This window comes from Hypanus sabinus, assembly GCF_030144855.1.
Source record: "Hypanus sabinus isolate sHypSab1 chromosome X1 unlocalized genomic scaffold, sHypSab1.hap1 SUPER_X1_unloc_5, whole genome shotgun sequence".
Taxonomy (NCBI): Eukaryota; Metazoa; Chordata; class Chondrichthyes; order Myliobatiformes; family Dasyatidae; genus Hypanus; species Hypanus sabinus.
This window is the reverse complement of record NW_026778974.1, coordinates 85,271-157,359: the sequence shown is the minus strand read 5'-3', so window position 1 is coordinate 157,359 and position 72,089 is coordinate 85,271.

The following is a 72,089-nucleotide window of genomic DNA, read 5'->3' as shown; positions in this document are numbered from 1 at the left end:
ACAATGGCGTCAGCGAGGCAAGTCTGGGGTAAAGGAGACAACACAGGGGTAAAGGAAACTACACCGGCGTAAGTGCGACAACTCTGGGGTAACGGAGACAACATAGGGGTAAAGGAAACTACACAGGCGTATTGAAGACGACTCTGGGCTAAGGGAGACAACACGGGGGTAAAGGAAACTGCACCGGTGTAAGTGCGACAACTCTGGGGTAAGGGAGAAAACACAGGGGTAAAGGAAACTACACAGGCGTATGGAAGACGACTCTGGGCTAAGGGAGACAACACAGGGGTAAAGGAAACTACACCGGTGTAAGGGAGATGACTCTGGGTTAAGGGAGACAACACGGGAGGAAAGGAAACTACACCAGCGTAAGGGAGACGACTCTGGGGTAAGGGAGACAACACGGGGGTCAAGGAAACTACACCTGCTTAAGGGAGATGACTCTGGGGTAAGGGAGACAACACGGGGGTATAGGAAAATACACCGGCGTAAGGCAGACTTCTCAGGGGTAAGGGAGACAACACGGGGGTAAAGGAAACTACACCGGCTTAAGGGAGACAACTGTGGGGTAATGGAGACAACACAGGGGTAAAAGAAACTACACCGACATAAAGGAGAAGACTCAGAGGTAAGGGAGACAACACGGGGTTAAAGGAAACTACACCGGTGTAAAGGCGACGACTCCGGGGTAATGGAGACAACACAGGGGTAAAGGAAACTACACCGGGGTAACGGAGATGACTCTGGGGTAAGCGAGACAACACAGGGGTAAAGGAAACTACACCAGCGTAAGGGAGACGACTCTGGGGTAAGGGAGACAACATGGGGGTAAAGGAAACTACACAGGGGTAACGGAGATGACTCTGGGGTAAGTGAGACAACACGGGGGTAAAGGAAACTACACCAGCGTAAGTGAGTTGACTCTGGGTTAAGGGAGACAACACGGGGGTAAAGGAAACTACACCGGCGTAAGGGAGTTCTCTCTGGGGTAAGGCAGACAATACGGGGGTAAAGGAAACTACACCAGCGTAAGGGAGACGACTCCGGGGTAAGGGAGACAACACGGGGTTAAAGGAAACTACACCGGCGTAAGGGAGATCTCTCTGGGGTAAGGCAGACAACACGGGGGTGAAGGAAACTACACCAGCATAAGGGAGACGACTCTGGGTTAAGTGAGATAACACTTGGGTAAAAGAAACTACACCAGCATAAGGGAGACAACTCTGGGGTAAGGGGGACAACATGGGGGTAAGGGGGACAACACGGGGGAAAGGGAGACAACACGGGGGTAAAGGAAACTACACTGGCATAAGGGCGACGACTCCGGGGTAAAGGAGACAACACGGGGTTAAAGGAAACTACACCGGTGTAAGGGAGACGACTCCAGGGTAAGAGAGACAACACGGGGTTAAATAAACTACACCGGCGTAAGGGCGACGACTCCGGGGTAAAGGAGACAACACAGGGTTAAAGGAAACTACACCGGTGTAAGGGAGACGACTCTGGGCTAAGGGAGACAACACGGGGGTAAAGGAAACTACACCGGTGTAAGGGAGACGATTCCAGGGTAAGGGAGACAACACAGGGGTAAAGGAAACTACACCGGCTTAAGGGAGACGACTCCAGGGTAAGGGAGACAATACAGGGGTAAAGGAAACTACACGGGAGTAAAGGAGACGACTCAGGGGTAAGGGAGACAACACAGGGGTAAAGGAAACTACACCGGCGTAAGGGAGACGACTCCAGGGTAAGGGATACAACACAGGGGTAAAGGAAACTACACCGGCTTAAGGGAGACGACTCCGGGGTAAGGGAGACAACACGGGGGTAAAAGAAACTACACCGGTGTAAGAGACACGACTCCAGGGTAAGGGAGACAACACGGGGGTAAAGGAAACTACACCGGCATAAGGGAGACGACTCCAGGGTAAGGGAGACAACACGGGGTTAAAGGAAACTATACCGGCGTAAGTGAGACGAATCTGGGGTAAGGGAGACAACACGGGGGTAAGGGAGACAACACGGGTGTAAAGGAAACTACACCGGACTAAGGGCGATGACTCCGGGGTAAGGGAGACAACACAGGGGTAAAGGAGACAACACAGGGGTAAAGGAAACTACAACAGCATAATGGAGACGACTCTGGGGTAAGGGGGACAACACGGGGGTAAAGTAAACTACACCGGTGTAAGGGAGATGACTCTGGGTTAAAGGAGACAACACGGGAGGAAAGGAAACTACACCAGCGTAAGGGAGACGACTCTGGGGTAAGGGAGACAACACGGGGGTCAAGGAAACTACACCTGCTTAAGGGAGATGACTCTGGGGTAAGGGAGACAACACGGGGGTATAGGAAAATACACCGGCGTAAGGCAGACTTCTCAGGGGTAAGGGAGACAACACGGGGGTAAAGGAAACTACACCGGCTTAAGGGAGACAACTGTGGGGTAATGGAGACAACACAGGGGTAAAAGAAACTACACCGACATAAAGGAGAAGACTCAGGGGTAAGGGAGACAACACGGGGTTAAAGGAAACTACACCGGTGTAAAGGCGACGACTCCAGGGTAATGGAGACAACACAGGGGTAAAGGAAACTACACCGGGGTAACGGAGATGACTCTGGGGTAAGCGAGACAACACGGGAGTAAAGGAAACTACACCAGCGTAAGGGAGACGACTCTGGGGTAAGGGAGACAACATGGGGGTAAAGGAAACTACACAGGGGTAACGGAGATGACTCTGGGGTAAGTGAGACAACACGGGGGTAAAGGAAACTACACCAGCGTAAGTGAGTTGACTCTGGGTTAAGGGAGACAACACGGGGGTAAAGGAAACTACACAGGCTTAAGGGAGACATCTCTGGGGTAAGGGAGACAACACAGGTGTAAAAGAAACTACACTGGCGTAAGTGAGAAGACTCTGGGGTAAGGGAGACAACACGGGGTTAAAGGAAACTACACCGGCGTAAGGGAGACGACTCCGGGGTAAGGGAGACAACACAGGGGTAAAGGAAACTACACCGGCGTAAGTGAGAAGACTCTGGGGTAAGGGAGACAACACGGGGTTAAAGGAAACTACACCGGCGTAAGGGAGACGACTCCGGGGTAAGGGGGACAACACGGGGGTAAAGGAAACTACACCGGCGTAAGGGAGATCTCTCTGGGGTAAGGCAGACAACACGGGGGTAAAGGAAACTACACCGGCGTAAGGGAGTTCTCTCTGGGGTAAGGGAGACAATACGGGGGTAAAGGAAACTACACCAGCGTAAGGGAGACGACTCTGGGTTAAGTGAGATAACACTTGGGTAAAAGAAACTACACCAGCATAAGGGAGACAACTCTGGGGTAAGGGGGACAACATGGGGGTAAGGGGGACAACACGGGGGAAAGGGAGACAACACGGGGGTAAAGGAAACTACACCGGTGTAAGGGAGACGACTCCAGGGTAAGAGAGACAACACGGGGTTAAATAAACTACACCGGCGTAAGGGCGACGACTCCGGGGTAAGAGAGACAACACGGGGTTAAATAAACTACACCGGCGTAAGGGCGACGACTCCGGGGTAAGGGAGACGACTCTGGGGTAAGGGAGACAACACGGGGTTAAAGGAAACTACAATGGCGTAAGGGAGGCAAGTCTGGGGTAAGGGAGACAACACGGGGGTAAAGGAAACTACACCGGTGTAAGGGAGACGATTCCAGGGTAAGGGAGACAACACAGGGGTAAAGGAAACTACACGGGAGTAAAGGAGACGACTCAGGGGTAAGGGAGACAACACAGGGGTAAAGGAAACTACACCGGCGTAAAGGAGACGACTCAGGGGTAAGGGAGACAACACAGGGGTAAAGGAAACTACACCGGTGTAAGGGAGACGACTCCAGAGTAAGGGAGACAACACGGGGGTAAAGGAAACTACACCGGTGTATGGGATACTACTCCAGGGTAAGGGAGACAACACGGGGGTAAAGGAAACTACACCGGCATAAGGGAGACGACTCCAGGGTAAGGGAGACAACACGGGGTTAAAGGAAACTACACCGGTGTAAAGGCGACGACTCCGGGGTAAGGGAGACAACACGGGGGTAAAGGAAACTACACCGGGGTAACGGAGATGACTCTGGGGTATGGGAGACAACACAGGGGTAAAGGAAACTACACCGGGGTAACGGAGATGACTCTGGGGTAAGCGAGACAACACGGGAGTAAAGGAAACTACACCAGCGTAAGGGAGACGACTCTGGGGTAAGGGAGACAAAACGGGGGTAAAGGAAACTACACCTGCGTAAGGGAGATGACTCTGGGGTAAGGGAGACAACACGGGGGTAAAGGAAACTAGACCGGCGTAAGGCAGACTTCTCAGGGGTAAGGGAGACAACACGGGGGTAAAGGAAACTACACCGGCGTAATTGCGATGACTCTGGGGTAAGGGAGACAACACAGGGGTAAAGGAAACTACACCGGCGTAAGGGAGACGACACTGGGGTAAGGGGGACAACACGGGGGTAAAGTAAACTACACCGGTGTGAGGGAGACGACTCTGGGGTAAGGGAGACAACACGGGGGTAAAGGAAACTACACAGGGGTAACGGAGATGACTCTGGGGTAAGTGAGACAACACGGGGGTAAAGGAAACTACACCAGCGTAAGTGAGTTGACTCTGGGTTAAGGGAGACAACACGGGGGTAAAGGAAACTACACCAGCGTAAGTGAGTTGACTCTGGGTTAAGGGAGACAACACGGGGGTAAAGGAAACTACACCAGTGTAAGTGAGTTGACTCTGGGTTAAGGGAGACAACACGGGGGTAAAGGAAACTACACAGGCTTAAGGGAGACATCTCTGGGGTAAGGGAGACAACACGGGTGTAAAAGAAACTACACTGGCGTAAGTGAGAAGACTCTGGGGTAAGGGAGACAACACAGGGGTAAAGGAAACTACACCGGCGTAAGGGAGACGACTCTGGGGTAAGGGAGACAACACAGGGGTAAAGGAAACTACACCGGCATAAGGGAGACGACTCTGGGGTAAGGGAGACAACACGGGGGTAAAGGAAACTACACTGGCATAATGGCGACGACTCCGGGGTAAGGGAGACAACACGGGGGTAAAGGAAACTACACTGGCGTAAGTGAGAAGACTCTGGGGTAAGTGAGACAACACAGGGGTAAAAGAAACTACACCGGCGTGAGGGAGACGACTCCAGGTTAAGGGATACAACACAGGGGTAAAGGAAACTACACCGGCTTAAGGGAGACAACTCTGGGGAAAGGGAGACAACACAGGGGTAAAAGAAACTACACTGGCGTAAGGGAGTTCTCTCTGGGGTAAGGCAGACAATACGGGGGTAAAGGAAACTACACCAGCGTAAGGGAGACGACTCTGGGTTAAGTGAGATAACACTTGGGTAAAAGAAACTACACCAGCATAAGGGAGAAAACTCTGGGGTAAGGGAGACAACTCTGGGGTAAGGGGGACAACACGGGGGTAAGGGAGACAACACAGGGGTAAAGGAAACTACACCGGTGTAAAGGAGACGAATCTGGGGTAAGGGAGACAACACGGGGGTAAAGGAAACTACACCGGGGTAACGGAGATGACTCTGGGGTAAGAGAGACAACACAGGGGTAAAGGAAACTACACCGGTGTAAAGGAGACGAATCTGGGGTAAGGGAGACAACACGGGGGTAAAGGAAACTACACCGGGGTAACGGAGATGACTCTGGGGTAAGAGAGACAACACGGAGTTAAAGGAAACTACAATGGCGTAAGGGAGGCAAGTCTGGGGTAAAGGAGACAACACAGGTGTAAAGGAAACTACACCGGCGTATAGGAGACGACTCTGGGCTAAGGGAGACAACACGGGGGTAAAGGAAACTACACCGGCGTAAGGCAGACTTCTCAGGGGTAAGGGAGACAACACGGGGGTAAAGGAAACTACACCGGTGTAAAGGAGACGAATCTGGGGTAAGGGAGACAACACGGGGGTAAGGGAGACAACACGGGTGCAAAGGAAACTACACCAGCATAAGGGAGATGACTCTGGGGTAAGGGAGACAACACGGGTGTAAAGGAAACTACACTGGCGTAAGGGTGACGACTCCGGGGTAAGGGAGACAAAACGGGGGTCAAAGAAACTACACCGGCGTAAGGGCGACGACTCTGGGGTAAGGGAGACAACACGGGGGTAAAGCAAACTACACCGGGGTAAGGCAGACTTCTCAGGGGTAAGGGAGACAACACGGTTGTAATGGAAACTACACCGGCGTAAGGGAGACGACTCCAGGGTAAGGGAGACAACAGAGGGGTAAAGGAAACTACACCGGCATAAGTGCGACTACTCTGGGGTAAGGGGGACAACACGGGGGTCAAGGAAACTGCACCTGCTTAAGGGAGACGACTCTGGGGTAAGGGAGACAACACGGGGGTCAAGGAAACTGCACCTGCTTAAGGGAGACGACTCTGGGGTAAGGAAGAGAACACGGGGGTAAAGGAAACTACAGCGGCGTAAGGGAGATCTCTCTGGGGTAAGGCAGACAACACGGGGGTAAAGGAAACTACAACAGCATAATGGAGACGACTCAGGGGAAAGGGAGACAACACGGGGGTAAAGGAAACTACACTGGTGTAAGGGAGACAACCCAGGGTAAGAGAGACAACACGGGGGTAAAGGAAACTACAATGGCGTAAGGGAGGCAAGTCTGGGGTAAATGAGACAACACGGGGGTAAAGGAAACTACACCGGCGTAAGTGCGACAACTCTGGGTTAAGGGAGATAACACTGGGGTAAAGGAAACTACACCGGCATAAAGGAGAAGACTCAGGGGTAAGGGAGACAACACGGGCGTAAAGGAAACTACACCGGCGTAAGGGAGACAACACGGGGTTAAAGGAAAATACACCGGTGTAAGGGAGACGACTCCAGGGTAAGGGAGACAACACGGGGGTAAAGGAAACTACACCGGCGTAAGGGCGACGACTGCGGGGTAAGAGAGACAAAACGGAGTTAAAGGAAACTACACCGGCGTATAGGAGACGACTCTGGGCTAAGGGAGACAACACGGGGGTAAAGGAAACTGCACCGGTGTAAGGGAGACGATTCCAGGGTAAGGGAGACAACACAGGGGTAAAGGAAACTACACGGGATTAAGGGAGATGTCTCTGGGGTAACGGAGACAACACAGGGGTAAAGGAAACTACACCGGCGTAAAGGAGACGAATCTGGGGTAAGGGAGACAACACGGGGGCAAGGGAGACAACACGGGTGCAAAGGAAACTACACCAGCATAAGGGAGATGACTCTGGGGTAAGGGAGACAACACAGGGGTAAAGGAAACTACACCGGGGTAAGGCAGACTTCTCAGGGGTAAGGGAGACAACACGGTTGTAAAGGAAACTACACCGGCGTAAGGGAGACGACTCCAGGGTAAGGGAGACAACAGAGGGGTAAAGGAAACTACACCGGGGTAAGGCAGACTTCTCAGGGGTAAGGGAGACAACACGGTTGTAAAGGAAACTACACCGGCGTAAGGGAGACGACTCCAGGGTAAGGGAGACAACAGAGGGGTAAAGGAAACTACACCAGCATAAGTGCGACTACTCTGGGGTAAGGGGGACAACACGGGGGTAAAGGAAACTACACCGGCTTAAGGGAGATGTCTGGGGTTAAGGGAGACAACACGGGGGTCAAGGAAACTGCACCTGCTTAAGGGAGACGACTCTGGGGTAAGGGAGACAACACGGAGGTATAGGAAAATACACCGGCGTAAGGCAGATTTCTCAGGGGTAAGGGAGACAACACGGGGGTAAAGGAAACTACACCGGCGTAAGGCAGACTTCTCAGGGGTAAGGGAGACAACACGGGCGTAAAGGAAACTACACTGGCATAAGGGCGACTACTCCAGGGTAAGGGAGACAACACGGGGGTAAAGGAAACTACACCGGTGTAAAGGAGACGACTCCAGGGTAAGGGAGACAACACGGGGGTAAAGGAAACTACACTGGCATAAGGGCGAAGACTCCAGGGTAAAGGAGACAACACGGTGGTAAAGGAAACTACACCGGCGTAAAGGAGACGACTCAGGGGTAAGGGAGACAACACGTGGTTAAAGGAAACTACACCGGTGTTAAGGCGACGACTCCGGGGTAAGGGAGACAACACAGGGGTAAAGGAAACTACACTGGCATAAGGGCGACGACTCCGGGGTAAAGGAGACAACACGGGGGTAAAGGAAACTACACTGGTGTAAGGGAGACAACCCAGGGTAAGAGAGACAACATGGGGGTAAAGGAAACTACAATGGCGTAAGGGAGGCAAGTCTGGGGTAAAGGAGACAACACGGGGGTAAAGGAAACTACACCGGCGTAAGTGCGACAACTCTGGGTTAAGGGAGATAACACTGGGGTAAAGGAAACTACACTGGAGTAAGGGAGACGTCTCTGGGGTAAGGGAGAGAACACAGGGGTAAAGGAAACTACACCGGCATAAAGGAGAAGACTCAGGGGTAAGGGAGACAACACGGGGTTAAAGGAAACTACACCGGTGTAAAGGCGACGTCTCCGAGGTAAGGGAGACAACACAGGGGTAAAGGAAACTACACCGGGGTAACGGAGATTACTCTGGGGTAAGAGAGACAACACGGGGTTAAAGGAAACTACACCAGCGTAAGGGAGATGACTCTGGGTTAAGGGAGACAACACGGGGGTAAAGGAAACTACACCGGCTTAAGGGAGACAACTCTGGGGTAAGGGAGACCACACAGGGGTAAAAGAAACTACACTGGCGTAAGAGAGAAGACTCTGGGGTAAGCGAGACAACACGGGGTTAAAGGAAACTACACAGGCGTAAGGGAGACGACTCCGGGGTAAGGGAGACAACACGGGGGTAAAGGAAACTACACTGGACTAAGGGCGATGACTCCGTGGTAAGGGAGACAACACAGGGGTAAAGGAGACAACACAGGGGTAAAGGAAACTACACCGACATAAAGGAGAAGACTCAGGGGTAAGGGAGACAACACGGGGTTAAAGGAAACTACACCGGTGTAAGGGAGACGACTCCAGGGTAAGGGAGACAACAGAGGGATAAAGGAAACTACACCAGAGTAAGGGAGACGACTCAGGGGTAAGGGGGACAACACGGGGAGTAAAGGAAACTACACCGGCGTAAGGGAGACGACTCTGGGGCAAGGGAGACAACATGGGGGTCAAGGAAACTACACCTGCTTAAGGGAGATGACCCTGGGGTAAGGGAGACAACACGGGGGTATAGGAAAATACACCGGCGTAAGACAGACTTCTCAGGGGTAAGGGAGACAACGCGGGCATAAAGGAAACTACACTGGCATAAGGGCGACGACTCCGGGGTAAGGGAGACAACACGGGGTTAAAGGAAACTACACCGGTGTAAGGGAGACGACTCCAGGGTAAGGGAGACAACACAGGGGTAAAGGAAACTACACCAGCATAAGGGAGACGACTCTGGGGTAAGGGAGACAACACGGGGTTAAAGGAAACTACACCGGGGTAAGGGAGACGACTCCAGGGTAAGGGAGACAACACAGGGGTAATGGAAACTACACCGGCGTAAGGGAGACGACTCTGGGGTAAGGGGGACAACACGGGGGTAAAGTAAACTACACCGGTGTGAGGGAGACGACTCTGGGGTAAGGGAGACAACACGGGGGTAAAGGAAACTACACAGGGGTAACCGAGATGACTCTGGGGTAAGTGAGACAACACGGGGGTAAGGGAAACTACACCGGCGTAAGGGAGATCTCTCTGGTGTAAGGCAGACAACACGGGGGTAAAGGAAACTACACCGGCGTAAGGGAGTTCTCTCTGGGGTAAGGCAGACAATACGGGGGTAAAGGAAACTACACCAGCGTAAGGGAGACGACACTGGGTTAAGTGAGATAACACTTGGGTAAAAGAAACTACACCAGCATAAGGGAGACAACTCTGGGGTAAGGGGGACAACACGGGGGTAAAGGAAACTACACAAGTGTAACGGAGACTACTCCAGGGTAAGGGAGTCAATACAAGGGTAAAGGAAAATACACCGGCGTAAGGGAGACGACTCTGGGGTAAGGGAGACAACACGGGGTTAAAGGAAACTACACCAGCATAAGGGAGACGACGCTGGGGTAAGGGAGACAACACGGGGTTAAAGGAAACTTCACCGGGGTAAGGGAGACGACTCCAGGGTAAGGGAGAGAACACTGGGGTAAAGGAAACTACACCGGCGTAATTGCGATGACTCTGGGGTAAGGGAGACAACACAGGGGTAAAGGAAACTACACCGGCGTAAGGGAGACGACTCTGGGGTAAGGGGGACAACACGGGGGTAAAGTAAACTACACCGGTGTGAGGGAGACGACTCTGGGCTAAGGGAGACAACACGGGGGTAAAGGAAACTACACAGGGGTAACGGAGATGACTCTGGGGTAAGTGAGACAACACGGGGGTAAAGGAAACTACACCAGCGTAAGGGAGGTGACTCTGGGTTAAGGGAGACAACACGGGGGTAAAGCAAACTACACCGGGGTAAGGGAGACGACTCCAGGGTAAGGGAGAGAACACTGGGGTAAAAGAAACTACACTGGCGTAAGTGAGAAGACTCTGGGGTAAGGGAGACAACACGGGGGTAAAGGAAACTACACCGGCGTAAGGGAGACGACTCCAGGGTAAGGGAGACAACACAGGGGTAAAGGAAACTACACCGGGGTAAGTGCGACATCTCTGGGGTAAGGGAGACAACACGGGGTAAAGGAAACTACACCGGTGTAAGGGAGACGACTCCAGGGTAAGGGAGACAACACGGGGGTAAAGGAAACTACACCGGCATAAGGGCGACGACTCTGGGGTAAGGGAGACAACACAGGGGTAAAGGAAACTACACCGGTGTAAGGGAGACGACTCTGGGGTAAGGGAGACAACACGGGGGTAAAGGAAACTACACCGGTGTAAGGGAGACGACTCCAGGGTAAGGGAGACAACACAGGGGTAAAGGAAACTACACCAGCATAAGGGAGACGACTCTGGGGTAAGGGAGACAACACGGGGTTAAAGGAAACTACACCGGGGTAAGGGAGACGACTCCAGGGTAAGGGAGACAACACAGGGGTAAAGGAAACTACACCGGCGTAAGGGAGATCTCTCTGGGGTAAGGCAGACAACACGGGGGTAAAGGAAACTACACCGGCGTAAGGGAGATCTCTCTGGGGTAAGGCAGACAATACGGGGGTAAAGGAAACTACACCGGTGTAAGGGAGACGACTCCAGGGTAAGGGAGACAACACAGGGGTAAAGGAAACTACACCAGCATAAGGGAGACGACTCTGGGGTAAGGGAGACAACACGGGGTTAAAGAAAACTACACCGGGGTAAGGGAGACGACTCCAGGGTAAGGGAGACAACACAGGGTTAAAGGAAACTACACCGGCGTAAGGGAGATCTCTCTGGGGTAAGGCAGACAACACGGGGGTAAAGGAAACTACACCGGCGTAAGGGAGATCTCTCTGGGGTAAGGCAGACAATACGGGGGTAAAGGAAACTACACCAGCGTAAGGGAGATGACTCTGGGTTAAGTGAGATAACACTTGGGTAAAAGAAACTACACCAGCATAAGGGAGACAACTCTGGGGTAAGGGGGACAACACGGGGGTAAAGGAAACTACACCAGTGTAAGGGAGACGACTCCAGGGTAAGGGAGTCAATACAGGGGTAAAGGAAACTACACCAGCGTAAGTGCAACGAATCTGGGGTAAGGGAGACAAAACGGGGGTCAGGGAGACAACACGGGGGTAAAGGAAACTACACCGGCTTAAGGGAGACGACTCCGGGGTAAGGGAGACAACACGGGGGTAAAGGAAACTACACCTGTGTAAGGGAGACGACTCCAGGGTAAGGGAGACAACACGGGGGTAAAGGAAACTACACTGGCATAAGGGAGACGACTCCGGGGTAAGGGAGACAACACGGGGGTAAAGGAAACTACACCGGTGTAAGGGAGACGACTCCAGGGTAAGGCAGACAACACAGGGGTAAAGGAAACTACACCGGAGTAAGGGAGACGTCTCTGGGGTAAGGGAGACAACACAGGGGTAAAGGAAACTACACCGGCATAAAGGAGAAGACTCAGGGGTAAGGGAGACAACACGGGGGTAAAGGAAACTACACCGGCGTAAGGGAGATGACTCTGGGGTAAGCGAGATATAACGGGAGTAAAGGAAACTACACCAGCGTAAGGGAGATGACTCTGGGTTAAGGGAGACAACACGGGGGTAAAGGAAACTACACTGGCGTAAGTGAGACGACTCTGGGGTAAGGGAGACAACACGGGGGTAAAAGAAACTACACTGGCGTAAGTGAGACGACTCTGGGGTAAGGGAGACAACACGGGGTTAAAGGAAACTACACCGGCGTAAGGGAGACGACTCCAGGGTAAGGGAGACAACACGGGGGTAAAGGAAACTACACTGGCGTAAGTGAGACGACTCTGGGGTAAGGGAGACAACACGGGGGTAAAAGAAACTACACTGGCGTAAGTGAGACGACTCTGGGGTAAGGGAGACAACACGGGGTTAAAGGAAACTACACCGGCGTAAGGGAGACGACTCCAGGGTAAGGGGGACAACACGGGGGGTAAAGGAAACTACACCGGTGTATGGGAGACGACTCTGGGGTAAGGGGGACAACACGGGGGGTAAAGGAAACTACACCGGCGTAAGGGAGACGTCTCTGGGGTAAGGGATACAACACAGGGGTAAAGGAAACTACACCGGCATAAAGGAGAAGACTCAGGGGTAAGGGAGACAACACGGGGTTAAAGGAAACTACACCGGGGTAAAGGCGACGACTCCGGGGTAATGGAGACAACACAGGGGTAAAGGAAACTACACCGGCATAAAGGAGAAGACTCAGGGGTAAGGGAGACAACACAGGGGTAAAGGAAACTACACCAGGGTAAGGGAGATGACGCTGGGGTAAGGGGGACAACACGGGGGTAAAGGAAACTACACAGGCGTAAGGGAGATGACTCTTGGGTAAGGGGGACAACACGGGGGTAAAGGAAACTACACCGGTGTAAGGGAGATGAATCTGGGGTAAGGGAGCCAACACGGGTGTAAAGGAAACTACACCGGTGTAAGGGAGATGAATCTGGGGTAAGGGAGCCAACACGGGGGTAAAGGAAACTACACCAGGGTAAGGGAGATGACGCTGGGGTAAGGGGGACAACACGGGGGTAAAGGAAACTACACAGGCGTAAGGGAGATGACTCTGGGGTAAGGGGGACAACACGGGGGTAAAGGAAACTACACCGGCGTAATGGAGATGACTCTGGGGTAAGCTAGTCAACACGGGGGTAAAGGAAACTACACCAGCGTAAGGGAGATGACTCTGGGTTAAGGGAGACAACACGGGGGTAAAGGAAACTACACCGGCATTAGTGAGATGACTCTGGGTTAAGGGAGACAACACGGGGGTAAAGGAGACAACACAGGGGTAAAGGAAACTACACTGGCATAAGGGCGACGACTCCGGGGTAAGGGAGACAACACGGGGTTAAAGGAATCTACACCGGTGTTAAGGCAACGACTCCGGGGTAAGGGAGACAACACAGGGGTAAAGGAAACTACACCGGCGCAATGGAGACGACTCTGGTGTAAGGGAGACAACACGGGGGTATGGGAAAATACACCGGCGTAAGGCAGACTTCTCAGGGGTAAGGGAGACAACACGGGGGTAAAGGAAACTACACCGGCGTAAGGCAGACTTCTCAGGGGTAAGGGAGACAACACGGGGGTAAAGGAAACTACACCGGCGTAAGGCAGACTTCTCAGGGGTAAGGGAGACAACACGGGGGTAAAGGAAACTACACCGGTGTAAGGGATACGACTCCAGGGTAAGGGAGACAACACGGGGGTAAATGAAACTACACCGGACTAAGGGCGATGACTCCGGGGTAAGGGAGACAACACAGGGGTAAAGGAGACAACACAGGGGTAAAGGAAACTACACCGGCATAAAGGCGACGACTCCGGGGTAATGGTGACAACACAGGGGTAAAGGAAACTACACCGGGGTAACGGAGATGACTCTGGGGTAAGCGAGATAAAACGGGAGTAAAGGAAACTACACCAGCGTAAGGGAGATGACTCTGGGTTAAGGGAGACAACACGGGGGTAAAGGAAACTACACCGGCTTAAGGGAGACAACTCTGGGGTAAGGGAGACAACACGGGGGGTAAAGGAAACTACACCGGCGTAAGGGAGACGACTCTGGGGTAAGGGAGACAACACGGGGGTAAAGGAAACTACACCGGTGTAAGGCAGACTTCTCAGGGGTAAGGGAGACAACACTGGGGTAAAGGAAACTAGACCGGCGTAAGGCAGACTTCTCAGGGGTAAGGGAGACAACGCGGGCATAAAGGAAACTACACCGGCGTAAGGGAGACGACTCTGGGGTAAGGGAGACAACACGGGGGTAAAGGAAACTACACTGGCATAAGTGCGACGAATCTGGGGTAAGGGGGACAACACGGGGGGTAAAGGAAACTACACCGGCGTAAGGGAGACGACTCTGGGGTAAGGGAGACAACACGGGGGTAAAGGAAACTACACCGGTGTAAGGCAGACTTCTCAGGGGTAAGGGAGACAACACTGGGGTAAAGGAAACTAGACCGGCGTAAGGCAGACTTCTCAGGGGTAAGGCAGACAACACGGGGGTAAAGGAAACTACACCGGCGTAAGGGAGTTCTCTCTGGGGTAAGGCAGACAATACGGGGGTAAAGGAAACTACACCAGCGTAAGGGAGACGACTCTGGGTTAAGTGAGATAACACTTGGGTAAAAGAAACTACACCAGCATAAGGGAGACAACTCTGGGGTAATGGGGACAACACGGGGGTAAAGGAAACTACACCAGTGTAAGGGAGACGACTCCAGGGTAAGGGAGTCAATACAGGGGTAAAGGAAACTATACCAGCGTAAGTGCAACGAATCTGGGGTAAGGGAGACAAAACGGGGGTCAGGGAGACAACACGGGTGTAAAGGAAACTACAACGGTGTAAGGGATACGACTCCAGGGTAAGGGAGACAACACGGGGGTAAAGGAAACTACACTGGCATAAGGGCGACGACTCCGGGGTAAGGGAGGCAACACGGGGGTAAAGGAAACTACACCGGAGTAAGGGTGACAAGTCCGGGGTAAGGGACACAACACAGGGGTAAGGGAGACAGCACAGGGGTAAAGGAAACTACACCAGTGTAAGGGCGACGACTCCGGGGTAAGGGAGACAACACAGGGGTAAAGGAAACTGCACCGGAGTAAGGGAGACGTCTCTGGGGTAAGGGAGACAACACAGGGGTAAAGGAAACTACACCGGCATAAAGGAGAAGACTCCGAGGTAAGGGAGACAACACAGGGGTAAAGGAAACTACACAGGGGTAACGGAGATGGCTCTGGGGTAAGCGAGACAACACGGGGTTAAAGGAAACTACACCAACGTAAGGGAGATGACTCTGGGTTAAGGGAGACAACACGGGGGTAAAGGAAACTACACAGGCTTAAGGGAGACGACTCCAGGGTAAGGGAGACAACACAGGGGTAAAGGAAACTACACCGGCATAAAGGAGAAGACTCCGAGGTAAGGGAGACAACACAGGGGTAAAGGAAACTACACAGGGGTAACGGAGATGGCTCTGGGGTAAGCGAGACAACACGGGGTTAAAGGAAACTACACCAACGTAAGGGAGATGACTCTGGGTTAAGGGAGACAACACGGGGGTAAAGGAAACTACACAGGCTTAAGGGAGACGACTCTGGGGTAAGGGGGACAACACAGGGGTAAAGTAAACTACACCGGCGTAAGGGAGATCTCTCTGGGGTAAGGCAGACAATACGGGGGTAAAGGAAACTACACCGGCGTAAGGGAGACGACTCTGGGTTATGTGAGATAACACTTGGGTAAAAGAAACTACACCAGCATAAGGGAGACGACTCTGGGGTAAGGGAGACAACACGGGGGTAAAGGAAACTACACCAGTGTAAGGGATACGACTCCAGGGTAAGGGAGACAACACAGGGGTAAAGGAAAATACACCGGCGTAAGGCAGACTTCTCAGGGTTAAGGGGGACAACACGGGGGTAAAGGAAACTACACCAGTGTAAGGGATACGACTCCAGGGTAAGGGAGACAACACAGGGGTAAAGGAAAATACACCGGCGTAAGGCAGACTTCTCAGGGTTAAGGGAGACAACACAGGGGTAAAGGAAACTACACGAGCGTAAGGCAGACTTCTCAGGGTTAAGGGAGACAACACAGGGGTAAAGGAAACTACACCGGCGTAAGGCAGACTTCTCAGGGGTAAGGGAGACAACACAGGGGTAAAGGAAACTACACTGGCGTAAGGGAGACGACTCAGGGGTAAGGGAGACAGCACAGGGGTAAAGGAAACTACACTGGCATAAGGGCGACGACTCCGGGGTAAAGGAGACAACACGGGAGTAAAGGAAACTACACCGGCGTAAGGGAGACGACTCAGGGGTAAGGGAGACAACACGGGGGTAAAGGAAACTACACAGGCGTAAGGGAGACGACTCAGGGGTAAGGGAGACAACACGGGGGTAAAGGAAACTACACCGGCGTTAGGCAGACTTCTCAGGGGTAAGGGAGACAACACGGGGGTAAAGGAAACTACACTGGCATAAGGGTGACGACTCCGGGGTAAAGGAGACAACACGGGCGTAAGGGAGACAACACAGGGGTAAAGGAAACTACACTGGCATAAGGGCGTCGACTCCGGGGTAAAGGAGACAACACGGGGGTAAAGGAAACTACACCGGCGTAAAGGAGACGACTCAGGGGTAAGGCAGACAACACGGGGGTAAAGGAAACTACAACAGCATAATGGAGACGACTCAGTGGTAAGGGAGACAACACGGGGGTAAAGGAAACTGCAGCGGCGTGAGGGAGATCTCTCTGGGGTAAGGCAGACAACACGGGGGTAAAGGAAACTACAACAGCATAATGGAGACGACTCTGGGGTAAGGGGGACAACACGGGGTAAAGTAAACTACACCAGTGTAAGGGTGACGACTCCAGGGTAAGGGAGACAACACGGGGGTAAAGGAAACTACACCGGCGGAAAGGAGACGACTCTGGGGTAAGGGAGTCAATACAGGGGTAAACGAAACTATACCGGCATAAGTGAGATGAATCTGGGGTAAGGGAGACAACACGGGGGTAAGGGAGACAACACGGGGGTAAAGGAAACTACTCAGGCGTAAGGGAGACGACTCCAGGGTAAGGGAGACAACACGGGGGTAAAGGAAACTATACCGGCATAAGTGCGACGAATCTGGGGTAAGGGAGACAACTCTGGGGTAAGGGAGACAACACGGGGGTAAAGGAAACTACACCGGTGTAAGGGAGACAACTCTGGGGTAAGGGAGACAACACGGGGGTAAAGGAAACTACACCGGTGTAAGGGATACGACTCCAGGGTGAGGGAGACAACACGGGGGTAAATGAAACTACACCAGCTTAAGGGAGACGACTCTGGGGTAAGGGAGACAACACGGGGGTAAAGGAAACTGCACCGGTGTAAGGGAGACAATTCCCGGGTAAGGGAGACAACACAGGGGTAAAGGAAACTACACAGGAGTAAGGGAGACGACTCTGGGGTAAGGGAGACAACACGGGGGTAAAGGAAACTGCACCGGTGTATGTAAGACGACTCTGGGCAAAGGGAGACAACACGGGGGTAAAGGAAACTGCACCGGTGTAAGGGAGACAATTCCCGGGTAAGGGAGACAACACAGGGGTAAAGGAAACTACACCGGCGTATGGGAGACGACTCTGGGTTAAGTGAGATAACACTTGGGTAAAAGAAACTACACCAACATAAGGGAGACAACTCTGGGGTAAGGGGGACAACACGGTGGTAAGGGAAACTACACCGGCGTAAGTGCGACGAATCTGGGGTAAGGGAGACAACACGGGGGTAAGGGAGACAACACGGGGGTAAAGGAAACTATACCGGCGTAAGTGAGATGCATCTGGGGTAAGGGAGACAACACGGGGGTAAGGCAGTCAACACGGGTGTAAAGGAAACTACACAGGCGTAAGGGAGACGACTCAGGGGTAAGGGAGAAAACACGGGGGTAAAGGAAACTACACCGGTGTAAGGGTACGACTCCAGGGTAAGGGAGACAACACGGGGGTAAAGGAAACTACACCGGTGTAAGGAGACGTCTCAGGGGCAAGGCAGACAATACGGGGGTAAAGGAAACTACACCAGCATAAGGGAGACGACTCTGGGTTAAGTGAGATAACACTTGGGTAAAAGAAACTACACCAACATAAGGGAGACAACTCTGGGGTAAGGGGGACAACACGGGGGTAAAGGAAACTATACCGGCGTAAGGGAGACAACTCCAGGGTAAGGGAGTCAATACAGGGGTAAAGGAAACTATACCAGCGTAAGTGAGACGAATCTGGGGTAAGGGAGACAACACGGCTGTAAAGGAAACTACACCGGCGTAAGGGAGACGACTCCCGGGTAAGGGAGACAAAACGGGGATAAATAAAACTACACCGGTGTAAGGGAGACGACTCAGGGGTAAGGGAGACAACACAGGGATAAAGGAAACTACACCGGTGTAAGGGAAACGACTCAGGGGTAAGGGAGACAAAACGGGGGTAAAGGAAACTACACCGGCGTAAGGGAGACGACTCCGGGGTAAGGGAGACAACACGGGGGTAAAGGAAACTACACCGGTGTAAGGGAAACGACTCAGGGGTAAGGGAGACAACACAGGGATAAAGGAAACTACACCGGCGTAAGGGAGACGACTCCAGGGTAAGGGAGACAGCACAGGGGTAATGGAAACTACACTGGCATAAGGGAGACAACTCCGGGGTAAGGGAGACAACACGGGGGTAAAGGAAACTACACTGGCATAAGGGAGACAACTCCGGGGTAAGGGAGACAACACGGGGGTAAAGGAAACTACACTGGCATAAGGGCGACGACTCCGGGGTAAGGGAGACAATACGGGGGTAAAGGAAACTACACCGGTGTAAGTGCGACATCTCTGGGGTAAGGGAGACAACACAGGGGTAAAGGAAACTGCACCGGTGTAAGGGAGACAATTCCCGGGTAAGGGAGACAACACAGGGGTAAAGGAAACTACACCAGTGTAAGGGAGATGACTCCAGAGTAAGGGAGTCAATACAGGGGTAAACGAAACTATACCGGCATAAGTGAGATGAATCTGCGGTAAGGGAGACAACACGGGGGTAAGGGAGACAACACGGGGGTAAAGGAAACTACACCAGCGTAAGGGAGACGACTCCAGGGTAAGGGAGACAACACGGGTGTAAAGGAAACTACTCAGGCATAAGGGAGACGACTCCGGGGTAAGGGAGACAACACGGGGGTAAAGGAAACTACACCGGTGTAAGGGAGACGACTCCAGGGTAAGCGAGACAACACGGGGGTAAAGGAAACTACAGCGGTGTAAGGGAGACAGCACAGGGGTAAAGGAAACTACACCGGGGTAAGTGCGACATCTCTGGGGTAAGGGAGACAACACGGGGGTAAAGGAAACTACACTGGCATAAGGGCGACGACTCCGGGGTAAGGGAGACAACACGGGGGTAAAGAAAACTACACCGGTGTATGGGATACTACTCCAGGGTAAGGGAGACAACACGGGGGTAAAGGAAACTACACCGGTGTAAGGGAGACGTCTAAGGGGTAAGGGAGACAATACGGGGGTAAAGGAAACTACACTGGCATAAGGGAGACGACTCCCGGGTAAGAGAGACAACACGGGGGTAATGGAGACAACACGGGTGTAAAGGAAACTACACAGGCGTAAGGGAGACGACTCCAGGGTAAGGGAGACAACACGGGGGTTAAAGGAAACTACACCGGTGTATGGGAGACGACTCCAGGGTAAGGGAGACAGCACAGGGGTAATGGAAACTACACCGGGGTAAGTGCGACATCTCTGGGGTAATGGAGACAACACGGGGTAAAGGAAACTACACAGGCATAAGGGCGACGACTCTGGGGTAAGGGAGACAACACGGGGGTAAAGGAAACTACACCGGTGTAAGGGAGACAACTCTGGGGTAAGGTGGACAACACGGGGGTAAAGGAAACTACACCGGAGTAAGTGAGATGAATCTGGGGTAAGGGAGACAACACGGGGGTAAGGGAGTCAACACGGGTGTAAAGGAAACTACACAGGGGTAAGGGAGACAACACGGGGGTAAAGGAAACTACACCGGTGTATGGGATACTACTCCAGGGTAAGGGAGACAACACGGGGGTAAAGGAAACTACACCAGAGTAAGGGAGACGACTCAGGGGTAAGGGACACAACACAGGGTTAAAGGAAACTACACCGGTGTAAGGGAGACGACTCAGAGGTAAGGGAGAGAACACAGGGTTAAAGGAAACTACACAGGTGTATGGGAGACGACTCCAGGGTAAGGGAGACAGCACAGGGGTAAAGGAAACTACACCGGGGTAAGTGCGACATCTCTGGGGTAAGGGAGACAACACGGGGGTAAAGGAAACTACACCGGTGTAAGGGATACGACTCCAGGGTAAGGGAGTCAACACGGGTGTAAAGGAAACTACACAGGCGTAAGGGAGACGACTCAGGGGTAAGGGAGACAACACGGGGGTAAAGGAAACTACACCGGTGTATGGGAGACGTTTCAGGGGTAAGGGAGACAATACGGGGGTAAAGGAAACTACACCGGCATATGGGAGACGACTCTGGGTTAAGTGAGATAACACTTGGGTAAAAGAAACTACACCAACATAAGGGAGACAACTCTGGGGTAAGGGAGACAACACGGGGGTAAGGGAGACAACACGTTGTAAAGGAAACTACTCAGGCGTAAGGGAGACGACTCCGGGGTAAGGGAGACAACACGGGGGTAAAGGAAACTATACCAGTGTAAGGGAGACAACACGTTGTAAAGGAAACTACACAGGCATAAGAGAGACGACTCCCGGGTAAGGGAGACAACACGGGGGTAAGGGAGTCAACACGGGTGTAAAGGAAACTACACAGGCGTAAGGGAGACGACTCAGGGGTAAGGGAGACAACACGGGGGTAAAGGAAACTACACCGGTGTAAAGGAGACGACTCAGGGGTAAGGGAGACAACAGAGGTGTAAAGGAAACTACACTGGTGTAAGGGAGACTAATCCGGGGTAAGTGAGACAAAACAGGGTTAAAGGAAAGTACACTGGTGTAAGGGAGACGTCTCAGGGGTAAGGGAGACAATACAGGGGTAAAGGAAACTACACCGGTGTAAGGGAGACGTCTCAGGGGTAAGGGAGACAATACGGGGGTAAAGGAAAGTACACCGGCGTAAGGGAGACGACTCTGGGTTAAGTGAGATAACACTTGGGTAAAAGAAACTACACCAACATAAGGGAGACAACTCCAGGGTAAGGGAGTCAATACAGGGGTAAAGGAAACTATACCAGCGTAAGTGAGACGAATCTGGGGTAAGGGAGACAACACGGCTGTAAAGGAAACTACACCGGCGTAAGGGAGACGACTCCCGGGTAAGGGAGACAAAACGGGGGTAAAGGAAACTACACCGGGGTAAGTGCGACATCTCTGGGGTAAGGGAGACAACACGGGGGTAAAGGAAACTACACTGGCATAAGGGAGACGACTCCCGGGTAAGGGAGACAGCACAGGGGTAATGGAAACTACACCGGGGTAAGTGCGTCATCTCTGGGGTAAGGGAGACAACACAGGGGTAAAGGAAACTACACTGGCATAAGGGAGACAACTCCCGGGTAAGGGAGACAACACAGGGGTAAAGGAAACTACACGGGCGTAAGGGCGACGACTCCGGGGTAAGGGAGACAACACGGGGGTAAAGAAAACTACACCGGTGTAAGGGAGACGACTCCGGGGTAAAGGAAACTATACCGGCGTAAGTGCGACAACTCTGGGGTAAGGGAAACAACACGGGGGTAAAGAAAACTATACCGGCGTAAGTGCGACAACTCTGGGGTAAGGGAGACAACACGGGGGTAAAGAAAACTACACCGGTGTATGGGATACTACTCCAGGGTAAGGGAGACAACACGGGGGTAAAGGAAACTACACCGGTGTAAGGGAGACGTCTAAGGGGTAAGGGAGACAATACGGGGGTAAAGGAAACTACACAGGCGTAAGGGAGACGACTCCCGGGTAAGGGAGACAACACGGGGGTAAAGGAAACTACACCGGTGAAAGGGAGACGTCTAAGGGGTAAGGGAGACAATACGGGGGTAAAGGAAACTACACAGGCGTAAGGGAGACGACTCCCGGGTAAGAGAGACAACACGGGGGTAATGGAGACAACACGGGTGTAAAGGAAACTACACAGGCGTAAGGGAGACGACTCCAGGGTAAGGGAGACAACACGGGGGTAAAGGAAACTACACCAGAGTAAGGGAGACGACTCAAGGGTAAGGGAGACAACACAGAGTTAAAGGAAACTACACCGGTGTAAGGGAGACGACTCAGAGGTAAGGGAGAGAACACAGGGTTAAAGGAAACTACACCGGTGTATGGGAGACGACTCCAGGGTAAGGGAGACAGCACAGGGGTAATGGAAACTACACCGGGGTAAGTGCGACATCTCTGGGGTAATGGAGACAACACGGGGTAAAGGAAACTACACCGGCATAAGGGCGACGACTCTGGGGTAAGGGAGACAACACGGGGGTAAAGGAAACTACACCGGCGTAAGTGAGATGAATCTGGGGTAAGGGAGACAACACGGGGGTAAGGGAGTCAACACGGGTGTAAAGGAAACTACACAGGCGTAAAGGAGACGACTCAGGGGTAAGGGAGACAACACGGGGGTAAAGGAAACTACACCGGTGTAAGGGAGACTACTCCAGGGTAAGGGAGACAACACGGGGGTAAAGGAAACTACACCGGTGTAAGGGAGACGTCTCAGGGGTAAGGTAGACAATACGGGGGTAAAGGAAACTACACCGGCATAAGGGAGACGACTCCCGGGTAAGGGAGACAACACGGGGGTAAGGGAGACAACACGGGTGTAAAGGAAGCTACACAGGCGTAAGGGAGACGACTCCAGGGTAAGGGAGACAACACGGGGGTAAAGGAAACTACACCAGAGTAAGGGAGACGACTCAGGGGTAAGGGAGACAACACAGGGTTAAAGGAAACTACACCGGTGTATGGGAGACGACTCCAGGGTAAGGGAGACAGCACAGGGGTAAAGGAAACTACACCGGGATAAGTGCGACATCTCTGGGGTAATGGAGACAACACGGGGGTAAAGGAAACTACACCGGTGTAAGGGAGACGTCTAAGGGGTAAGGGAGACAATACGGGGGTAAAGGAAACTACACAGGCGTAAGGGAGACGACTCCCGGGTAAGGGAGACAACACGGGGGTAAAGGAAACTACACCGACATAAGGGAGACGACTCCCGGGTAAGGGAGACAACACGGGGGTAATGGAGACAACACGGGTGTAAAGGAAACTACACAGGCGTAAGGGAGACGACTCCAGGGTAAGGGAGACAACACGGGGGTAAAGGAAACTACACCGGTGTAAGGGAGACAACTCTGGGGTAAGGTGGACAACACGGGGGTAAAGGAAACTACACCGGCGTAAGTGAGATGAATCTGGGGTAAGGGAGACAACACGGGGGTAAAGGAAACTACACCAGAGTAAGGGAGACGACTCCAGGGTAAGGGAGACGACTCCAGGGTAAGGGAGACAACACAGGGGTAAAGGAAACTACACCGGCGTAAGGGAGATCTCTCTGGGGTAAGGCAGACAACACGGGGGTAAAGGAAACTATACCAGTGTAAGGGAGACGACTCCAGGGTATGGGAGTCAATACAGGGGTAAAGGAAACTACACCGGCGTAAGTGAGATGAATCTGGGGTAAGGGAGACAACACGGGGGTAAGGGAGTCAACACGGGTGTAAAGGAAACTACACAGGCGTAAGGGAGACGACTCAGGGGTAAGGGAGACAACACGGGGGTAAAGGAAACTACACCGGTGTAAGGGAGACAACTCAGGGGTAAGGGAGACAGCACAGGGGTAAAGGAAACTACACCGGGGTAAGTGCGACATCTCTGGGGTAATGGAGACAACACGGGGTAAAGGAAACTACACTGGCATAAGGGCGACGACTCCGGGGTAAGGGAGACAACACGGGGGTAAAGGAAACTACACCGGTGTAAGGGAGACGACTCCAGAGTAAGGGAGACAACACGGGGGTAAAGGAAACTACACCGGTGTAAGGGAGACGACTCCAGAGTAAGGGAGACAACACGGGGGTAAAGGAAACTACACCGGTGTATGGGATACTACTCCAGGGTAAGGTAGACAATACGGGGGTAAAGGAAACTACACCGGCATAAGGGAGACGACTCTGTGGTAAGGGAGACAACACGGGTGTAAAGGAAACTACACAGGCGTAAGGGAGACGACTCCAGGGTAAGGGAGACAACACGGGGGTAAAGGAAACTACACCAGAGTAAGGGAGACGACTCAGGGGTAAGGGAGACAACACAGGGTTAAAGGAAATTACACCGGTGTATGGGAGACGACTCCAGGGTAAGGGAGACAGCACAGGGGTAAAGGAAACTACACCGGGGTAAGTGCGACATCTCTGGGGTAATGGAGACAACACGGGGTAAAGGAAACTACACAGGCATAAGGGCGACGACTCTGGGGTAAGGGAGAGAACACGGGGGTAAAGGAAACTACACCGGCGTAAGGGAGACTAATCCGGGGTAAGGGAGACAACACGGGGGTAAAGGAAACTACACCTGTGTAAGGGAGACGTCTCTGGGGTAAGGGAGACAACACAGGGGTAAAGGAAACTACACCGGCGTAAAAGAGACGACTCAGGGGTAAGGGAGACAACACAGGGGTAAAGGAAACTACACCGGTGTAAGGGAGACGATTCCAGGGTAAGTGAGACAACACAGGGGTAAAGGAAACTACACCGGCGTAACGGAGATGACTCTGGGGTAAGCGAGACAACACGGGGGTAAAGGAAACTACGCCAGCATAAGGGAGATGACTCTGGGTTAAGGGAGACAACACAGGGGTAAAGGAAACTACACCAGCATAAGGGAGATGACTCTGGGGTAAGCGAGACAACACGGGGGTAAAGGAAACTACGCCAGCATAAGGGAGATGACTCTGGGTTAAGGGAGACAACACAGGGGTAAAGGAAACTACACCAGCATAAGGGAGATGACTCTGGGGTAAGCGAGACAACACGGGGGGAAAGGAAACTACGCCAGCATAAGGGAGATGACTCTGGGTTAAGGGAGACAACACGGGGGTAAAGGAAACAATACCGGCGTAAGTGAGACGAATCTGGGGTAAGGGAGACAACACGGGTGTAAAGGAAACTACACCGGAGTAAGGGCGACGACTCCAGGGTAAGGGAGACAACACGGGGTTAAAGGAAACTGCACCGGTGTAAGGGAGACAACTCCAGGGTAAGGAAGACAACACAGGGGTAAAAGAAACTACACCGGCGTATGGGAGACGACTCTGGGCTAAGGCAGACAACACGGGGGTAAAGGAAACTACACTGGCATAAGGGTGATGACTCCGGGGTAAAGGAGACAACATGGGGGTAAAGGAAAATACACCGGCGTATGGGAGACCACTCTGGGCTAAGGGAGACAACACGGGGGTCAAAGAAACTACACCGGCTTAAGGGAGACGACTCTGGGGTAAGGGAGACAACACGGGGGTCAAAGAAACTACACCGGCGTAAGGGAGACGACACCAGGGTAAGGGAGACAACACGGAAGTAAGGGAGACAACACGGGCGTAAAGGAAACTACACTGGCATAAGGGTGATGACTCCGGGGTAAAGGAGACAACATGGGGGTAAAGGAAAATACACCGGCGTATGGGAGACGACTCTGGGCTAAGGGAGACAACACGGGGGTCAAAGAAACTACACCGGCTTAAGGGAGACGACTCTGGGGTAAGGGAGACAACACGGGGGTAAAGGAAACTACACCGGCTTAAGTGAGACGACTCTGGGGTAAGGGAGACAACACGGGGTTAAAGGAAACTATACCGGCGTAAGGGAGACGACTCCAGGGTAAGGGAGACAACACAGGGGTAAAGGAAACTACACCGGTGTAAGGGAGATGATTCCAGGGTAAGGGAGACAGCACAGGTTTAAAGGAAACTACACCGGCATAAAGGAGACGACTCAGGGGCAAGAGAGACAATACGGGGTTAAAGGAAACTACACCGGCGTAAGTGAGGCGACTCCAGGGTAACGGAGATAACACGGGGGTAAAGGAAACTACATCGGCGTATGGGAGATGACTCTGGGCTAAGGGAGACAACACGGGGGTAAAGGAAACTACACCGGCGTAAGGCAGACTTCTCAGGGGTAAGGGAGACAACACGGTTGTAAAGGAAACTACACCGGTGTAAGGGAGACAACACCAGGGTAAGGGAGACAACACGGAAGTAAGGGAGACAACACGGGCGTAAAGGAAACTACACTGGCATAAGGGCGACGACTCCTGGGTAAGAGAGACAACACGGGGGTAAAGGAAACTACACCGGAGTAAGGGAGTCAACACCAGGGTAAGGGAGACAACACGGAAGTAAGGGAGACAACACGGGCGTAAAGGAAACTACACTGGCATAAGGGTGATGACTCCGGGGTAAAGGAGACAACATGGGGGTCAAGGAAACTACACCGATGTAAGGGAGACGACTCCAGGGTAAGGGAGACAACACAGGGGTAAAGGAAACTACACCGGCGTAAAGGAGACGACTCAGGGGTAAGGGAGACAATACGGGGTTAAAGGAAACTACACCGGCGTATGGGAGATGACTCTGGGCTAAGGGAGACAACACGGGGGTAAAGGAAACTACACCGGCGTAAGGCAGACTTCTCAGGGGTAAGGGAGACAACACGGTTGTAAAGGAAACTACACCGGTGTAAGGGAGACAACACCAGGGTAAGGGAGACAACACGGGCGTAAAGGAAACTACACTGGCATAAGGGTGATGACTCCGGGGTAAAGGAAACTACACCGGTGTAAGGGAGACAACACCAGGGTAAGGGAGACAACACGGAAGTAAGGGAGACAACACGGGCGTAAAGGAAACTACACTGGCATAAGGGTGATGACTCCGGGGTAAGGGAGACAACACAGGGGTAAAGGAAATTACACCAGCTTAAGGGAGACGACTCAGGGGTAAGGGAGAGAACACGGTGGTAAAGGAAACTACACCGGTGTAAGGGCGACGACTCTGCGGTAAGGGAGACAACACAGGGGTAAAGGAAACTACAATGGTGTAAGGGAGGCGACTCTGGGATAAGGGGGACAACACGAGGGTAAAGGAAACTACACCGGTGTAAGAGAGACAACTCCAGGGTAAGGGAGACAACACGGAGGTAAGGGAGACAACACAGGGGTAAAGGAAACTACACCGGCGTAAAGGAGACGACTCAGGGGTAAGGGAGACAACACGGGGTTAAAGGAAACTACACCGGCGTAGGGGAGACGACTCAGGGGTAAGGGAGACAACACGGGGTAAAGGAAACTACACCGGCGTAGGGGAGACGACTCCGGGGTAAGGGAGACAACACGGGAGTTAAAGAAACTACACTGGCGTAACGGCAACGAGTCTGGGGTAAGGGAGACATCACAGGGGTAAAGGAAACTACACCGGCGTAACGGAGATGACTCTGAGGTAAGCGAGACAACACGGGGGTAAAGGAAACTACACCGGCGTAAGGGAGATGTCTCTGGGTTAAGGGAGACAACACGGGGGTAAAGGAAACTACACCGGCGTAAGGGAGATGTCTCTGGGTTAAGGGAGACAACACGGGGGTAAAGGAAACTACACAGGCGTAAGGGAGATGTCTCTGGGTTAAGGGAGACAACACGGGGGTAAAGGAAACTACACAGGCGTAAGGGAGACGACTCCGGGGTAAGGGAGACAACACGGGGGTAAAGGAAACTACACCAGCTTAAGGGAGACGACTCAGGGGTAAGGGAGAGAACACGGGGGTAAAGGAAACTACACCGGTGTAAGGGAGACTACTCCTGGGTAAGGGAGACAACACGGGGGTAAAGGAAACTACACTGGCATAAGAGCGACGACTCCGGGGTAAAGGAGACAACACGGGGATAATGGAAACTACACCGGCGTAAACGAGACGACTCAGGCGTAAGGGAGACAACACTAGCGTAAAGGAAACTGCACCGGTGTAAGGGAGACTTCTCAGGGGTAAGGGAGACAACACGGGGTAAAGGAAACTACACCGGCGTAAGGGAGACGACTCTGGGGTAAGGGAGACAACATGGGGGTAAAGGAAACTACACCGGCATAAGGGCGACGACTCCGGGGTAAGGCAGACAACACGGGGGTAAAGGAAACTACACCGGTGTAAGGGAGACAACACCAGGGTAAGGGAGACAACACGGAAGTAAGGGAGACAACACGGGCGTAAAGGAAACTACACTGGCATAAGGGAGACGACTCTGGGGTAAGGGAGACAACACGGGGGTAAAGGAAACTACACCAGCCTAAGGGAGGATGACTCTGGGTTAAGGGAGACAACACGGGGTAAAGGAAACTACACCGGCTTAAGGGAGACAACTCTGGGGTAAGGGAGACAACACGGGGGTAAAACAAACTACACTGGCGTAAGTGAGACGACTCTGGGGTAAGGGAGACAACACGGGGTTAAAGGAAACTATACCGGCGTAAGGGAGACGACTCCAGGGTAAGGGAGACGACTCCAGGGTAAGGGAGACAACACAGGGGTAAAGGAAACTACACCGGCGTATGGAAGACGACTCAGGGGTAAGGGAGACAACACGGGGTTAAAGGAAACTATACCGGCGTAAGGGAGACGACTCCAGGGTAAGGGAGACAACACAGCTGTAAAGTAAACTACACCGGCGTAAAGGAGACGACTCAGGGGTAAGGGAGACAATACGGGGTTAAAGGAAACTACACCGGCGTAAGTGAGGCGACTCCAGGGTAAGGGAGATAACACGGGGGTAAAGGAAACTACATCGGCGTATGGGAGATGACTCTGGGCTAAGGGAGACAACACGGGGGTAAAGGAAACTACACCGGCGTAAGGCAGACTTCTCAGGGGTAAGGGAGACAACACGGTTGTAAAGGAAACTACACTGGCATAAGGGCGACGACTCCGGGGTAAGGCAGACAACACGGGGGTAAAGGAAACTACACCGGTGTAAGGGAGACAACACCAGGGTAAGGGAGACAACACGGAAGTAAGGGAGACAACACGGGCGTAAAGGAAACTACACTGGCATAAGGGTGATGACACCGGGGTAAAGGAGACAACATGGGGGTAAAGGAAACTACACCGGCGTATGGGAGACGACTCTGGGCTAAGGGAGACAACACGGGGGTCAAAGAAACTACACCGTCTTAAGGGAGACGACTCTGGGGTAAGGGAGACAACACGGGGGTAAAGGAAACTACACCAGCCTAAGGGAGGATGACTCTGGGTTAAGGGAGACAACACGGGGGTAAAGGAAACTACTCCCGCTTAAGGGAGACAAATCTGGGGTAAGGGAGACAACACGGGGGTAAAACAAACTACACCGGCGTATGGAAGACGACTCTGGGGTAAGGGAGACAACACGGGGTTAAAGGAAACTATACCGGCGTAAGGGAGACGACTCCAGGGTAAGGGAGACAACACAGGGGTAAAGGAAACTACACCAGCGTAAAGGAGACGACTCAGGGGTAAGGGAGACAACAAGGGGGTAAAGGAAACTACACCAGTGTAAAGGAGACGACTCAGGGGTAAGGGAGACAACATGGGGGTAAAGGAAACTACACCAGCGTAAAGGAGACGACTCAGGGGTAAGGGAGACAACAAGGGGGTAAAGGAAACTACACCGGCGTAAGGGAGACGACTCTGCGGTAAGGGAGTCAACACAGGGGTAAAGGAAATTACAATGGTGTAAGGGAGGCGACTCCGGGGTAAGGGGGACAACACGAGGGTAAAGGAAACTACACCGGCGTAAGGGAGACGACTCTGGGGTAAGGGAGACAACACGGGGGTCAAAGAAACTACACCGGCTTAAGGGAGACGACTCTGGGGTAAGGGAGACAACACGGGGGTAAAGGAAACTACACCGGCGTAAGGCAGACTTCTCAGGGGTAAGGGAGACAACACGGGGGTAAAGGAAACTACACCGGCGTAAGTGAGACGACTCCAAGGTAAGGGAGAGAACACGGGGGTAAAGGAAACTACACCGGTGTAAGGGCGACGACTGTGCGGTAAGGGAGACAACGCAGGGGTAAAGTAAACTACAATGGTGTAAGGGAGGCGACTCCGGGGTAAGGGAGACAACACGGAGGTAAGGGAGACAACACAGGGGTAAAGGAAACTACAATGGTGTAAGGGAGGCGACTCTGGGGTAAGGGGGACAACACGAGGGTAAAGGAAACTACACCGGTGTAAGAGAGACAACTCCAGGGTAGGGGAGACAACACAAAGGTAAGGGAGACAACACAGGGGTAAAGGAAACTACACCGGCGTAAAGGAGACGACTCAGGGGTAAGGGAGACAACACAGGGGTAAAGGAAACTACACCGGCGTAAGGGAGACGACTCCAGGGTAAGGGAGACAACACAGGGGTAAAGGAAACTACACCGGTGTAAGAGAGACAACTCCAGGGTAAGGGAGACAACACGGAGGTAAGGGAGACAACACAGGGGTAAAGGAAACTACACCGGCGTAAAGGAGACGACTCAGGGGTAAGGGAGACAACACGGGTGTAAAGGAAACTACACAGGCGTAAGGGAGACGACTCCGGGGTAAGGGAGACAACACGGGGGTAAAGGAAACTACACCAGCTTAAGGGAGACGACTCCAGGGTAAGGGAGGCAGCACAGGGGTACAGGAAACTACACTGGCGTAAGTGAGACGACTCTGGGGTAAGGGAAACAACACGGGGGTAAAGGAAACTACACCGGTGTAAGGGAGACTACTCCAGGGTAAGGGAGACAACACGGGGGTAAAGGAAACTACACCGGCGTAAGTGAGACGACTCCAAGGTAAGGGAGAGAACACGGGGGTAAAGGAAACTACACCGGTGTAAGGGCGACGACTGTGCGGTAAGGGAGACAACGCAGGGGTAAAGTAAACTACAATGGTGTAAGGGAGGCGACTCCGGGGTAAGGGAGACAACACGGAGGTAAGGGAGACAACACAGGGGTAAAGGAAACTACAATGGTGTAAGGGAGGCGACTCTGGGGTAAGGGGGACAACACGAGGGTAAAGGAAACTACACCGGTGTAAGAGAGACAACTCCAGGGTAGGGGAGACAACACAAAGGTAAGGGAGACAACACAGGGGTAAAGGAAACTACACCGGCGTAAAGGAGACGACTCAGGGGTAAGGGAGACAACACAGGGGTAAAGGAAACTACACCGGCGTAAGGGAGACGACTCCAGGGTAAGGGAGACAACACAGGGGTAAAGGAAACTACACCGGTGTAAGAGAGACAACTCCAGGGTAAGGGAGACAACACGGAGGTAAGGGAGACAACACAGGGGTAAAGGAAACTACACCGGCGTAAAGGAGACGACTCAGGGGTAAGGGAGACAACACGGGTGTAAAGGAAACTACACAGGCGTAAGGGAGACGACTCCGGGGTAAGGGAGACAACACGGGGGTAAAGGAAACTACACCAGCTTAAGGGAGACGACTCCAGGGTAAGGGAGGCAGCACAGGGGTACAGGAAACTACACTGGCGTAAGTGAGACGACTCTGGGGTAAGGGAAACAACACGGGGGTAAAGGAAACTACACCGGTGTAAGGGAGACTACTCCAGGGTAAGGGAGACAACACGGGGGTAAAGGAAACTACACTGGCATAAGGGCGACGACTCCGGGGTAAGGGAAACAACACGGGGGTAAAGGAAACTACACCGGTGTAAGGGAGACGACTCCAGGGTAAGGGAGACAACACGAGGGTAAAGGAAACTACAATGGTGTAAGGGATGCGATTCCGGGGTAAGGGGGACAACACGAGGGTAAAGGAAACTACACCGGCGTATGGGAGATGACTCTGGGCTAAGGGAGACAACACGGGGGACAAGGAAACTACACCGGCTTAATGGAGACGACTCTGGGTTAAGGGAGACAACACAGGGGTAAAGGAAACTACACCAGCTTAAGTGAGACAACTCTGGGGTAAGGGAGACAACACGGGGGTAATAGAAACTGCACTGGCATAAGTGAGACGACTCCGGGGTAAGGGAGACAACACGGGGTTAAAGGAAACTCCACCGGCGTAAGGGAGACGACTCCAGGGTAAAGGAGACAACACAGGGGTAACGGAAACTACACCGGCGTAAGGGAGACGACTCCAGGGTAAAGGAGACAACACAGGGGTAACGGAAACTACACAGGCATCAGTGCGACGACTCTGGGGTAAGGGAGACAACACGGGGGTAAAGGAAACTACACCGGTGTAAGGGAGATGTCTCTGGGTTAAAGGAGACAACACGGGGGTAAAGGAAACTACACCAGCTTAAGGGAGACGACTCAGGGGTAAGGGAGAGAACACGGGGGTAAAGGAAACTACACCGGTGTAAGGGAGACGACTCCAGGGTTAGGGAGGCAGCACAGGGGTAAAGGAAACTACCGGGGTAAGTGCGACATCTTTGGGGTAAGGGAGACAACACAGGGGTAAAGGAAACTACACTGGCATAAGTGAGACGACTCTGGGGTAAGGGAAACAACACGGGGGTAAAGGAAACTACACCGCTGTAAGGGAGACTACTCCAGGGTAAGGGAGACAACACGGGGGTAAAGGAAACTACACTGGCATAAGGGCGACGACTCCGGGGTAAAGGAGACAACACGGGGGTAAAGGAAACTACACCGGCGTAAACGAGACGACTCAGGCGTAAGGGAGACAACACTGGGGTAAAGGAAACTACAATGGTGTAAGGGAGGCGATTCCGGGGCAAGGGGGACAACACAAGGGTAAAGGAAACTACACCGGCGTATGGGAGACGACTCTGGGCTAAGGGAGACAACACGGGGGACAAGGAAACTACACCGGCTTAATGGAGACGACTCTGGGTTAAGGGAGACAACACAGGGGTAAAGGAAACTACACCAGCTTAAGAGAGACAACTCTGGGGTAAGGGAGACAACACGGGGGTAATAGAAACTGCACTGGCATAAGTGAGACGACTCTGGGGTAAGGGGGACAACACGGGTTAAACAAAACTACACCAGCGTAAGGGAGATCTCTCTGGGGTAAGGGAGACAACACAGGGGTAAAGGAAACTACACCAGCATAACGGAGACAACTCTGGGGTAAGGGGGACAACACGGGGGTAAGGGAGACAACACGGGGTTAAAGGAAACTACACCGGCGTGAGGGCGACGACTCTGCGGTAAGGGAGTCAACACAGGGGTAAAGGAAACTACAATGGTGTAAGAGAGGCGACTGGGGGTAAGGGGGACAACACGAGGGTAAAGGAAACTACACCGGCGTATGGGAGACGACTCTGGGCTAAGGGAGACAACACGGGGGTCAAAGAAACTACACCGGCTTAAGGGAGACGACACTGGGGTAAGGGAGACAACACGGGGGTAAAGGAAACTACACCGGCGTAAGGCAGACTTCTCAGGGGTAAGGGAGACAACACGGTTGTAAAGGAAACTACACTGGCGTAAAGGAGACGACTCAGGCGTAAGGGAGACAACACTGGGGTAAAGGAAACTACAATGGTGTAAGGGAGGCAATTCCGGGGTAAGGGGGACAACACGAGGGTAAAGGAAACTACACCGGTGTATGGGAGACGACTCTGGGCTAAGGGAGACAACACGGGGGACAAGGAAACTACACCGGCGTAAGGGAGACGACTCTGGGGTAAGGGAGACAACACGGGGGTAACAGAAACTGCACTGGCATAAGTGAGACGACTCTGGGGTAAGGGGGACAACACGGGTTAAACAAAACTACACCGGCGTAAGGGAGATCTCTCTGGGGTAAGGGAGACAACACGGGGGTAATAGAAACTGCACTGGCATAAGGGCGACGACTCCGGGGTAAGGGAGACAACACGGGTGTAAAGGAAACTACACCGGCGTAACGGAGATGACTCCGGGGTAAGGGAGACAACACGGGGGTAAAGGAAACTACACCGGCGTAAGTGAGGCGACTCCAGGGTAAGGGAGAGAACACGGGGGTAAAGGAAACTACACCGGTGTAAGGGCGACGACTGTGCGGTAAGGGAGACAACACAGGGGTAAAGGAAACTACAATGGTGTAAGGGAGGCGACTCCGGGGTAAGGGAGACAACACAGGGGTAAAGGAAACTACACCGGCGTAAAGGAGACGACTCAGAGGTAAGGGAGACAACACGGGGGTAAAGGAAACTACACCAGCGTAAGGGAGATGTCTCTGGGTTAAGGGAGACAACACGGGGGTAAAGGAAACTACACCGGCTTAAGGGAGATGACTCTGGGTTAAGGGAGACAACGCGGGGTTAAAGGAAACTACACCGGGGTAAGGGAGACGTCTCTGGGGTAAGGGAGACAATACAGGGGTGAAGGAAACTGCACCGTCGTAAGGGAGATGACTCTGGGTTAAGGGAGACAACGCGGGGTTAAAGGAAACTACACCAGCATAAGGCAGACAACTCTGGGGTAAGGGGGACTACACAGGGTTAAAGGAAACTACACTGGCATAAGGGCGACGACTCCGGGGTAAAGGAGACAACACGGTTGTAAAGGAAACTACACCGGCGTAAGGGAGACGACTCCAGGGTAAGGGAGACAACACGGGGGTAAAGGAAACTACACCGGTGTAAGAGAGACAACTCCAGGGTAGGGGAGACAACACAAAGGTAAGGGAGACAACACAGGGGTAAAGGAAACTACACCGGCGTAAAGGAGACGACTCAGGGGTAAGGGAGACAACACAGGGGTAAAGGAAACTACACCGGCGTAAGGGAGACGACTCCAGGGTAAGGGAGACAACACAGGGGTAAAGGAAACTACACCGGTGTAAGAGAGACAACTCCAGGGTAAGGGAGACAACACGGAGGTAAGGGAGACAACACAGGGGTAAAGGAAACTACACCGGCGTAAAGGAGACGACTCAGGGGTAAGGGAGACAACACGGGTGTAAAGGAAACTACACAGGCGTAAGGGAGACGACTCCGGGGTAAGGGAGACAACACGGGGGTAAAGGAAACTACACCAGCTTAAGGGAGACGACTCCAGGGTAAGGGAGGCAGCACAGGGGTACAGGAAACTACACTGGCGTAAGTGAGACGACTCTGGGGTAAGGGAAACAACACGGGGGTAAAGGAAACTACACCGGTGTAAGGGAGACTACTCCAGGGTAAGGGAGACAACACGGGGGTAAAGGAAACTACACTGGCATAAGGGCGACGACTCCGGGGTAAGGGAAACAACACGGGGGTAAAGGAAACTACACCGGTGTAAGGGAGACGACTCCAGGGTAAGGGAGACAACACGAGGGTAAAGGAAACTACAATGGTGTAAGGGATGCGATTCCGGGGTAAGGGGGACAACACGAGGGTAAAGGAAACTACACCGGCGTATGGGAGATGACTCTGGGCTAAGGGAGACAACACGGGGGACAAGGAAACTACACCGGCTTAATGGAGACGACTCTGGGTTAAGGGAGACAACACAGGGGTAAAGGAAACTACACCAGCTTAAGTGAGACAACTCTGGGGTAAGGGAGACAACACGGGGGTAATAGAAACTGCACTGGCATAAGTGAGACGACTCCGGGGTAAGGGAGACAACACGGGGTTAAAGGAAACTCCACCGGCGTAAGGGAGACGACTCCAGGGTAAAGGAGACAACACAGGGGTAACGGAAACTACACCGGCGTAAGGGAGACGACTCCAGGGTAAAGGAGACAACACAGGGGTAACGGAAACTACACAGGCATCAGTGCGACGACTCTGGGGTAAGGGAGACAACACGGGGGTAAAGGAAACTACACCGGTGTAAGGGAGATGTCTCTGGGTTAAAGGAGACAACACGGGGGTAAAGGAAACTACACCAGCTTAAGGGAGACGACTCAGGGGTAAGGGAGAGAACACGGGGGTAAAGGAAACTACACCGGTGTAAGGGAGACGACTCCAGGGTTAGGGAGGCAGCACAGGGGTAAAGGAAACTACCGGGGTAAGTGCGACATCTTTGGGGTAAGGGAGACAACACAGGGGTAAAGGAAACTACACTGGCATAAGTGAGACGACTCTGGGGTAAGGGAAACAACACGGGGGTAAAGGAAACTACACCGCTGTAAGGGAGACTACTCCAGGGTAAGGGAGACAACACGGGGGTAAAGGAAACTACACTGGCATAAGGGCGACGACTCCGGGGTAAAGGAGACAACACGGGGGTAAAGGAAACTACACCGGCGTAAACGAGACGACTCAGGCGTAAGGGAGACAACACTGGGGTAAAGGAAACTACAATGGTGTAAGGGAGGCGATTCCGGGGCAAGGGGGACAACACAAGGGTAAAGGAAACTACACCGGCGTATGGGAGACGACTCTGGGCTAAGGGAGACAACACGGGGGACAAGGAAACTACACCGGCTTAATGGAGACGACTCTGGGTTAAGGGAGACAACACAGGGGTAAAGGAAACTACACCAGCTTAAGAGAGACAACTCTGGGGTAAGGGAGACAACACGGGGGTAATAGAAACTGCACTGGCATAAGTGAGACGACTCTGGGGTAAGGGGGACAACACGGGTTAAACAAAACTACACCAGCGTAAGGGAGATCTCTCTGGGGTAAGGGAGACAACACAGGGGTAAAGGAAACTACACCAGCATAACGGAGACAACTCTGGGGTAAGGGGGACAACACGGGGGTAAGGGAGACAACACGGGGTTAAAGGAAACTACACCGGCGTGAGGGCGACGACTCTGCGGTAAGGGAGTCAACACAGGGGTAAAGGAAACTACAATGGTGTAAGAGAGGCGACTGGGGGTAAGGGGGACAACACGAGGGTAAAGGAAACTACACCGGCGTATGGGAGACGACTCTGGGCTAAGGGAGACAACACGGGGGTCAAAGAAACTACACCGGCTTAAGGGAGACGACACTGGGGTAAGGGAGACAACACGGGGGTAAAGGAAACTACACCGGCGTAAGGCAGACTTCTCAGGGGTAAGGGAGACAACACGGTTGTAAAGGAAACTACACTGGCGTAAAGGAGACGACTCAGGCGTAAGGGAGACAACACTGGGGTAAAGGAAACTACAATGGTGTAAGGGAGGCAATTCCGGGGTAAGGGGGACAACACGAGGGTAAAGGAAACTACACCGGTGTATGGGAGACGACTCTGGGCTAAGGGAGACAACACGGGGGACAAGGAAACTACACCGGCGTAAGGGAGACGACTCTGGGGTAAGGGAGACAACACGGGGGTAACAGAAACTGCACTGGCATAAGTGAGACGACTCTGGGGTAAGGGGGACAACACGGGTTAAACAAAACTACACCGGCGTAAGGGAGATCTCTCTGGGGTAAGGGAGACAACACGGGGGTAATAGAAACTGCACTGGCATAAGGGCGACGACTCCGGGGTAAGGGAGACAACACAGGGGTAATGGAAACTACACCGGCGTAAGTGCGACAACTCTGGGGTAAGGGAGACAACACGGGTGTAAAGGAAACTACACCGGCGTAACGGAGATGACTCCGGGGTAAGGGAGACAACACGGGGGTAAAGGAAACTACACCGGCGTAAGTGAGGCGACTCCAGGGTAAGGGAGAGAACACGGGGGTAAAGGAAACTACACCGGTGTAAGGGCGACGACTGTGCGGTAAGGGAGACAACACAGGGGTAAAGGAAACTACAATGGTGTAAGGGAGGCGACTCCGGGGTAAGGGAGACAACACAGGGGTAAAGGAAACTACACCGGCGTAAAGGAGACGACTCAGAGGTAAGGGAGACAACACGGGGGTAAAGGAAACTACACCAGCGTAAGGGAGATGTCTCTGGGTTAAGGGAGACAACACGGGGGTAAAGGAAACTACACCGGCTTAAGGGAGATGACTCTGGGTTAAGGGAGACAACGCGGGGTTAAAGGAAACTACACCGGGGTAAGGGAGACGTCTCTGGGGTAAGGGAGACAATACAGGGGTGAAGGAAACTGCACCGTCGTAAGGGAGATGACTCTGGGTTAAGGGAGACAACGCGGGGTTAAAGGAAACTACACCAGCATAAGGCAGACAACTCTGGGGTAAGGGGGACTACACAGGGTTAAAGGAAACTACACTGGCATAAGGGCGACGACTCCGGGGTAAAGGAGACAACACGGTTGTAAAGGAAACTACACCGGCGTAAGGGAGACGACTCCAGGGTAAGGGAGACAACACGGGGGTAAAGGAAACTACACTGGGGTAAGCGAGACGACTCAGGGGTAAGGGAGACAACAAGGGGGAAAAGGAAACTACAATGGTGTAAGGGAGGCGACTCCGGGGTAAGGGGGACAACACGAGGGTAAAGGAAACTACACCGGCCTATGGGAGACGACTCTGGGCTAAGGGAGACAACACGGGGGTCAAAGAAACTACACCGGCTTAAGGGAGACGACTCTGGGGTAAGGGAGACAACACAGGGGTAAAGGAAACTACACCGGTGTAACGGAGATGACTCTGGGTTAAGGGAGACAACACGGGGGTAAGGGAGACAACACGGGGGTAAAGGAAACTACACAGGCGTAAGGGAGACGACTCCGGGGTAAGGGAGACAACACGGGGGTAAAGGAAACTACACCGGTGTAAAGGCGACGACTCCGGGGTAAGGGAGACAACACAGGGGTAAAGGAAACTACACCGGTGTAAGGGAGACGACTCCAGGGTAAGGGAGACAACACGGGGGTAAAGGAAACTACACCGGTGTAAGGGAGACAACACGGGGGTAAGGGAGACAACACAGGGGTAAAGGAAACTACACCGGTGTAAGGGAGACGACTCCAGGGTAAGGGAGACAACACGGGGGTAAAGGAAACTACACCGGAGTAAGGGAGACGTCTCTGGGGTAAGGGAGACAACACAGGGGTAAAGGAAACTACACCAGCTTAAGGGAGACGACTCAGGGGTAAGGGAGAGAACACGGGGTTAAAGGAAACTACACCGGTGTAAGGGAGACGACTCCAGGGTAAGGGAGGCAGCACAGGGGTAAAGGAAACTACCGGGGTAAGTGCGACCTCTCTGGGGTAAGGGAGACAACACAGGGGTAAAGGAAACTACACTGGCGTAAGTGAGACGACTCTGGGGTAAGGGAAACAACACGGGGGTAAAGGAAACTACACCGGTGTAAGGGAGACTACTCCAGGGTAAGGGAGACAACACGGGGGTAAAGGAAACTACACTGGCATAAGGGCGACGATTCCGGGGTAAAGGAGACAACACGGGGGTAAAGGAAACTACACCGGCGTAAACGAGACGACTCCGGCGTAAGGGAGACAACACTGGGGTAAAGGAAACTACAATGGTGTAAAGGAGGCGATTCCGGGGTAAGGGGGACAACACAAGGGTAAAGGAAACTACACCGGCGTATGGGAGACGACTCTGGGCTAAGGGAGACAACACGGGGGACAAGGAAACTACACCTGCGTCAGGGAGACGTCTCTGGGTAAGGGAGACAACACGGGGGTAAAGGAAACTACACCGGTGAAAGGGAGACGACTCCAGGGTAAGGGAGACAACACGGGGGTAAAGGAAACTACACCGGTGAAAGGGAGACGACTCCAGGGTAAGGGAGACAACACGGGGGTAAAGGAAACTACACTGTCGTAAGGGAGACGACTCCGGCGTAAGGGAGACAACACGGGGGTAAACGAATCTACACCGGAGTAAGGGTGACGACTCTGGTGTAAGGGAGGCAACACGGGGGTAAAGGAAACTACACCGGTGTAGGGGAGACGATTCCAGGGTAAGGGAGACAACACGGGGGTAAAGGAAACTACACCAGCGTAAGGGAGATGTCTCTGGGTTAAGGGAGACAACACGGGGGTAAAGGAAACTACACCGGCTTAAGGGAGATGTCTCTGGGGTAAGGCAGACAACACAGGGGTAAAGGAAACTACACCGGTGTAAGGGAGACAACTCCAGGGTAAGGGAGACAACACGGAGGTAAGAGAGACAACACAGGGGTAAAGGAAACTACACCGGCGTAAAGGAGACGACTCAGGGGTAAGGGAGACAACACGGGGGTAAAGGAAACTACACCAGCGTAAGGGAGATGTCTCTGGGTTAAGGGAGACAACACGGGGGTAAAGGAAACGACACCGGCTTAAGGGAGATGACTCTGGGTTAAGGGAGACAACGCGGGGTTAAAGGAAACTACACCAGCATAAGTCAGACAACTCTGGGGTAAGGGGGACTACACAGGGGTAAAGGAAACTACACTGGCATAAGGGCGACGACTCCGGGGTAAGGGAGACAACACGGGGGTAAAGGAAACTACACCGGGGTAAGCGAGACGACTCAGGGGTAAGGGAGACAACAAGGGGGAAAAGGAAACTACAATGGTGTAAGGGAGGCGACTCCGGGGTAAGGGGGACAACACGAGGGTAAAGGAAACTACACCGGCCTATGGGAGACGACTCTGGGCTAAGGGAGACAACACGGGGGTCAAAGAAACTACACCGGCTTAAGGGAGACGACTCTGGGGTAAGGGAGACAACACGGGGGTAAGGGAGACAACACGGGGGTAAAGGAAACTACACAGGCGTAAGGGAGACGACTCCGGGGTAAGGGAGACAACACGGGGGTAAAGGAAACTACACCGGCGTAAGGGAGATGACTCCGGGGTAAGGGAGACAACACGGGGGTAAGGGAGACAACACGGGGGTAAAGGAAACTACACCGGTGTAACGGAGATGACTCTGGGTTAAGGGAGACAACACGGGGGTAAGGGAGACAACACGGGGGTAAAGGAAACTACACAGGCGTAAGGGAGACGACTCCGGGGTAAGGGAGACAACACGGGGGTAAAGGAAACTACACCGGTGTAAAGGCGACGACTCCGGGGTAAGGGAGACAACACAGGGGTAAAGGAAACTACACTGGCATAAGGGCGACGATTCCGGGGTAAAGGAGACAACACGGGGGTAAAGGAAACTACACCGGCGTAAACGAGACGACTCCGGCGTAAGGGAGACAACACTGGGGTAAAGGAAACTACAATGGTGTAAGGGAGGCGATTCCGGGGTAAGGGGGACAACACAAGGGTAAAGGAAACTACACCGGCGGATGGGAGACGACTCTGGGCTAAGGGAGACAACACGGGGACAAGGAAACTACACCGGCTTAATGGAGACGACTCTGGGTTAAGGGAGACAACACGGGGGTAAAGGAAACTACACCTGCGTCAGGGAGACGTCTCTGGGTAAGGGAGACAACACGCGGGTAAAGGAAACTACACTGGCATAAGGGAGACAACACGGGGGTAAAGGAAACTACACTGGCATAAGGGAGACAACTCCGGGGTAAGGGAGACAACACGGGGGTAAAGGAAACTACACCGGACTAAGGGCGACGACTCTGGGGTAAGGGAGGCAACACAGTGGTAAAGGAAACTACACCGGCGTAAGGGAGATGACTCCGGGGTAAGGGAGACAACACGGGGGTAAAGGAAACTACACCGTCTTAAGGGAGATGACTCTGGTGTAAGGGAGACGACTCCAGTGTAAGGGAGACAACACGGGGGTAAAGGAAACTACACTGTCGTAAGGGAGACGACTCCGGCGTAAGGGAGACAACACGGGGGTAAACGAATCTACACCGGAGTAAGGGTGACGACTCTGGTGTAAGGGAGGCAACACGGGGGTAAAGGAAACTACACCGGTGTAAGGGAGACGCTTCCGGGATAAGGGAAATGACACAGGGGTAAAGGAAACTACACCGGTGTAAAGGCGACGACTCCGGGGTAAGGGAGACAACACAGGGGTAAAGGAAACTACACCGGTGTAAGGGAGACGACTCCAGGGTAAGGGAGACACAACACGGGGGTAAAGGAAACTACACCGGCGTAAGTGCGACGACTCCGGGGTAAGAAGGACAACACTGGGGTAAAGGAAACTACACCTGCGTAAGGGAGAGCTCTCTGGGGTAAGGCAGACAACACAGGGGTAAAGGAAACTAGACCGGCGTAAAGGAGACGACTCAGGGGTAAGGGAGACAACACGGGGGTAAAGGAAACTACACTGGCATAAGGGCGACGACTCCGGGGTAAGGGAGACAACACGGGGGTAAAGGAAACTACTCCGGCGTAAGGCAGACTTCTCCGGGGTAAGGGAGACAACACGGGGGTCAAAGAAACTACACTGGCTTAAGGGAGACGACTCTGGGGTAAGGGAGACAACACGGGGGTAAAGGAAACTACACCGGCGTAAGTGAGACGACTCCAGGGTAAGGGAGACAACACGGGGGTAAAGGAAACTACTCCGGCGTAAGGCAGACTTCTCAGGGGTAAGGGAGACAACACGGGGGTAAAGGAAACTACACCAGCGTAAGGGAGATGTCTCTGGGTTAAGGGAGACAATACAGGGGTGAAGGAAACTGCACCGTCGTAAGGGAGATGACTCTGGGTTAAGGGAGACAACGCGGGGGTAAAGGAAACTACACCTGCGTAAGGGAGAGCTCTCTGGGGTAAGGCAGACAACACGGGGGTAAAGGAAACTACACCAGCATAAGGCAGACAACTCTGGGGTAAGGGAGACAACACGGGGGTAAAGGAAACTACACTGGCATAAGGGCGACGACTCCGGGGTAAGGGAGACAACACGGGGGTAAAGGAAACTACTCCGGCGTAAGGCAGACTTCTCCGGGGTAAGGGAGACAACACGGGGGTCAAAGAAACTACACCGGCTTAAGGGAGACGACTCTGGGGTAAGGGAGACAACACGGGGGTAAAGGAAACTACACCGGCGTAAGTGAGACGACTCCAGGGTAAGGGAGACAACACGGGGGTAAAGGAAACTACTCCGGCGTAAGGCAGACTTCTCAGGGGTAAGGGAGACAACACGGGGGTAAAGGAAACTACACCAGCGTAAGGGAGATGTCTCTGGGTTAAGGGAGACAACACGGGGGTAAGGGAGACAACACGGGGGTAAAGGAAACTACACCAGCGTAAGGGAGATGTCTCTGGGTTAAGGGAGACAACACGGGGGTAAGGGAGACAACACGGGGGTAAGGGAGACAACACGGGGGTAAAGGAAACTACACAGGCGTAAGGGAGACGACTCCGGGGTAAGGGAGACAACACGGGGGTAAAGGAAACTACACCGGTGTAAAGGCGACGACTCCGGGGTAAGGGAGACAACACAGGGGTAAAGGAAACTACACCGGCATAAGGGCGACGACTCTGGGGTAAGAAGGACAACACTGGGGTAAAGGAAACTACACCTGCGTAAGGGAGAGCTCTCTGGGGTAAGGCAGACAACACGGGGGTAAAGGAAACTACACCAGCATAAGGGAGACAACTCCAGGGTAAGGGAGACAACACGGGGGTAAAGGAAACTACACCGGCGTAAGGGAGACGACTCTGCGGTAAGGGAGACAACACGGTTGTAAAGGAAACTACACCGGTGTAAGAGATACGACTCCAGGGTAAGGGAGAGAACACGGTGGTAAAGGAAACTACACCGGTGTAAGGGCGACGACTGTGCGGTAAGGGAGACAACACAGGGGTAAAGGAAACTACACCGGTGTAAGGGAGACAACTCCAGGGTAAGGGAGACAACACGGAGGTAAGAGAGACAACACAGGGGTAAAGGAAACTACACCGGCGTAAAGGAGACGACTCAGGGGTAAGGGAGACAACACGGGGTTAAAGGAAACTACACCGGTGTAAAGGCGACGACTCCGGGGTAAGGGAGACAACACAGGGGTAAAGCAAACTACACCGGCGTAACGGAGATGACTCTGGGGTAAGCGAGACAACACGGGGGTAAAGGAAACTACACCAGCGTAAGGGAGATGTCTCTGGGTTAAGGGAGACAACACGGGGGTAAAGGAAACTACACCGGCTTAAGGGAGATGACTCTGGGTTAAGGGAGACAACGCGGGGTTAAAGGAAACTACACCAGCGTAAGGGAGACGTCTCTGGGTTAAGGGAGACAATACAGGGGTGAAGGAAACTGCACCGTCGTAAGGGAGATGACTCTGGGTTAAGGGAGACAACACGGGGGTAAAGGAAACTACACCGGCGTAGGGGAGACGACTCCGGGGTAAGGGAGACAACACGGGGGTCAAAGAAACTACACCGGCTTAAGGGAGACGACTCTGGGGTAAGGGAGACAACACGGGGGTAAAGGAAACTACACCGGCGTAAGTGAGACGACTCCAGATTAAGGGAGACAACACAGGGGTAAAGGAAACTACACAGGCGTAAGGGAGACGACTCCGGGGTAAGGGAGACAACACAGGGGTAAAGGAAACTACACCAGTGTAAAGGCGACGACTCCGGGGTAAGGGAGACAACACAGGGGTAAAGGAAACTACACCGGTGTAAGGGAGACGACTCCAGGGTAAGGGAGACAACACGGGGGTAAAGGAAACTACACCGGTGTAAGGGAGACAACACGGGGGTAAGGGAGACAACACAGGGGTAAAGGAAACTACACCGGTGTAAGGGAGACGACTCCAGGGTAAGGGAGACAACACGGGGGTAAAGGAAACTACACCAGCTTAAGGGAGACGACTCAGGGGTAAGGGAGAGAACACGGGGTTAAAGGAAACTACACCGGTGTAAGGGAGACGACTCCAGGGTAAGGGAGGCAGCACAGGGGTAAAGGAAACTACCGGGGTAAGTGCGACCTCTCTGGGGTAAGGGAGACAACACAGGGGTAAAGGAAACTACACTGGCGTAAGTGAGACGACTCTGAGGTAAGGGAAACAACACGGGGGTAAAGGAAACTACACCGGTGTAAGGGAGACTACTCCAGGGTAAGGGAGACAACACGGGGGTAAAGGAAACTACACTGGCATAAGGGCGACGACTCCGGGGTAAAGGAGACAACACGGGGGTAAAGGAAACTACACCGGCGTAAACGAGACGACTCCGGCGTAAGGGAGACAACACTGGGGTAAAGGAAACTACAATGGTGTAAGGGAGGCGATTCCGGGGTAAGGGGGACAACACAAGGGTAAAGGAAACTACACCGGCGTATGGGAGACGACTCTGGGCTAAGGGAGACAACACGGGGGACAAGGAAACTACACCGGCTTAATGGAGACGACTCTGGGTTAAGGGAGACAACACAGGGGTAAAGGAAACTACACCAGCTTAAGAGAGACAACTCTGGGGTAAGGGAGACAACACGGGGTTAAAGGAAACTGCACTGGCATAAGTGAGACGACTCTGGGGTAAAGGAGACAACACAGGGGTAACGGAAACTACACCGGCATAAGGGAGACGACTTTGGGGTAAGGGAGACAACACAGGGGTAAAGGAAACTACACCAGCATAAGGGAGACAACTCTGGGGTAAGGGAGACAACACGGGGTTAAAGGAAACTACACCGGTGTAAGGGATACGACTCCAGGGTAAGGGAGACAACACAGGGGTAAAGGAAACTACACCAGCATAAGGGAGACAACTCTGGGGTAAGGGAGACAACACGGGGTTAAAGGAAACTACACCGGCGTAAGGGCAACGACTCTGCGGTAAGGGAGTCAACACAGGGGTAAAGGAAATTACAAAGGTGTAAGAGAGGCGACTCCGGGGTAAGGGGGACAACACGAGGGTAAAGGAAACTACACCGGCGTATGGGAGACGACTCTGGGCTAAGGGAGACAACACGGGGGTCAAAGAAACTACACCGGCATAAGGGAGACGACACTGGGGTAAGGGAGACAACACGGGGGTAAAGGAAACTACACCAGCATAAGGGAGACAACTCTGGGGTAAGGGGGACTACACAGGGGTAAAGGAAACTACACCGGCGTAAGTGCGACGAATCTGGGGTAAGGAAGACAACATGGGGGTAAGGGAGACAACACGGGTGTAAAGGAAACTACACTGGCGTAAAGGAGATGACTCAGGGGTAAGGGAGACAATACGGGGTTAAAGGAAACTACACCGGCGTAAGTGAGGCGACTCCAGGGTAAGGGAGACAACACAGGGGTAAAGGAAACTACACCGGACTAAGGGCGACGACTCTGGGGTAAGGGAGGCAACACAGTGGTAAAGGAAACTACACCGGACTAAGGGCGACGACTCTGGGGTAAGGGAGGCAACACAGTGGTAAAGGAAACTACACCGGCGTAAGGGAGACGACTCCAGGGTAAGGGAGACAACACGGGGGTAAAGGAAACTACACCGTCTTAAGGGAGATGACTCTGGTGTAAGGGAGACGACTCCAGTGTAAGGGAGACAACACGGGGGTAAAGGAAACTACACTGTCGTAAGGGAGACGACTCCGGCGTAAGGGAGACAACACGGGGGTAAACGAATCTACACCGGAGTAAGGGTGACGACTCTGGTGTAAGGGAGGCAACACGGGGGTAAAGGAAACTACACCGGTGTAAGGGAGACGCTTCCGGGATAAGGGAACTGACACAGGGGTAAAGGAAACTACACCGGTGTAAAGGCGACGACTCCGGGGTAAGGGAGACAACACAGGGGTAAAGGAAACTACACCGGTGTAAGGGAGACGACTCCAGGGTAAGGGAGACAACACGGGTGTAAAGGAAACTACACCGGTGTAAGGGAGACAACTCCAGGGTAAGGGAGACAACACGGAGGTAAGAGAGACAACACAGGGGTAAAGGAAACTACACCGGCGTAAAGGAGACGACTCAGGGGTAAGGGAGACAACACGGGGGTAAAGGAAACTACACCAGCGTAAGGGAGATGTCTCTGGGTTAAGGGAGACAACACGGGGGTAAAGGAAACTACACCGGCCTATGGGAGACGACTCTGGGCTAAGGGAGACAACGCGGGGTTAAAGGAAACTACACCAGCATAAGTCAGACAACTCTGGGGTAAGGGGGACTACACAGGGGTAAAGGAAACTACACTGGCATAAGGGCGACGACTCCGGGGTAAGGGAGACAACACGGGGGTAAAGGAAACTACACCGGGGTAAGCGAGACGACTCAGGGGTAAGGGAGACAACAAGGGGGAAAAGGAAACTACAATGGTGTAAGGGAGGCGACTCCGGGGTAAGGGGGACAACACGAGGGTAAAGGAAACTACACCGGCCTATGGGAGACGACTCTGGGCTAAGGGAGACAACACGGGGGTCAAAGAAACTACACCGGCTTAAGGGAGACGACTCTGGGGTAAGGGAGACAACACGGGGGTAAAGGAAACTACACCGGCGTAAGTGAGACGACTCCAGGGTAAGGGAGACAACACAGGGGTAAAGGAAACTACACCGGTGTAACGGAGATGACTCTGGGTTAAGGGAGACAACACGGGGGTAAGGGAGACAACACGGGGGTAAAGGAAACTACACAGGCGTAAGGGAGACGACTCCGGGGTAAGGGAGACAACACGGGGGTAAAGGAAACTACACCGGTGTAAAGGCGACGACTCCGGGGTAAGGGAGACAACACAGGGGTAAAGGAAACTACACCGGTGTAAGGGAGACAACACGGGGGTAAGGGAGACAACACAGGGGTAAAGGAAACTACACCGGTGTAAGGGAGACGACTCCAGGGTAAGGGAGACAACACGGGGGTAAAGGAAACTACACCGGAGTAAGGGAGACGTCTCTGGGGTAAGGAAGACAACACAGGGGTAAAGGAAACTACACCAGCTTAAGGGAGACGACTCAGGGGTAAGGGAGAGAACACGGGGTTAAAGGAAACTACACCGGTGTAAGGGAGACGACTCCAGGGTAAGGGAGGCAGCACAGGGGTAAAGGAAACTACCGGGGTAAGTGCGACCTCTCTGGGGTAAGGGAGACAACACAGGGGTAAAGGAAACTACACTGGCGTAAGTGAGACGACTCTGGGGTAAGGGAAACAACACGGGGGTAAAGGAAACTACACCGGTGTAAGGGAGACTACTCCAGGGTAAGGGAGACAACACGGGGGTAAAGGAAACTACACTGGCATAAGGGCGACGATTCCGGGGTAAAGGAGACAACACGGGGGTAAAGGAAACTACACCGGCGTAAACGAGACGACTCCGGCGTAAGGGAGACAACACTGGGGTAAAGGAAACTACAATGGTGTAAGGGAGGCGATTCCGGGGTAAGGGGGACAACACAAGGGTAAAGGAAACTACACCGGCGGATGGGAGACGACTCTGGGCTAAGGGAGACAACACGGGGACAAGGAAACTACACCGGCTTAATGGAGACGACTCTGGGTTAAGGGAGACAACACGGGGGTAAAGGAAACTACACCTGCGTCAGGGAGACGTCTCTGGGTAAGGGAGACAACACGCGGGTAAAGGAAACTACACTGGCATAAGGGAGACAACACGGGGGTAAAGGAAACTACACTGGCATAAGGGAGACAACTCCGGGGTAAGGGAGACAACACGGGGGTAAAGGAAACTACACCGGACTAAGGGCGACGACTCTGGGGTAAGGGAGGCAACACAGTGGTAAAGGAAACTACACCGGCGTAAGGGAGATGACTCCGGGGTAAGGGAGACAACACGGGGGTAAAGGAAACTACACCGTCTTAAGGGAGATGACTCTGGTGTAAGGGAGACGACTCCAGTGTAAGGGAGACAACACGGGGGTAAAGGAAACTACACTGTCGTAAGGGAGACGACTCCGGCGTAAGGGAGACAACACGGGGGTAAACGAATCTACACCGGAGTAAGGGTGACGACTCTGGTGTAAGGGAGACAACACGGGGGTAAAGGAAACTACACCGGTGTAAAGGCGACGACTCCGGGGTAAGGGAGACAACACAGGGGTAAAGGAAACTACACCGGTGTAAGGGAGACGACTCCAGGGTAAGGGAGACACAACACGGGGGTAAAGGAAACTACACCAGCATAAGTGAGACGACTCTGGGGTAAGGGAGACAACACGGGGTTAAAGGAAACTACACCGGCGTAAGTGCGACGACTCTGGGGTAAGAAGGACAACACTGGGGTAAAGGAAACTACACCTGCGTAAGGGAGAGCTCTCTGGGGTAAGGCAGACAACACAGGGGTAAAGGAAACTAGACCGGCGTAAAGGAGACATCTCTGGGTTAAGGGAGACAACACGGGGGTAAAGGAAACTACACCGGTGTAAGGGAGATGACTCTGGGTTAAGGGAGACAACGCGGGGGTAAAGGAAACTACACCTGCGTAAGGGAGAGCTCTCTGGGGTAAGGCAGACAACACGGGGGTAAAGGAAACTACACCAGCATAAGGCAGACAACTCTGGGGTAAGGGAGACAACACGGGGGTAAAGGAAACTACACTGGCATAAGGGCGACGACTCCGGGGTAAGGGAGACAACACGGGGGTAAAGGAAACTACTCCGGCGTAAGGCAGACTTCTCCGGGGTAAGGGAGACAACACGGGGGTAAAGGAAACTACACCAGCGTAAGGGAGATGTCTCTGGGTTAAGGGAGACAACACGGGGGTAAGGGAGACAACACGGGGGTAAAGGAAACTACACCAGCGTAAGGGAGATGTCTCTGGGTTAAGGGAGACAACACGGGGGTAAGGGAGACAACACGGGGGTAAAGGAAACTACACAGGCGTAAGGGAGACGACTCCGGGGTAAGGGAGACAACACGGGGGTAAAGGAAACTACACCGGTGTAAAGGCGACGACTCCGGGGTAAGGGAGACAACACAGGGGTAAAGGAAACTACACCGGTGTAAGGGAGACGACTCCAGGGTAAGGGAGACAACACGGGGGTAAAGGAAACTACACCGGCATAAGGGCGACGACTCTGGGGTAAGAAGGACAACACTGGGGTAAAGGAAACTACACCTGCGTAAGGGAGAGCTCTCTGGGGTAAGGCAGACAACACGGGGGTAAAGGAAACTACACCAGCATAAGGGAGACGACTCCAGGGGTAAGGGAGACAACACGGGGGTAAAGGAAACTACACTGGCATAAGGGCGACGACTCCAGGGGTAAGGGAGACAACACAGGGGTAAGGGAGACAACACGGTTGTAAAGGAAACTACACCGGTGTAAGAGATACGACTCCAGGGTAAGGGAGACAACACGGGGGTAAAGGAAACTACACCGGCGTAAGTGAGACGACTCCAGGGTAAGGGAGACAACACGGGGGTAAAGGAAACTACACCGGCGTAAGGCAGACTTCTCAGGGGTAAGGGAGACAACACGGTTGTAAAGGAAACTACACCGGCGTAAGTGAGGCGACTCCAGGGTAAGGGAGAGAACACGGTGGTAAAGGAAACTACACCGGTGTAAGGGCGACGACTGTGCGGTAAGGGAGACAACACAGGGGTAAAGGAAACTACAATGGTGTAAGGGAGGCGACTCCGGGGTAAGGGAGACAACACAGGGGTAAAGGAAACTACACCGGTGTAAGGGAGACAACTCCAGGGTAAGGGAGACAACACGGAGGTAAGAGAGACAACACAGGGGTAAAGGAAACTACACCGGCGTAAAGGAGACGACTCAGGGGTAAGGGAGACAACACGGGGTTAAAGGAAACTACACCGGTGTAAAGGCGACGACTCCGGGGTAAGGGAGACAACACAGGGGTAAAGCAAACTACACCGGCGTAACGGAGATGACTCTGGGGTAAGCGAGACAACACGGGGGTAAAGGAAACTACACCAGCGTAAGGGAGATGTCTCTGGGTTAAGGGAGACAACACGGGGGTAAAGGAAACTACACCGGCTTAAGGGAGATGACTCTGGGTTAAGGGAGACAACGCGGGGTTAAAGGAAACTACACCAGCCTAAGGGAGATGTCTCTGGGTTAAGGGAGACAATACAGGGGTGAAGGAAACTGCACCGTCGTAAGGGAGATGACTCTGGGTTAAGGGAGATGACTCTGGGTTAAGGGAGACAACGCGGGGTTAAAGGAAACTACACCGGCGTAAGTGCGACGACTCTGGGGTAAGGGAGACAACACAGGGTTAAAGGAAACTACACCGGCGTAAGGGAGACGACTCTGGGGTAAGGGAGACAACACGGGGGTCAAAGAAACTACACCGGCTTAAGGGAGACGACTCTGGGGTCAAAGAAACTACACCAGTGTAAAGGCGACGACTCCGGGGTAAGGGAGACAACACAGGGGTAAAGCAAACTACACCGGCGTAACGGAGATGACTCTGGGGTAAGCGAGACAACACGGGGTTAAAGGAAACTACACCGGTGTAAAGGCGACGACTCCGGGGTAAGGGAGACAACACAGGGGTAAAGCAAACTACACCGGCGTAACGGAGATGACTCTGGGGTAAGCGAGACAACACGGGGGTAAAGGAAACTACACCAGCGTAAGGGAGATGTCTCTGGGTTAAGGGAGACAACACGGGGGTAAAGGAAACTACACCGGCTTAAGGGAGATGACTCTGGGTTAAGGGAGACAACGCGGGGGTAAAGGAAACTACACCGGCTTAAGGGAGACAACTCTGGGGTAAGGGGGACAACACGGGGGTAAAGGAAACTACACCGGTGTAAGGGAGACGACTCCAGGGTAAGGGAGACAACACGGGGGTAAAGGAAACTACACCGGTGAAAGGGAGACAACACGGGGGTAAGGGAGACAACACAGGGGTAAAGGAAACTACACCGGTGTAAGGGAGACGACTCCAGGGTAAGGGAGACAACACGGGGGTAAAGGAAACTACACCGGTGAAAGGGAGACAACACGGGGGTAAGGGAGACAACACAGGGGTAAAGGAAACTACACCGGTGTAACGGAGATGACTCTGGGTTAAGGGAGACAACACGGGGGTAAGGGAGACAACACGGGGGTAAAGGAAACTACACAGGCGTAAGGGAGACGACTCCGGGGTAAGGGAGACAACACAGGGGTAAAGGAAACTACACCAGTGTAAAGGCGACGACTCCGGGGTAAGGGAGACAACACAGGGGTAAAGGAAACTACACCGGTGTAAGGGAGACGACTCCAGGGTAAGGGAGACAACACGGGGGTAAAGGAAACTACACCGGTGTAAGGGAGACAACACGGGGGTAAGGGAGACAACACAGGGGTAAAGGAAACTACACCGGTGTAAGGGAGACGACTCCAGGGTAAGGGAGACAACACGGGGGTAAAGGAAACTACACCGGAGTAAGGGAGACGTCTCTGGGGTAAGGGAGACAACACAGGGGTAAAGGAAACTACACCAGCTTAAGGGAGACGACTCAGGGGTAAGGGAGAGAACACGGGGTTAAAGGAAACTACACCGGTGTAAGGGAGACGACTCCAGGGTAAGGGAGGCAGCACAGGGGTAAAGGAAACTACCGGGGTAAGTGCGACCTCTCTGGGGTAAGGGAGACAACACAGGGGTAAAGGAAACTACACTGGCGTAAGTGAGACGACTCTGAGGTAAGGGAAACAACACGGGGGTAAAGGAAACTACACCGGTGTAAGGGAGACTACTCCAGGGTAAGGGAGACAACACGGGGGTAAAGGAAACTACACTGGCATAAGGGCGACGACTCCGGGGTAAAGGAGACAACACGGGGGTAAAGGAAACTACACCGGCGTAAACGAGACGACTCCGGCGTAAGGGAGACAACACTGGGGTAAAGGAAACTACACCGGTGTAAGGGAGACTACTCCAGGGTAAGGGAGACAACACGGGGGTAAAGGAAACTACACTGGCATAAGGGCGACGACTCCGGGGTAAAGGAGACAACACGGGGGTAAAGGAAACTACACCGGCGTAAACGAGACGACTCCGGCGTAAGGGAGACAACACTGGGGTAAAGGAAACTACAATGGTGTAAGGGAGGCGATTCCGGGGTAAGGGGGACAACACAAGGGTAAAGGAAACTACACCGGCCTATGGGAGACGACTCTGGGCTAAGGGAGACAACACGGGGGACAAGGAAACTACACCGGCTTAATGGAGACGACTCTGGGTTAAGGGAGACAACACAGGGGTAAAGGAAACTACACCAGCTTAAGAGAGACAACTCTGGGGTAAGGGAGACAACACGGGGTTAAAGGAAACTGCACTGGCATAAGTGAGACGACTCTGGGGTAAAGGAGACAACACAGGGGTAACGGAAACTACACCGGCATAAGGGAGACGACTTTGGGGTAAGGGAGACAACACAGGGGTAAAGGAAACTACACCGGTGTAAGGGATACGACTCCAGGGTAAGGGAGACAACACAGGGGTAAAGGAAACTACACCAGCATAAGGGAGACAACTCTGGGGTAAGGGAGACAACACGGGGTTAAAGGAAACTACACCGGCGTAAGGGCAACGACTCTGCGGTAAGGGAGTCAACACAGGGGTAAAGGAAATTACAAAGGTGTAAGAGAGGCGACTCCGGGGTAAGGGGGACAACACGAGGGTAAAGGAAACTACACCGGCGTATGGGAGACGACTCTGGGCTAAGGGAGACAACACGGGGGTCAAAGAAACTACACCGGCATAAGGGAGACGACACTGGGGTAAGGGAGACAACACGGGGGTAAAGGAAACTACACCAGCATAAGGGAGACAACTCTGGGGTAAGGGGGACTACACAGGGGTAAAGGAAACAATACCGGCGTAAGTGCGACGAATCTGGGGTAAGGAAGACAACATGGGGGTAAGGGAGACAACACGGGTGTAAAGGAAACTACACTGGCGTAAAGGAGATGACTCAGGGGTAAGGGAGACAATACGGGGTTAAAGGAAACTACACCGGCGTAAGTGAGGCGACTCCAGGGTAAGCGAGACAACACGGGGGTAAAGGAAACTACACCGGCGTAAGTGAGGCGACTCCAGGGTAAGGGAGACAACACGGGGGTAAAGGAAACTACACCGGCGTATGGGAGACGACTCCGGGGTAAGGGAGATAACACGGGGGTAAGAGAGACAACACGGGGGTAAAGGAAATTACACCGGCATTAGTGCGATGACTCCGGGGTAAGGGAGACAACACAGGGGTAAAGGAAACTACACCGGCGTAAGGGAGATGACTCCGGGGTAAGGGAGACAACACGGGGGTAAAGGAAACTACACCGGCGTAAGTGAGACGACTCAGGGGTAAGGGAGACAACACGGGGTTAAAGGAAACTACACCGGCGTAAGGGAGATGACTCCGGGGTAAGGGAGACAACACGGGGTTAAAGGAAACTACACCGGCGTAAGTGAGACGACTCAGGGGTAAGGGAGACAACACGGGGTTAAAGGAAACTACACCGGCGTAAGGGAGATGACTCCGGGGTAAGGGAGACAACACGGGGGTAAAGGAAACTACACCGTCTTAAGGGAGACAACACGGGGGTAAAGGAAACTACACCGGCGTAAGGGAGACGACTCCGGGGTAAGGGAGGCAACACAGGGGTAAAGGAAACTACACCGGCGTAAGGGAGATGACTCCGGGGTAAGGGAGACAACACGGGGGTAAAGGAAACTACACCGTCTTAAGGGAGACGACTCTGGTGTAAGGGAGACAACACGGGGGTAAACGAATCTACACCGGAGTAAGGGTGACGACTCTGGTGTAAAGGAGGCAACACGGGGGTAAAGGAAACTACACCGGTGTAAGGGAGACGCTTCCGGGATAAGGGAAATGACACAGGGGTAAAGGAAACTACACCGGCGTATGGGAGACGACTCTGGGGTAAGGGAGACAACACGGGGGTAAAGGAAACTACACCGGCGTAAGGGCGACGACTCCGGGGTAAGGGAGACAACACGGGGGGGTAAAGGAAACTACACCGGCGTAAGGGAGATGACTCCGGGGTAAGGGAGACAACACAGTGGAAAGCAAGAGGTCTCTGGCAAAAGGGAGATAACACCGACAAAATGGAAATGCCTCTGGGGAGAGGAAGACAACATTGGGAAAGGGGAATGACACTGGGTGAGTGGAGACAACACTGTAAAAGGTAATTGACACAGGGTTGAAGGGATACAGTACTGGGTAAAGGGAAATGACACTCAGGGAGGGAGGTAACACTGGGGAAAGTGAGAGGACTCTGTCAAAAGGGAGAAAACACCGGGAGAATGGAAATGCCTCTGGGTAGAGGAAGACAACATTGGGAAAGGGGAATGACACTGGGGGGAGGGAGACAACACTGGGGAAAAGGAGAGGACACTGGCGGAGGGGAGACAACACTGGGAAAATGGAAATGACTGTGGGGTGAGGAAGACAACATTGCGACAAGAGAATTGACATTGCAGTGGGGACAACAGTGTGAAAATGGAAATGACACTGGGCTGAGAGAGACAACTGGGAAACAGAAAACGACATTGGGAGCGTGGAGACAACTCTGAGAAAAGAGAAATTGCACTGGGGAGGAAGAAAACAACGGGGCAAAGGGAAATGACACAGGGGTGAGGGACGTAACAGTGGCAAAAGGGAAATGACAGCAAGGGAAAGACAGACAACATTGGAAAAATGAAATGACACTGGGGGAGGGAGACAACTGTGGAAAGAGAGGGGGCAGTAGCGGAACGGAGAGAACACTGTGAAAGTGGACTCGTTGCTGAAGATAACACTAGAAAAAGGGAATTGACATTGGGGGAGACAACACAAGGAAAAGGGAAATTACACTGGAGTCAGGGAGAAAACACTGGGAGTAGGGAAATGATATGGGTTGAGAGAGACTGCACTGGAGAAAGGGAATTTGCACTGGGGGTTGGAGACAAGAATGAGAAAATGTAAATGACACACGGGTCAGTGGAGACAACACTGTAAAAGGTAATTGACACAGGGTTGAAGGGATACAGTACTGGGTAAAGGGAAATGACACTCAGGGAGTGAGACAACACTGGGGAAAGCGAGAGGACTGGCAAAAGGGAGAAAAAAACGGGGAAATGGAAATGACTGGGATGAAGAAGTCAAAATTGCGAAAAGAGAATTGACATTGCGGGGGGGGGACAACACTGGGAAGATGGAAATGATACTGGGCTGAGGGAGACAGCACTGGAAAAAGGGAAATGAAACTGGGGGATGGAGACAACACAAGGAAACGGAAAATGGCATTGGGGATTGAGGAGACAAAATGGGAATAATGAGGTTACACTGGGGAAGGAAGAAAACAACGGGAAAAGGGAAATGACCCTGGGTGAGGGAGACAACACAGAATTGACATTGGGAGGGTCAACACTGGGAAAGGGAAATGACACTGGGGGGAGTGAGACAACACCGGGAAAATGGAAATGACACTGGGCTGAGGGAGACAACACAGTGAAAAGGAAAATGACATTGGGGAGAGTGAAGACAGCACTGGGAACTGGGAAATGACACTGGGGGGGGGGGGAGACAACACCGGGAAAATGGAAACGACACTGGGCTGAGGGAGACAACACAGTGAAAAGGAAAATGACATTGGGGAGAGTGAAGACAGCACTGGGAACTGGGAAATGACACTGGGGGGGGGGGAGACAACACCGGGAAAATGGAAATGACACTGGGCTGAGGGAGACAACACAGTGAAAAGGAAAATGACATTGGGGAGAGTGAAGACAGCACTGGGAACTGGGAAATGACACTGGGGGGGGGGGGGAGACAACACCGGGAAAATGGAAATGACACTGGGGTGAGGGAGACAACACAGTGAAAAGGAAAATGACATTGGGGAGAGTGAAGACAGCACTGGGAACTGGGAAATGACACTGGGGGGGGGGGGGGGGAGACAACACCGGGAAAATGGAAACGACCTGGAGATGAGGTAGACAACACAGAGAAAAAGGAATTGACAATGGGGGGGGCTACAACACTAGGAAAAGGGAAATGACACTGTGGTGAGACAGACAACACCGTGAAATGGAAAGTGACACTGGGATGAGGGACGCACACCAGGAACAGAGAAATTACACTGGGGTGAGGAAGAGAACACTGGGATAAGAGAAATGACACGGGTTGATAGAAACAACACCGGGAACAGGGAAATTATATGGGGGGGGGGGCATGGAAACATCACTGGGAAATGGAAAAGTCACGGTGGTGAGGAAGACAACACCTGGGAAAGGGAAATGACCGGAGGGGGGGACAAGAATGAGAAAAGGGAAATGACACTAACAGGGAGACAACACCGGGCTAAAGGGAAATGTCACCAGACTGAGGGAAACAACAGTGGGAAAAAGGAAATGACACTGTGAGGTGGGAGACAGACCGGGAAAAAGGCAATGACACTGGGCCGAGGAAGACAGCATCAGGAAAAGATAAATTACATTGGGGGGAGGGAGACAACACTGGGGAAAGCGAGAGGTCACTGGGCTGAGGGAGACAACACCGGGAAAATGGAAACGACCCTGGGATGAGGTAGACAACACTGAGAAAAAGGAATTGACATGGGGGGGGGGGCAACAACACTAGGAAAAAGGAAATGAAACAGAGGGACAGAGGCAACACCGGGAACAGGGAAATTACACTGGGCTGAGTGAGAGAACACTGGGATAAGGGAAATGACGGGAGGGGGGGGACAAGAAAGGGAAAAGGAAATGACAATAACAGGGAGACAACACTGGGAAAAGGGAATTGACATTGGGGAAGGACACAACACTGGAAAAAAGGAAATGACACTGTGCTGAGGGAGACAACAGCAGGAACAGGGAAATGACACTGGGGTGAGGGAGACAACACTGGGTGAGTGAAATGACAGTGGGGTGAGGGACACGATACCGGGAACAGGGAAATTACACTGGGGTGAGGGAGAGAACACTGGAATAAGGGAAATGACCGGAGGGGGGGGACAAGAATGAGAAAAGGGAAATGACACTAAAAGGGAGACAACACTGGGAAAAGGGAAATGTCACCGGAGTGAGGGAGACAACAGTGGGGAAAGGAAATGAGACTGGGGGGAGAGAGACAACACTGGAAAAAGGGAAATGTCACCAGACTGAGGGAGACAACAGTGGGGAAAGGAAATGAGACTGGGGGGAGAGAGACAACACTGGAAAAAGGGAAATGTCACCAGACTGAGGGAGACAACAGTGGGGAAAGGAAATGAGACTGGGGGGAGAGAGACAACACTGGAAAAAGGGAAATGTCACCAGACTGAGGGAGACAACAGTGGGGAAAGGAAATGAGACTGGGGGGAGAGAGACAACACTGGAAAAAGGGAAATGATACGAGGCTGACGGGGACAACACTGGGAAAAGAGAAATTACACAGTGAGGTGGGAGACAGACCGGGAAAAAGGCAATGACACTGGGCCGAGGAAGACAACATTGGGAAAACTAAAATGACATTGGGGGGAGGGAGACAACACCGGGAAAAGTGAAATGGCACTTGGGTGAGGGAGACAACACCTGGAATTAAAAAAGACACGGGGGGGGGGGGTAGGGATACAGGACTGTGAAAAGGGAAATGACACTCAGAGGGACAGAGACAACACAGGGAGACGTAGACGACACAGGGAAAAGGGAAAAAGGGGAGGGAGTCAGCACTGGGAGAAGGGAGATGACCGTGAGTAGAGGGAGATATCACTGGGGAAAGCGAGAGCACACTGGCGGAAGGGAGGCAACACCGAGAAAATGGAAGACAACACTGGGAAAAGGGAAATGACACTGGACCGGTGTTAAGGGGACAGCACCGGGGTATAGGGGACAACACTGAATTAAGGGAGCGACACTGGGGGAAGTGATACGACACCAGGGCAAGGGAGACAACTCTGGGAAAGGGAAAAAACTCCGTGGTAAGCGAAATGACATCAGGGTAAGAAATATAACACCAGGGTAAGAGACACGACACAGGGCTAAAGGGGACAACACCAGGGTAAATGATACTACACCGGGGGAAGGGAAACAAGACACAGGTAAGAGACACGGCACCAGGGTAAGAGATACACATCAGGGAAACGGAGTGACAATGGGGTGAGGGAAATGACACTGGGAAAAGGGAAATAATACTGGGTGGAGGGAGTCAACACTCAGAAAAGGGAAATTACACCAGGGTGAGGGAATCAACACTAGTAAAAGAGAAATGACACTGGGCTCAGGGAAACAACACAGGGTAAAGTGTAATTACACCAGGGGAAGGGACACAACTCTGGGAAAAGTGAAAGAGCACTAGGGATAGGGAGACAACAATGGAAAAGGGGAAATGACACTGGGGGATGTTGACAGCACAGAGAAACGGGAAATGACTCTCGGGGGCAGAGAGAACAATGGAAAAGGGGAAATGACAATGGGGGCCGTGAGTCAACACGGGGGAAATGGAAATTACACTGGAGTGAGGGAGACATCACTTGTGGAAGGGATATCAGACTGTCAGAAGAAAACAAAACTAGGGAAAGGGAAATGACACTGGGGTGATCTAGGCAACACTGGGAGAAAGGAAATGACGCACGGATGAGGGAGACAGTACTGGGAAATAAAAATAACAGTGACGAGGGATAACGGACTGCGAAAAGGGAAATGACACTCGGGAGACGGAGACAACATGGGGAAAAGGGAAATGACACTGGGGTGAGTGGAGACAACACTAAGAAAAGGTAAATGACACAGGTGAAGGGATACAGCACTGTAAAAAGAGAGGTGACACTGAGGGGAGGGAGACAACACTGGGGAAAAGGAGAGCACACTGGCGGATGGGAGACAACACCGAGAAAATGGAAACGACACTGGGGTGAGGGAGACAACATTGCGACAAGGGAATTGACATTGCGGGGGGAGGGACAATACTGGGAAAAGGGAAATGACAAGGCGGGTGGAAGGAAACAACACTGGGAAATAGAAACTACGCTGTGGGGAACGAAACAACACCTGTAAAAGGGAAATGATGCTGGGGGAGTGAGATAACACAAGGAAAAGGGAAATGACACTAGGGTGAGCTGGGCAACACTGGGAAAAGGGAAATTACACCGGGGGAAAGGCAGACAGCACTGGGAAAAGGGAAGTGACACTGGGGCATGGAGACAAGATCAAGAAAAGGGAAATGACACTGGGCTGAGTGGAGACGACACTAGGAAAAGGTAAATGACACAGGGCTGAAGGGATACAGCACTGGGAAAAGGGAAATGGCACTTAGGGAGGGAGGCAACACTGGGGAACAGGAGAGGACTGGTGGAAGGGAGACAACACTGAGAAAATGGAAACGACTGGGGTGAGGGAGACAACACTGGGGAAAAGGAGAGGACTGGTGGAAGGGAGACAACACTGAGAAAATGGAAACGACACTGGGGTGAGGGAGACAACACTGGGGAAAAGGAGAGGACTGGTGGAAGGGAGACAACACTGAGAAAATGGAAACGACACTGGGGTGAGGGAGACAACACTGGGGAAAAGGAGAGGACTGGTGGAAGGGAGACAACACCGAGAAAATGGAAACGACACTGGACTGAGGAAGTCAACATTGCGACAAAGGAATTGACACTGGACCAGTGTAAGGGAGACAGCAGTGGGGTACAGGGGACAACACCGGGGTAAGGGAGCGACACCGGAGGGAAGTGATATGACACCGGGTTTAAAGGGAGCGACACCTGGGTAAGGGAAAGTACACTATCTAAGAGAGACAACATTGGAGAAAGGAAAATGACACCAGGGCAAGGGAGACAAATCTGGGAAAGGGAAAAAAACACTGTGGTAAGTGAAACGACATTGGGGTGAGAAACATGACACTAGGGTAAGAGGAACGACACTGGGCTAAAGGGGACAACACTGGGGTAAAAGATACCACACCAGGGGAAGGGAAACAAGAAACAGGTAAGAGACACGACACCAGTGTAAGGGATACCCACCGGGGAACCAGAGCTACAATGAAGTGAGGAAATGACAGTGGGTGAAGGGAGACAACACTGGAAAAAGGGAAGTGACACTGGGGGACAACACTGGGAAAGGAAATGACACTGGGGCAACACTGGAAAAAGGGAAGGAACACTGGTTGGTGGGGGTCAACATTGGGAAAAGGGAAATGACACGGGGTACAATACTGGGAAAGGAAATGACAGTGGGTGAAGGGAGACAACACTGAGAAAAGGGAAATGACACTGGGGCAACACTGGAAAAAGGGAAGTGACACTGGTTGGAGGGGTCAACATTGGAAAAGGGGAAATGACACTGGAGGGGATGGAGACAGCACTGGAAAAAGCGAGAGGACACTGGCAGAAGGGAGACAACACCAGGAAAATGGAAATTACACTGGGATGAGGGATACAATACTGGGAGAAGGGAAAAGACACTGGGGGAGGGACACCACACTGAGAAAACAGATATGACACTGGGTGAGGGAGACAAAACTCGGAGAGTGAAATGACACAGCGGTGAGGGAGACAACACTGGGAAATAAAAAGGACAGTGGGGTAGGGATACTGGAGTGTAAAAAGGGAAATGACACAGGGGGATGGAGACAACATTGGGAGACATAGACAACACAGAGAAAAGGGAAATGACACGAAGGGGAGGGAGTCAATACTGGGAAAAGGAAAGTGAGACTGGGTGGAGGGAGACAGCACTGGGAAAAGGGAAATTACAGTGGGATGAGTTAGACAACAATGGGAAAGGGGAAAAGACAAACAGAGGGAGGGAGACAACAATGGGAAAAGGGAAATGACACTGTGTTGAGAAAGAAAACACCGGGAGAAACGGAAATGACACAGGGGTGAGTGCAGACAACATTAGGAAAAGGTAAATGACACAGGGGTGAAGAAATACAGCCCTGTGAAAAGGGAGATGACACTGGGAAAAGGGAAATGACACTGGGCCGGTGTAAGGCAGACAGCACTGGGGTGTAGGGGACAACACTGAAGTAAGGGAGTGACACCGGGGTAAGGGAGTGACACCGGGATAAGGGAGTGACACCGGGATAAGGGAGTGACACTGGGATAAGGGAGTGACACCGGGATAAGGGAGTGACACCGGGATAAGGGAGTGACACCGGGGAAAGGGAGCGAAACCGGGGAAAGGGAGCGAAACCGGGGAAAGGGAGCGAAACCGGGGAAAGGGAGCGAAACCGGGGAAAGGTAGCGAAACCGGGGAAAGGGAGCGAAACCGGGGAAAGGGAGCGAAACCGGGGAAAGGGAGCGAAACCGGGGAAAGGGAGCGAAACCGGGGAAAGGGAGCGAAACCGGGGAAAGTGATACGACACCGGGGTAAGGGAAACAACACTGATAGTGGGAGAGAGACAACATTGGAGAAAGGAAAATGACTGCAGGGCAAGGGAGACAACTCTGGGAAAGGGAAAAAACACCATGGTAAGCGAAACGATATTTGGGGTAAGAAACATGATACCAGGGTAAGAAAAAGGATACTGGGCTAAAGGGGACAACACCGGGGTAAATGATACCACACAGGGGGAAGGGAAACAAGATACAGGTAAGAGACACGACACCAGTGTAAGGGATACCCACCGGGAAACGGAGAGACAATGGGGTGAGGGAAATGACACTGTGGGGAGGGAGATAACACTGGGAAAAGGGAAATGTCACTGGGGACAACACTGGGAAAGGGTATATGACACTGGTTAGAGGGAGTCAACACTGGGTAAAGAGAAATTACACCCGGGGAAGGAGTCAACACTGGGAAAATTGAAATGACACTGGATGGAGGGAGTCAGCACTGGGAAATAGAAAAGACACTCTGGGGAGGGAGACAACACTGGGGAAAGGGAAATAACACCAGGAGAATTGGGACAACAATGGGTAAAGGGAAATGAGACTGGGCTGTGGGGGACAACACTGAGAAAAGGGAAATGACAGTGGTGGGGAGAACATTGGCAAAAGGAAATGACATAGGTTGAGAGAGACAACAAAGGGGTGAGGGAAATGACACTGAGGGAGACAACACTGGGGAAAGCGAGGACTCTGGCAGAGGAGAGACAGCACTCGCAAAATGGAAATGACACTGGGATGAGGGACACAATACTGGAAGAAGGGAAAAGGCACTGGGGAGGGAGACAACTGGGAAATAAAGATGACACAGGGGGTGCGGATACAGGACTGCGAAAAGGGAAATGACACTGAGGGGGATGGAGACAACACAGGGAAAAGGGAAAGGATACTGGGATGAGTTAGACAACAATGGGAAAGGGGAAAAGACAAATAGTGGGAGGGAGACAAACCAGGAAAAAGGCAACGACACTGAGCCGAGGAAGACAACATTGGGAAAAGGCTGAGGCGGAGGGCGAGCTTCACTCCAAGTGAGGTGAGGCCGGGTAAGTTCCTTTCAAAGGAGAAAGTTTCAGAAGTTGAGGCAAGTATTGGGTAGGTCATGGCAGCTGAGATCGGCCCCATGGTTTGTTCATCCTGCAGCATGTGGGAAATCAGGGATACTTCCAGTGTCCCTGACGACTACGTGTGCAGGAAGTGTGTCCAACTGCAGCTTCTGGCAGACCGCATTGAGCGTCTGGAGCTGTGACTGGATTCATACTGGAGCATCCACGATGCTGAGAAAGTCGTGAATAGCACGTTCAGTGAGTTGGCCACACTGCAGGTAAAGGCTACACAGGCAGAAAGGGAAGGGGTGGCCACTAGACAGCGTAGCAGTAGGCAGGGAGTGCAGGAGTCTCCTGAGGTCATCTCCCTCCTAAACAGATATACTGTTTTGGATACTGTTGGGGGAGATGTCTCATCAGGGGAAGGCAGCAGCAGCCGAGTTCATTGCACCATGGGTGGCTCTGCGGCACAGGAGGGAAGGAAAAGGAGTGGGAGAGCTATAGCGATAGGGGATTCGATTGTAAGGGGGATAGATAGGCGTTTCTGCGGCCGCAAACGAGACTCCAGGATGGGATGTTGCCTCCCTGGTGCAAGGATCAAGGATGTCTCTGAGCGGCTGCAGGACATTCTGGAATGGGAGGGTGAACAGCCAGTGGTCGTGGTGCACATAGGTAACAACGATACAGGTAAAAAACGGGATGAGGTCCTACAAGGTGAATTTAGGGAGTTAGGAGATAAACTAAAAAGTAGGACCACAAAGGTAATAATCTCTGGATTATTACCAATGCCATGTGCTAGTCAGAGTAGAAATAGGAGGATATTTCAGATGAATACGTGGCTTGAAAAAAGGTGCAAGGGGGAGGGATTCAGATTTCTGGGGCATTGGAACCAGTTCTGGGGGAGGTGGGACTGGTATAAACAGGACGGTCTGCACCTGGGCTGGACTGGAACCAATGTCCTAGGGGGAGCGTTTGCTACTGCTGTTCAGGAGGCTTTAAACTAATGTGGCAGGGGGATGGGAACAAGTGCAGAGAGACAGAGGAGTGTAAAATGAGGGTAGAAGCAAAAAGTAGTAAAGTGAAAAGTAAAAGTGGCAGACAGGCAAACCCAGGGCAAAAAGCAAAAAGGGCCACTTTTCAACTTAATTGTATAAGGGCTAAGAGTGTTGTAAAAACAAGCCTGAAGGCTTTGTGTGTCAATGCGAGGAGCATTCGTAACAAGGTGGATGAATTGAATGTGCAGATAGTTATTAATGAATATGATATAGTTTGGATCACAGAGACATGGCTCCAGGGTGACCAAGGATGGGAGCTCAACATCCAGGGATATTCAATATTCAGGAGGGATAGACAGGGAAGAAAAGGAGGTGGGGTAGCATTGTTGGTTAGAGAGGAGATTAACGCAATAGAAAGGAAGGACATTAGCCTGGAGGATGTGGAATTGCTATGGGTAGAGCTGCATAACACTAAGGGGCAGAAAACGTTGGTGGGAGTTGTGTACAGGCCACCTAACAGTAGTAGTGAGGTTGGGGATGGCATTAAACAGGAAATTAGAAATGCGTGCAATAAAGGAACAGTAGTTATAATGGGTGACTTCAATCTACATATAGATTGGGTGAACCAAATTGGTAAGGGTGCTGAGGAAGAGGATTTCTTGGAATGTATGCGGGATGGTTTTCTGAACCAACATGTCGAGGAACCCACGAGAGAGCAGGCCATTCTAGATTGGGTATTGAGCAATGAGGAAGGGTTAGTTAGCAATCTTGTCGTGCGAGGCCCCTTGGGTAAGAGTGACCATAATATGGTGGAATTCTTCATTAAGATGGAGAGTGACATAGTTAATTCAGAAACAAAGGTTCTGAAATTAAAGAAGGGTAACTTTGAAGGTATGAGGCGTGAATTAGCTAAGATAGACTGGCAAATGATACTTAAAGGGTTGACGGTGGATATGCAATGGCAAGCATTTAAAGATCACATGGATGAACTACAACAATTGTTCATCCCAGTTTGGCAAAAGAATAAACCAGGGAAGGTAGTGCACCCGTGGCTGACAAGAGAAATTAGGGATAGTATCAAGTCCAAAGAAGAAACATATAAATTAGCAAAAAAAGTGGCACACCTGAGGACTGGGAGAAATTCAGAGACCAGCAGAGGAGGACAAAGGGCTTAATTAGGAAAGGGAATAAAGATTATGAGAGAAAGCTGGCAGGGAACATAAAAACTGACTGTAAAAGCTTTTATAGATACGTGAAAAGAAAAAGATTGGTCAAGACAAATGTAGGTCCCTTACAGTCAGAAACAGGTGAATTGATCATAGGGAACAAAGACATGGCAGACCAATTGAATATCTACTTTGGTTCTGTCTTCACTAAGGAGGACATAAATAATCTTCCAGAAATAGTAAGGAACTGAGGATCTAGAGAGATGGAGGAACTGAGGGAAATACATGTTAGTAGGGAAGTGGTGTTAGGTAAATTGAAGGGATTAAAGGGATTAAATTGGAGATTCAAACAAGAGGACATGATTTGAGAGTTAGGGGGCAGAAGTTTAAGGGAAACACGAGGGGGTATTTCTTTACTCAAAGAGTGATAGCTGTGTGGAATGAGCTTCCTGTAGAAGTAGTAGAGGCCAGTTCAGTTGTGTCATTTAAGGTAAAATTGGAGAGGTATATGGACAGGAAAGGAGTGGAGGGTTATGGGCTGAGTGCGGGTAGGTGGGACTAGGTGAGATTAAGGGTTCGGCACGGACTAGGAGGGCCAAGATGGCCTGTTTCCGTGCTGTGATTGTTATATGGTTATATGGTTAAAGGCAGATAAATCCCCAGGGCCAGATGGTCTGTATCCCAGAGTGCTTAAGGAAGTAGAAATAGTGGATGCATTAGTGATAATTTTTCAAAACTCCTTAGATTCTGGATTAGTTCCTGAGGATTGGAGGGTGGCTAATGTAACCCCACTTTTTAAAAAAGAAGGGAGAGAGAATCTGGGGAATTATAGACCGGTTAGTCTGACATTGGTGGTGGGGAAAATGCTAGAGTTGGTTATCAAAGATGTGATAACAGCACATTTGAAAAGAGGTGAAATCATCAGACAAAGTCAGCATGGATTTGTAAAAGGAAAATCATGTCTGACGAATCTTATAGAATTTTTTGAAGATGTAACTAGTACAGTGGATAGGGGAGAGCCAGTGGATGTGGTATACTTAGATTTTCAAAAGGCTTTTGACAAGGTCCCACACAGGAGATTAGTGTGCAAACTTAAAGCACATGGTATTGGGGGTATGGTATTGATGTGGATAGAGAATTGGTTGGCAGACAGGAAGCAAAGAGTGGGAGTAAACGGGACCTTTTCAGAATGGCAGGCAGTGACTAGTGGGGTACCGCAAGGCTCAGTGCTGGGACCCCAGTTGTTTACAATATATATTAATGATTTAGACGAGGGAATTAAATGCAGCATCTCCAAGTTTGCGGATGACATGAAGCTGGGCGGTGGTGTTAGCTGTGAGGAGGATGCTAAGAGGATGCAGGGTGACTTGGATAGGTTAGGTGAGTGGGCAAATTCATGGCAGATGCAATTTAATGTGGATAAATGTGAGGTTATCCACTTTGGTTGCAAGAACAGGAAAACAGATTATTATCTGAACGGTGGCCAATTAGGAAAAGGGGAGGTGCAACGAGACCTGGGTGTCGTTGTACACCAGTCATTGAAGGTGGGCATGCAGGTACAGCAGGCAGTGAAAAAGGCAAATGGTATGTTGGCATTCATAGCAAAAGGATTTGAGTACAGGAGCAGGGAGGTTCTACTGCAGTTGTACAAGGCCTTGGTGAGACCTCACCTAGAATATTGTGTGCAGTTTTGGTCCCCTAATCTGAGGAAAGACATTCTTGCCATAGAGGGAGTACAGAGAAGGTTCACCAGATTGATTCCTGGGATGGCAGGACTTTCATATGAAGAAAGACTGGATCGACTAGGCTTATACTCGCTGGAATTTAGAAGATTGAGGGGGGGATCTTATTGAAACACATGAAATTCTAAAGGGATTGGACAGGCTAGATGCAGGAAGATTGTTTACAATGTTGGGGAAGTCCAGAATGAGGGGTCACAGTTTAAGGATAAAGGGGAAGCCTTTTAGGACCGAGATGAGGAAAAACTTCTTCACACAGAGAGTGGTGAATCTGTGGAATTCTCTGCCACAGGAAACAGTTGAGGCCGGTTCATTGGCTATATTTAAGAGGAAGTTAGATATGGCCCTTGAGGCTAAAGGGATCAGGGGGTATGGAGAGAAAGCAGGTACAGGGTTCTGAGTTGGATGATCAGCCATGATCACACTGAATGGTGGTGCAGGTTCAAAGGGCTGAATGGCCTACTCCTGCACCTATTTTCTATGTTTCTATGAAAACAACAATGACATTGGGGTGAGGGAGACAGCACTGGGGAAAGCGAGGTGACACTGGCAGAAGACAGAAAACACCAGGAAAATGGAAATGACACTGGGTTGAGGAAGACAACACCAGGAAAGGGGAAATGACACCCGAATGTTCGGGGGAAGAGGCACAACACCGGGGTAAGGGGGAACGACACCGAGGCAAGGGAGACAAAACCGGAGTCAGAAAGACAACACTGTGGTGAGAGAAACAACACCGGGGTAAGGGAAACAAGACACAGGTAAGAGACATGACACCAGTGTAAGGGACACCCACCGGGGAAACGGAGCAACAATGGGGTGAGGGAAATTACACTGGGGAAAGGGAAATGTTACTGGGGGAGGGAGTCAACACTGGGAAAAGAAATGACACTGGGGATAACACTGGGAAAAGGGAAATGACACTGGGCTGAGGAAGACAACACAGGGAAGAAGGGAAGTGACACTGGGGTCAGGGAGACAACACTTGGAAAATGGAAATGACACTGGGGCCAGGGAGACAACACTTGGAAAATGGAAATGACACTGGGGCCAGGGAGACAACACCGGGAAAATGGAAATGACACTGGGCTGAGGAAGACAACACAGGGAAGAAGGGAAGTGACACTGGTTGGAGGGAGTGAACACTGGGAAAAGGGAAATGACACTGGAGGGGACGGAGACAACACTGGGGAAAGAGAGACAACACTGGGGTCAGGGAGACAACACTGGGAAAAGGAAAAGACACTGGGGTCAGGGAGACAACACTTGGAAAATGGAAGCTTACACTGGGAGGAGGGACACCACACTGGGAAAAGGGAAATGACACCGGGGAGGGAGACAATACTGGGAAAGGGAAATAATACTGTGGGGACAACACTGGGAAAGGGGAAATGACAGTGGGTGGAGGGAGACCACACCGGGGTGGGGGAGGTGACACCGGGGTGAGGGAGATGACACCGGGGTGAGGGAGATGACACCGGGTTGAGGGAGGTGACACCGGGGTGAGGGAGACGACACCGGGGTGAGGGAGACAACACCAGGGTGAGGGAGATGACACCGGGGTGAGGGAGACAACAACGGGGTGAGGGAGATGACACCGGGGTGAGGGAGACGACACCAGGGTGAGGGAGACGACACCGGGGTGAGGGAGATGACACCGGGGTGAGGGAGACGACACCGGGGTGGGGGAGACGACACCGGGGTGAGGGAGGTGACACCAGGGTGAGGGAGACGACACCGGGGTGAGGGAGATGACACCGGGGTGAGGGAGACGACACCGGGGTGAGGGAGATGACACCGGGGTGAGGGAGATGACACCGGGGTGAGGGAGACCACACCGGGGTGAGGGAGATGACACCGGGGTGAGGGAGATGACACCGGGGTGAGGGAGGTGACACCGGGGTGAGGGAGACGACACCGGGGTGAGGGAGACGACACCGGGGTGAGGGAGGTGACACCGGGGTGGGGGAGGTGACACCGGGGTGGGGGAGGTGACACCGGAGTGAGGGAGGTGACACCGGGGTGGGGGAGGTGACACCGGGGTGAGGGAGACGACACCGGGGTGAGGGAGACGACACCGGGGTGAGGGAGGTGACACCGGGGTGAGGGAGACGACTCCGGGGTGAGGGAGACGACACCGGGGTGAGGGAGGTGACACCGGGGTGAGGGAGTCGACACCGGGGTGAGGGAGACCACACCGGGGTGAGGGAGACCACACCGGGGTGAGGGAGACGACACCGGGGTGAGGGAGATGACACCGGGGTGAGGGAGGTGACACCGGTGTGAGGGAGTCGACACCGGGGTGAGGGAGACCACACCGGGGTGAGGGAGACGACACCGGTGTGAGGGAGACGACACCGGGGTGAGGGAGGTGACACCAGGTTGAGGGAGACGACTCCGGGGTGAGGGAGATGACACCGGGGTGAGGGAGGTGACACCGGGGTGAGGGAGATGACACAGGGGTGAGGGAGACGACACCGGGATGAGGGAGGTGACACCGGGGTGAGGGAGATGACACCGGGGTGAGGGAGATGACACCGGGGTGAGGGAGGTGACACCGGGGTGAGGGAGATGACACCGGGGTGAGGGAGGTGACACCGGGGTGAGGGAGATGACACCGGGGTGAGGGAGATGACACCGGGGTGAGGGAGGTGACACCGGGGTGAGGGAGTCGACACCGGGGTGAGGGAGACCACACCGGTGTGAGGGAGACGACTCCGGGGTGAGGGAGGTGACACCGGGGTGAGGGAGACGACACCGGTGTGAGGGAGACGACTCCGGGGTGAGGGAGGTGACACCGGGGTGAGGGAGACGACACCGGGGTGAGGGAGACGACACCGGGGTGAATGAGATGACACCGGGGTGAGGGAGACCACACCGGGGTGAGGGAGGTGACACCGGGGTGAGGTAGGTGACACCGGGGTGAGGGAGACGACACCGGGGTGAGGGAGGTGACACCGGGGTGGGGGAGGTGACACCGGGGTGAGGGAGATGACACCGGGTTGAGGGAGATGACACCGGGGTGAGGGAGACCACACCGGGGTGAGGGAGACGACACCGGGGTGAGGGAGACGACACCGGGGTGAGGGAGGTGACACCGGGGTGAGGGAGGTGACACCGGGGTAAGGGAGACGACACCGGGGTGAGGGAGGTGACACCGGGGTGAGGGAGACGACACCGGGGTGAGGGAGACGACACTGGGGTGAGGGGATGACACCGGGGTGAGGGAGGTGACACCGGGGTGAGGGAGACGACACCGGGGTGAGGGAGGTGACACCGGGGTGAGGGAGGTGACACCGGGGTGAGGGAGGTGACACCGGGGTGAGGGAGACGACACCGGGGTGGGGGAGACGACACTGGGGTGAGGGAGACTACACCGGGGTGAGGGAGACGACACCGGGGTGAGGGAGGTGACACCGGGGGTGAGGGAGGTGACACCGGGGTGGGGGAGACGACACCGGGGTGAGGGAGGTGACACCGGGGTGAGGGAGGTGACACCGGGGTGGGGGAGACGACACCGGGGTGAGGGAGGTGACACCGGGGTGAGGGAGGTGACACCGGGGTGAGGGAGACGACACCGGGGTGAGGGAGATGACACCGGTGTGAGGGAGACGACACCGGGGTGAGGGAGAGGAATCCGGGGTGAGGGAGATGACACCGGGGTGAGGGAGACGACACCGGGGTGAGGGAGGTGACACCGGGGTGAGGGAGGTGACACCGGGGTGAGGGAGATGACACCGGGTTGAGGGAGATGACACCGGGGTGAGGGAGACCACACCGGGGTGAGGGAGACGACACCGGGGTGAGGGAGACGACACCGGGGTGAGGGAGGTGACACCGGGGTGAGGGAGGTGACACCGGTGTAAGGGAGACGACACCGGGGTGAGGGAGGTGACACCGGGGTGAGGGAGACGACACCGGGGTGAGGGAGACGACACCGGGGTGAGGGGATGACACCGGGGTGAGGGAGGTGACACCGGGGTGAGGGAGACGACACCGGGGTGAGGGAGGTGACACCGGGGTGGGGGAGGTGACACCGGGGTGAGGGAGGTGACACCGGGGTGAGGGAGGTGACACCGGGGTGAGGGAGACGACACCGGGGTGGGGGAGACGACACCGGGGTGAGGGAGACTACACCGGGGTGAGGGAGGTGACACCGGGGTGAGGGAGGTGACACCGGGGTGGGGGAGACGACACCGGGGTGAGGGAGGTGACACCGGGGTGAGGGAGGTGACACCGGGGTGGGGGAGACGACACCGGGGTGAGGGAGGTGACACCGGGGTGAGGGAGGTGACACCGGGGTGAGGGAGACGACACCGGGGTGAGGGAGATGACACCGGTGTGAGGGAGACGACACCGGGGTGAGGGAGAGGAATCCGGGGTGAGGGAGATGACACCGGGGTGAGGGAGACGACACCGGGGTGAGGGAGGTGACACCGGGGTGAGGGAGGTGACACCGGTGTGAGGGAGACGACTCCGGGGTGAGGGAGACGACTCCAGGGTGAGGGAGGTGACACCGGGGTGAGGGAGGTGACACCGGTGTGAGGGAGACGACTCCGGGGTGAGGGAGACGACTCCAGGGTGAGGGAGGTGACACCGGGGTGAGGGAGACCACACCGGGGTGAGGGAGGTGACACCGGGATGGGGGAGATGACACCGGGGTGAGGGAGACGACACCGGGGTGAGGGAGATGACACCGGGGTGAGGGAGGTGACACCGGGGTGAGGGAGGTGACACCGGGGTGAGGGAGATGACACCAGGGTGAGGGAGGTGACACCGGGGTGAGGGAGGTGACACCAGGGTGAGGGAGACGACACCGGGGTGAGGGAGATGACACCGGGGTGAGGGAGACGACTCCGGGGTGAGGGAGACCACACCGGGGTGAGGGAGGTGACACCGGGGTGAGGGAGATGA